Genomic DNA, 72089 nt, shown 5'->3' with positions numbered 1-72089 from the left:
ATAAATATATTTGATAAATAATGCTAAGATAATCATTTCATGGATTCTCTAAGGGCTTCCAGTCTTTTTTTTCTACCAATAGAAATTACAGACGCAGCTGCATTAGGGCAGGAAGATGTGAGTAGGGTGAATATCATCACAGAGCACCTGACCAGCACTATAATCATTAGTTCAGGCATCAAGTGATGCCTTTTTTCTCTCTGAAGACATTTCACTGCAGCATAATTTGGTTTACATGCTATGAACCTTGATTTATGTCATTTCTCAAGTTGTGAGTCATGACATTTTCATTTCGTGTGATAACTTCTGTACATAAAATTGAAAGGCCATCATGTTCAGTAGGGTTCCACTCGTCTTAAGTCGCCCTAACATTTTAGTTTTGTAAGGTTCGCATGTGAAAATCCCCCATGTTCCCAGCACCACCGTCTCAGTGTTTCCGCAAGTAACCGAGGCACAGATTGAACTGCACCGTCAGGAAGTTGTTGGTTATTATCAGCGTACAGATGTGAGAGAAAGAAAGGAGTATGGTAATAGCACGCCGATGAGCAAACGTGTGCATGTGTCCCTCAGGTAAAAACAGGGGAACATGGAATCAAATCTGAGCCAACATCCTGAGATTGTTCCTGTTGATAAATTGATATCATTAAATATAAATGCAGAGTGTTTCATTCCCTGACGCCGCGGGCTTGGAGCGCCGAACAGGAATGCTTTGAATCCAAGGCTGGAAATTTCCCCCAAATCATCAAATCTGACAACAAAGGAAAACTCAAATAGACTCCCTTAATGAGTTAAACACACATGCACACTCACACGCCTAACACACACTCGTGTTCTTGATCTAATGAGTCTTTTAACCGTCTTCCTTATCCATCTGTCTCCTCCCGACACACATAACACAGTCACACACACTTTTTTTTATGATCAATCCACATCAAACAGTAACTCATTTAAATATTCATTTGAGGTGTTAGAAGATGGCTGGTCGGCCTCTCTCTCTCTCTCTCTCCCTCTGTGTCTCTGTGTCTCTTTTTCTCTCTCCAGGTATATTAATAATTCCCCCTGTCTCTCCACCACACAGAGTTGGAGGTTTTTTCCCTTCAGACAAAGTTTCTAGAAGTTTCTATAAATTAATAAGAGTGTGTTCTCTGTGAAGCCGGCAGCTTTGAACCCGGCGTATTGATCTTGCAGGTGAGTCGGCCGCGCCGGATCACGACTTCAAACAGAATCCGATGTTCCTGTGAAGAGGCCGGCCCAGCCCAGAACAATACCCATATTATCCCTCCACATGACTGGTCCAATCTGAGGGTGGAAGGGGTTGGACGGACAGGAAGTAGCTGCACATGGTCGGGATTTTGATCACAATGATTTTGAGGGGAGAGTGAAATCAGCTGTGGATACTGGATGTGACTGAGATGTTTAATTAAACACAGGGAACTGCCAGGAGGACATACAGATACCGAGGCAGGATGTTGTCCTCTTTGATTACAGAACCACTTGAAGGAGACAGTTATGGGAGTTTACAGGCAATAAAAGGACCAAACATGTAATAAAAATGTTGGATTAAAAATGTATTTGTGCGAGTTACATGTGAAAATAAAAAGCTAGAATTAATAACTTGACTGAACAAAATTGATTATTTAAACAACTGCAAAAAATAGATGATGGTTGTCAGCTCAAGTGCATTTGTTGGATAGTAAGCAAGCAAGTAAGTCTCTCAATACACTTACAAAATAAAAGAGAACAATTCCAGAGATAAAAGATAATAACAATGTTACATTTAAAAAGACGGTAAATAAGGAATGTAAACCAGAGCAAGGTAGCAATTCAATTGTAAGAGAGGTAGAACATGACGGTTTTCAGTCTGCATTTAAAAATCTAAATGCTGTTTGTTTGCCTCTTTGATGGAGCAATAAAGTGGAAGAAACTGCTCCTCCACCAGCAGAGTGCTTATTAATCTTCGGAGGAATTAGAAAGCCTTCATTCTGTGATCTAAGTGGGGGCATTTGAGGTCTGAGGAGTAGTGCCACGTAAGGCAGCGCTGCACCATGAAGAGTTTTGCAGGTAACAAGTAGTCCGGAGCCGGTGAAGTGAGGACAGAAGTGATGGTTCTAATAATTCTAGCAGCTACATTTTTGGACTATTGTAATTTCTTTTCTCTGGCGTAGCTGTTAACTTTAAAGGAATTATTTACTTTCTTTTATCTAGCTAATAAAATGATTGCAACATTGCAAAAATTCTGTCAAAATTAAGAATTGAAAGTTAACAATAGTAAAACACAAACTCAGTTGTGTGTTCTGCATCTCGTTTCATGACGTTATTTGTGTTAAAGGTTTTTCTCAGCTGAATATAGTATAAAATATGCATGAATTTACTTTCAGCATAAGAGTATATAGATCGAGTACACTGCAGATAAGTTTCAGATTTAGCTTTGTTATAAATAGTCAGTTACCTAATCCAGCTGTGTTTATTGTTCATTTTTAGGATTCTCCGTTAACTTTAGCTGCTGCAGTCGTCTCATATCTTAAACAGTATAGATTGTCCTGGAAATAATTGGTGTTGGTTTTGGCCTGTTCTTGTTTAAGATAAGATAAAATCAACTAAGAAAAAAGTACAAAAATCCACAATAACTAAATATAACAAAAAAAAAATATATATATATATATATATATATATATATATATATATAATGTATATATACAGACAGTTAGTAAGACAGTTCATTTTTTTCTGAAAAACAACAGGATACTAAGATGAAGTTTGTACCTGAGGCAGTTTATTTAAATTGCTTTCATCAGATAGATGTTAATATTGTAGTCAGGATACAAAAGTGCACGGCAGGAAAAGTGAAAATAAAAAAGTTCCACATATGTTTTAGCTTTGCACACAAACATACACACATGATGTGAGGAGGTGAATTGTGTCACTACTCAACCTGTGTGTGTGTGTGTGTGTGTGTGTGTGTGTGTAGGTGTGTGTCTGCGCGTGTGAGAGAGCGAGTCAGACAGAGGCTGTGTAAGCGCTGATTAGCGATTAGCAGGTCTTGAGGCTGACGGCGGAGCTGATCAGTATGTCCTCTGTGTCGGAGCTTTAGGGAACAAATCCCAACATTAACCCGGCTCTCATCTGCCTGGCAGAGCGCTAGCAGCAGCCTGCCAGCCATAGGCCGTACATCCAGCTACAACCGCAAGCTAAAGCATGCGAATCCTCCTCTGACGGCGCCTCATTGTTGTCTCATTTCAAAATCAAAACCACATTTGATCACGATCGAGCTTCTAATGTTGCTCTCAACATCAAGGTTGATGGGCTGTGACATGCGATATTTAATAAGAAGTCTAAAGTTTGTCATAATCTGCTTGACAAAAATGACATTTAAGTAGTACCCCTTGAGGGAGAAGTAAGTGAATTCCTATAGTTCTATAAAAAACGTAATCCCCTTGAAGAGCAATAACTGGAGCAAAATGTTCCTTTTAAGAGCTGATGTGTCTCTCACAAGACACTGGAGGAATACTGACACATAATTGTTCCGTCTTTGGCTTTAATTCATATAGAGAGCACATCAGACGTCACCACCACTGAATGTCAAACCAAAGTTGAACTGAGACCCAAGGTCGCCTCCGCAGTGCTCGGATGAGGCCAACGACCCCGCCGCCATTTTCCACTGATGACGGTCAGTTCATCAGAGATCATCTGCAATGCTAATTTTACCTTATTGAAGTACAGACGATTGGCTTAAAGAAACCCCACCACTGCAGGACTGCTTTACAGAGTTTTGAACAGGTTCCTTGGAAGGTTAGAGACCATCAGCATCGTCCGCATGGGAGGAATTACGTGGGCGGCTCAGGTAAGTCATGAAATGACCTTCTGACCTCCATCTGTGCCCCTGAAACATTTGCAGAGGTTGATAAAAAAAATCCCTGACACCACCAAGATACTTGGATAACAAGACAATTTAACTACTAACATAAGTAGAGTAGAATTTATTTTGTAAAACGATGATCACAATGTTTTGTAAACTCTTTCTATGGTGACCTTTTAGGTCACATGACTGATCAATGGGCTGCATTTAAGGAAACTGGAAAACTTACACCAGCCTACTGAAGGCTGAACACATGAGCGATGTCTACATGTGTCTATGCTGCTCACAAATGTGACTCATTGCAGACTGTTGAAATAATAATAATAATCAACCTCAGTAATTATTTTTAATAACAATTCTCTTGTTTTTATGAATTGTCTCTTTTTATTGTATTATTTGCACTCTCAACCAAGTGAATATGTTTGGGGGATAATAAATTTGAACTTGCATGTATATGATAATTCCAGTATTTTATTCTCTACCAGATTCAAGTTATGCATCTCTTCCTCATTGACTCATAAAATGTAACCCATGTGGTCCATAGTTTTTTCCCATACTGATATTGAGAAATCGATTAGTCTTTGTTTCCCAAAAGCTCTGAATTTGACTTAAATTCCTTTTTTAATTTTGGTTTTGAAATAATTTAGTTCGTGCTAAAGTTTGTGTCATTTGCCTTCTGTTTGTAAATCTATTCTAGGTTCTATTGAAAACCTTTTTTTAATACAGTTCATTGTCTGTTAGTGCAGTCTTCCAAAAGGCTGCGAGCCAGCCTGGTGTGGTTTGACAGCTGACGGGCTGGAGTCTTATTGGTGGGGACAGGTGTCAGTCTTCAGAAGAAGCCCCGCCCACTGTGGTCAGACCGAGCAGAGCCAGTCGAGCTGCTGTCAGCTGCTCATCACCCAGTCCTTTTCATGTTTTCCTTTTTTCTGTTTGTGTGTGAACAAGAAGAGAGTGTATTCCAGTATGGTTCACACACACACACACACACACACACACACACACACACACACACACACACACACACACACGCGCGCGCACGCATACATAGACACCAATGAGGCTTCTTCGCCTTATAGCTGCTGTGATTTTTTTTTTCTTTTTGGTGTTTGTGCACGTGTGCACAAGTGTGTGTGTGTGTGTGTGTGTGTGTGTGTGTGTGTGTGTGTGTGTGTGTGTGTGTGTGTGTGTGTGCACACACACAGACACACACACACACACCAATCCATCCACCAACCCCTATGTTGTCTGCCAGGAGGGCAACATCAAAGAGACTGGCTGTGGGCATGAGGAGCCTGGAGACTAGTGAGGGCCTGTGGAGTGAAGCGTGGGCCTGCAGAGGCAGCTGGAAAGTCAAGTGGCCACGGGGAGCCTGGAGAACGAGGTGGGCCTGGAGTACGAGGTGGGCCTGGAGTACGAGGTAGGCTTGGAGAGCGAGGTTGGGCCTGGGGAAGGAGGTGAGCCTGGGGAGCGAGGTGTGGTAACGCGTAGAGCGAGGAGCGGTTTTGCTAAAAAAGAGGCTGAAGGTGGTCCTGGAGAGCGCGGTGGGCCACAGAAGCGGGGTCAGGGTCCATAAAAGGAGGATGAAGGTGGTCCTGGAGATGGAGCTCACCTCTGGACAGCATGATGCAGGTGAGAAACTTTAAAACCAGACGTGGGAAAGAAAAGGGAGCGGCATGAAGCCTCTCCGTGCGAGATGGTTTAGTGAAGTTTCTCACAGTTGCAGGCTACAGATGTCAGAGTGATGCTCTTAAATGCAGCTGTTGCTCTCGGTGACAAGTTTACGTACGTTGCACTTTCTTGTCTTTCCTTGATGTTTTAACAAGAGCCAGCCAGACAAACAGAGAGAGAAAGCACTCTGGTCCATGTGAACAATACATTTCCTCCATGAGATGATGTCCACTTTTTATTGGCTGCAGGCAAAGGAGGGAGGAGAGCCTGCAGGAGGCGGTGGGAGGCGGGCAGGAGAGCAGGAGGAGGCGGTGGGAGGTGGGCAGGTAGAACACAGGACTGCCGCTGTTGCCTCTGAGGCAGAGATCGGCTTCTTGCTCTCATCTGCCCGTCAGAGCCCTCCTAGGAGCTGCCAGTCAAAATGATGGACAGCTGCCGGTGGATGAAGGAGAGATGTTTGAAGGGACCGGCTCAATTGCACAATGTTATACGTGATTTATCTCTCTTTGTATCTAAAAGAGGCAATGCTGTCCATAACTACGACTACCACAGTCACAAATTTAACAGGTTGGGCAGTGAAGGCTCTGATTGCATGGTTTTTGATCATGTTTTTACCGTGTTGCTGAAGCACAGACATACATGAATGTGTTTGAAATATCTTTTGCATGAAAATCACCTCTAAAAGTGTGAACCACATACTTGTTTTAGGGGTATACACATTTAGAGGCCTGTTTGGCATGGACTGGGAATTCATTTCATTTAAAAAAAAAGAAATCGTAAAATAAGACAAATCATTTTACATTTTTAGCTGATTTTCTTGTTTTTCTCCATTTCTTTTCCTCCAATATCCAAAATAGTTACAGTCAGTACCTTTCTAAATGTGTTGACATTTACATCTTGGCAGTATTAGTACAAATTTCTCAGTTACTACCTAAAACAAAAAACATTAACAAAAATCAACAGATTCAGACAGAAAAGTTTGTCAAAAACAATCCTGATTTTGACAAAAAAATTCGCAATTGTATGTTTCTGCAAATATTACAAGCGTAACATAGGACATGAACATCGGCCTCCTGGGTGATAGTCCTGTGTTTGTTTGACCAATCAACCCTTAGTGGACTTTCTCACTTTCAGCAACAGGCCCTTGCCGTACTGCGTCACTTGCTCTAACCGAATACAAAAACGTAGAAACGTAAAATGCCAACATTTCTTCCTGGTGACTGGACTGTGCATGATAAGGTCTTGTTGGATGCACATGCACAGGTTTATGTGTTGAATGAATTACAGAAGCCAAAGGGAGATAAATGAGGTGAGCGTGAATGAACCAACCTTCTACTGGTGTAAGTCTCATGCAGTCCAAAAATGGAGTTGTCTATATCATGTTATTCTGTCTTTACAAGCATCAGTTTCACTACAAGGACTCCCAAAGAGACAATAGAAGACACAACACAGAGGTCAGAGAGGTCGTTGTATATGCTGTACGGATTGTAAAAGTGAAATTTAAAATTTTCACTATTTTAACCAAACCTTTATACCAAATTAAAGACCCTTTTTCCATTACAGATTGTATTTTATGAACCAGAATAAGCACAATAAGTGTGAAATTATTCCCACTTTCTCAGTTTAATTTTCAAATTCCTTTGTTAACCATCTGGCTAGCAATAGATCGACTAATGATACTGCAATTAGTGAAAAATGAATGTGTGTATGAACATGTCTTTGTGTGTGTGTGCGTGTGTGTGGGGTTCTGTCGTTTGGTCTGTGTGTGTGTGTGTGTGTGTGTGTGTGTGTGTGTGTGAGTGTGTGTGTGTGTAGGATCAGTATTCTAATGAGGACAGACAAAAGAAGTCTGTAGCTCTGAGCCAATTGGACAGAGAGGAGCACAGCATCAGAGAAAGAAAGCCGGGGAGGGGAGTGAGCTAGTTGGGGGTTAGGGAGGGTTCAGGCTGGTGGCAGTCAGTGCCTCAGGCAGGGTTTTGGGGTCAGGCCCCCCCAGACGGCCACACCGGCCCCCCGGGCCCCGAGAGGGGGGACACCAGGACCACGCTGGCCAAGGGAGGGGCACTCAATTAGGGCAGTGTTCAAAATTTTAGCCTGGTTCTTCAGAAGAGAAGGCCACCTGATACCTATACACCTCAAACATCCTTCTCCACCTTGCTGAATGCACCTACTGCTAATTGACACACCCGAGGGTTGGAAAGGTTTTTGATGAAAATGTTGCTCGTTTTTAATGTTATGTAACATCATTTTATTCATGCTTTTCAACACTGTCAAATTCATTCAAAATATGAATTCTTTCCTAAAGAGCCTCTTGCTCAGAATGGGTAAATAGGACATCTGTCCATTAGTATTATTATTACTATTAGTAGTATTATTAATGTATTATTATGATAGTTATTATTATTATCGTTATTACTTATATTATTATTGCGCAGCCAAAGAAACAAAGTCACAGACAATCATTCTGAATTTTGGGGAAGAGCTAAAATCAGGGCTTAATTCAAGAATATATACTAATTATACCAAACAGTCAGACGACTACTGAATGTAATATCCTGCTAATCTGTTTAATGCTTTATCTCTTTAATTATTTCCTGTTTTATTTTGGAAATATTTAATAAAGAGTCCTTTCAGTTCCTGCCCTCGTGTGTTTCTGCCACACCTGCCCTCAATTACTCACCTGATTTTGCCTTCCACCCACCTCGTTTATATACTTCCATGTTTTCCCTATTCCTCTATACCTTCTCCTCTTTTTTCCAAGACTGGTAACATGAGCTTCCAGCTGTGAAACCGTGGTAACTCTGGGTATCGTTCAGGATCTTCACCTCGCTTAGTTTCGGAGCTACGAAAATTCAGACTACTGGCACCACGGTTTTGCACTTGGCGGCTGAAATTGTGGCTGTTTTAACGTCATGAATCAAACAAAGAAAAGATATTTTACTTTAGAGCCTCACAGTCCAGACATTAACAAACAGGACTTTATGCAGCATGGCCCCATGGTTGGTGATTTTGGATCAGATCTTAGCCATATATCGTTCCCAATTTCTTTTTCAATATCCTATTCTGTTGCATTTGCATTGGCCGGTTTGTTTGTCTCTGAGGCGCCGCTGTGTCTGTCTGTGTGTGTTTTTTGCTGGCCAGTTTCACACAGTTGCATAATTAGCAGTAGCATTAGCATGCCTAACATCTCAGCTGCTGCTCCACAATACTCCCAGGAAGGAAAATCCTCCCAGTCACTGGCAATCCCTGACTCGCTCTCTCTTCTCTTCTCTCCTCGTTTGTGCAACATTTTGTGCGTCATTGGAAAACGCACCTAATTGCTGCGCAGCAAACATTTCAACTCTTCTGGTTTTTCCTCGGTTAACGTTTGTCATCTTTCACTTTATTTCGAACAGAAATGTGGAAACATGAGTGGGGACTGTGCTGGATCCAGGCATTCCTCGCTGATCTGCCGCAGTCGAGCTGCTCGGAGTTTCACTGTTGCAGGAGATTAAGTGTAATTAATTGGTTCTTCTGGGGGTCAATTGGTTTCATCTCATTTCAGTCGCCTTGTACATCAAGCAGCCATGTCTGCACCTGTTTCCTGCTCTCAGCAGCTGCCAACTGGGCCTCCCAAACCACTATTGATCCCATCAGATCACGCACACCCACACACACTCATGCACACACACATGTAAATGCTTTATCCGTATCTGCTAATTAAATTTGCCGGAGCTAGCCTTGAGTATTACAGAAGTTCAGCAGGGTTTATTCTTAATTTATTATTGGGATAGCAGCATCTGCTTCAGCAACCGCCAGTCTTTAGAGCACATCACAAGTCAGATTGAAAGTATCACGTGATGAATATTAGTGGTCAAAGACGTAAGATTAACTAAATGTACATCTGCGGCTTGTTGCGGGGTCAATTGGTGGTCAATCAAGGTTTATGGTCCGTTCTTCCAGATGCTATCTGGAGGTGCTGTATATTTATTCTGTACCATAAATTCACAAATAGTAGCTGGAGGCTTTATTTACCTCAACTGCAGATAGAAGCAGAGGTTTCTTTGAGATTGGAGAGAGTTTTTTACTCCTCATTCCTCCTTTATTATGTTTAATATGATGTTTATGCCTTTATTTCTGACAGTGACAGTGGAAATGTGACAGGAGAGCATCTTAAATACCTAAATCACCAGGACAGGACACTTCATACATTTTGATGTTTGCTGTAGAACACATTTCTTTATCTGTTTCACAGCCTTTAAGTGGTTAAGGGAGCACAATTCTTTCCCTTCATTTTATTTTATATTAACCATCTGCAGAAAGTGCAAAGTTTCATCAACAGGTACTTGACGAAGAAAAGGAATCAGCAGGATTGATGGAAATCAATCGGTGATGGACAAAGAGAGAAAGTGAGAGCAACAGAACAATGACTATGATGACTTTGTTATTGTACTGATGGAGGTAATGCAGTTTAATGTAGACTTTACAGTACAGTTGTTGTTTTTTACCCTGTTATCATTCCACGCTTTATTGCTCCAAAACTACAAGCTGTTCTATTTATTTCGAGAATTTAGTCAACTGGGCAGGTAAGAAGTCGGAGACACACACGATCACACCTCACATCCATATGCCTACAAGAACTCTGAAAAAAAGGGGAAGGCAGGAGAGGGAGGGAGGGAGGGAGGGGTCAACGCTGGAGCTCCGGACTCCTCGTGCTGGAGAGAAGCTATTGTCGAGCACTTGACAAAAGGTCTCACTTTGGAGGTTAAAGGTTAAGAGAGGCCACTTCCGACCTTCACATTCCACAGTTTGCAGACATTCCTCCAGAAAGATTGATCCAGGACTTAAAGGGTTCATCTTAAAGTGTCCATAGAGGTTTACAGGTCTGTTATTTCATTTCTACACTTAAATATATGAAATAATATGTGACAGTATGAGACGAGCATCAGGCTGCCCTTTTAATAATATCCGTTGTTTGTCTTTGAGAACATGAATACATTAAAGTGAAAGTTATTTATGTATCTACATGGATAATTGCTCAATATTGTACATGTATTGAGCAGACCCTAAATCGAATGCATTCTCTTTAAGTTCTGTTTACTGAGACCATTTCAACAGCCAAAGAACAATCTGTCTCTAAGAGGAAAAACATGGATCAGAGATTCCTGGCGTAGACATTAATTCGCACCCAGTGGGAGAGTTGCCATTTGATCCTGAAAAAAACAAAGAAGAGCTTTAAATGTAAAATACGTTGGTGAAAATGTCCTAAATGTCAAACTGGCTTCCATTCTTTAAGTTTTGTTGAAGATTCATACGCTTTCTCAATGTGCTTGTGGAAGGTTTTCCTCCAAACTTGTACAAAAGCCAAAGATGTTTATTGAAATCTCTACGGGATAATGGAAAGACAGATTTCCATCCAGCAGCAATGAGGTGGATACATTAAAACCAGAAGCCAGTGAGCAGTGTGTATGTATTTATTTATTTAGTGACTGCTACAACTCAAGAATTATATTCCGTGTGTAGCCAGTTCATGAAGTCTCCACATTTCCATGCATTCAATTTGCGCTTGTAATCTCTTTGAAATGAGTGTTTTTAATAAGTGTTTGTCTAAGATTGTGTAAGAAATCAGATTGTGGGCATCTATTCCAACTGCGAGTAATTATCCTGTAATCGCTGGATCACATATCACATGAAAATCCATCACGTCAGGCTTCAAGTAATGATTCGATTCAAGTGTTTGTGTCCGAAAAGCCAGAGCCAATCAGCGTCCTGAGCGGAGTTACTGGCAGCCACGGGCGTGCCTTGGGTGTGTGCGAGATGACAAGTAGAGACGTTGTTTGTTCTGAACAACAATGGACGCTCCTGAAGAGGTTAGTGTAAACGCTGCAATAGCATCAGTTATAGTGTATTTTCTCAACGAGAAATACGTTTTTTGCTCTTCTTCTGACTGTCTTTGGTAAGAGTTTGATTGACACATGGGTCATCCAATCACCTGCATCGATATCTTTTTTTCGAATTTTTTTTTTTTCATGAATACTTTCACACTAATATTACGCCTGCTTTTTTTTCTGAACAAGGTCCATTTTTCGGAGCTTTTAAATGAAGGCATAAACCAATCACATTGTGCGGAACAGGATGAGTTATATTCATGTAACAAAAACACCGAGGCTCAGCAGTCCGAACCAAGACAAAAAAATGTATTCATTCTTTCAACCTTGACAAAAGCAGCGCACACCAGATCCACTCCTTCCGTTCTTACCTTTCACAATGAAAGCCACAGACATGTAATGTTCGCAGGCGAGTATCTCACGTAGAATTTGTGTATTCATAACACCTCTGGAGTGTAAAGGCCTTCATGTGCACGTTAATGTACTCACTGGACACACTGCTTGGTAAAAGGTGATTTTCTAAACAGCACAAATGTGAAAGCAGAGTTCAATATGTCGCTGAGACTCAGAAGAAGAAACTTGAGGTTACCTCAGTTTAAAACAACAACTGAGGGGATAAAGGAAACGTGAGAGCTCAGTCGGCTTTTGGGGAGCACTGCTGTACCCGAATGCCCTGCAATGGGCCTGTGAGTTCTGGTGCAAAGCATGCTGGGATGCCATTGCAAGTCTCTCTGAGGAGAAACTCTTAAATTAGAGATTGTCAGGACACACACACACACACACACACACACACACACACACACACACACACACACACACACACACATGCAGGCATGGAAAACAGTGCGACGCGTTTTAAAGCTCATCTGCAAACTGATTCTGTCAGGGAGACTTAGTGACGTGCGGCTGCCTCCTACAGCTTTCCTCCATAACGGCGCCGGTCGGCATCGCCGTTGTGCTGTCCACCAGGGAGAAGGAGAGGCGGCGGGCTCTAAATAGAGCCTCCCTCGGTTAAATATTAACACTCGCCTTCCTCTGACAGAGAGCAGCCCGCCATGTCGCCTTCCATCTCCACCACGGGGAGATGCAACACAGCATAGCACTCAACCACACTCTCACAGAAACTCACGGACACAACACAAGACGGACACAACACATACACAGAAATTAAGTTATGTATGTGCTTTGAGAGGTTGATGGCCTTTTTTTTTTTACAACATCATAAAAACTTTTTTCTGATCTTCTTTCCATAATTACCAAAGACTCTTATTTTTTCTATCAGCAGAGCGCTGAAATCCACCGTTTTTTAACATTTGAAGCCCAAAAACGTTCTTTCTTCCAATACTTTTCCTGTTTTTAACATCTTTAATGCTTTTGTTGTATTTTGTTATGTTGAAACTCTCTTTCAATTTTTTTCCTCAAAAATTGAAGAACAGATGTTCTGAGGCAGCTGTCAAACCATCATGTGACAATAAACATTAAATAAGATTTGATGCGTTAGCGACGGGGTGAGGCTTGTTTCACTGCAGGTTTTCAGGAACCTGAGATATCAGTGTAACCTCACACACACACACACACAAAACAAAACACACTTAGCATAACCAATGACAACCAATGACAACGGCGGCCTTGGAGGAAGCAAAGTGTGTGTATGCGGATGTGACAGATGATCATCCTGATTAGCGGAGAGGTGATGGAGGGAGAAAGGAAGAAGAGGGATTGACTTATCTGACAATTCAAAGAAAAGCAGTGTGTGCAATATGCCACTCCACACTAGAGACTGTTGAACACACTGTCCTGTTTGATAAGAGGGAGATCCATACAGTGTGCAATGCTGAGATGGGATATCATTGTGTCAGCTCAACTCCACAAAATGTGTTCATTGGATTATTCTGTATAGCGCACTATTTGCATCCAGAGCAAACATCAGAGCGGGCCCTGACCTCCCTGAGGCCCTAAGCTAAGTTTCCTACCTCACACCCACTGCACTACTCTGCTACAAGACCCCAAACTTGCTTTTATACATTTTCCTATTTATGCTATGGCTTGGCTGAATACTTGATGGATATCTACTGAGAGAGGTGCATCCATTCTTTCCCAGTAAAATCAATGATTAATCAATCGTCAATGTTAATCCATTCCTTTCTATCTCAAATTGTCATGCAGAGGACTAGAAGTCGTGTCGTGTCACAATCCAAAAGTAACGTTTCTATGCATTAGAATCTTTCCCAGCTTTGCGGTTCCTCTAACCCTAACACTATTTATTGTATCCTGACATAACCATGATCTTTAACCCAATCTCAACCATAGTTGCCATGCACAGATACTGTATTCTTTTTTTTTAACTGCTGGCATTGGACATAATCTCGGGTGGTTCAATAGCAGTGTTCTGTCTGACGATGGCAATGGCAATTTCAGAGCTAAGCAAACTTGTGAAATTCTTAGAAATGTAAAAATGCACCTGAGGTTTTTCACAGCTTGAATCTGCATCCATTAGTAACTCAGGAGCTAAATATCTTCCTAACATCAGTCACTAGTGCTGCCTGGATTGACTTTTGATTCGTGTCTTGCATTAACTCTCTGCTTTAAATCACTGTGGAAGGTTTTGTTTGGCCTCTGGAGATATTTATATATAGATATATATATATATATGTATATATATGTATTATTTTTAAATCCAGCTGATCACATCCAATTAAAATGTCAATATTGATCAAACTGGGAGAGAAAAGAATGATAAACATCATCTAGCAAAATGATTATAAAACCTTTAGTAACTTCTAAACTCCATCACCTTCAACTCTGACCTCCATCTTCTGAGGAAGACTGTGTCATATGATCCAAAGCTCCAGAACGGCTGCTAAGATTGGACCTTGAGGTGAGATTCAAGGAGTCAAGAACAAACTCTGAAACTCAACTTTAAGCCAACGTGGATACAATGTTAAGCTCCAGAAGAGCTCCTAAACCTGAGACCCCGTGGTGAGATTAACTTTTGTCAACTCTATTTCTGAAATTGTACCCGAGGACCAGAAATGCAAATATTGTTTTTCATGAGGCAGTTCCCACAGCAGGGCTGAAGTGAAAACAACCTGTTACATGAAACAAGCCTAATACATTTACACATTGATAGCGGCTCGGCGAGTTGTAGAAAGTAAATGTGAAGTGAATTAAAGTAGACAGAGCAGCCTAAAGAGTATCCCGATGAGGCAGGGGGGGAGTATGATAAAAAAAGCCGACTTCAAAAAACATTGTTGGAAATGCAGTAAGGTATGGATTTGGCAGAGGTTTTTCGCCCGCATGTTTAATTCATAACTGTTTTCCTTCTTTCTGATCAGAAACATGAAAGAGAGAGTTTTGCCCGGAGAAAAAACAAAATGGCTGAACTCATCAATACCCTGACAACACTCGCCTGCCTATTCAGCAGGTATACGCAGCGGCGACGGAGACAGGCACGCCACACTTCATCAAGACATTTCATTTTAATGGCCGTCCAATGCGTTGGTTTTATTTGCATTGTTTTATTCTTTTATGTGGGATTTACGATCATATCATTTGTATGTTCCGCCCCAAGGAGAAAACAAACCAAATGAAAATCTTTTTCACAGATTCTCTGCATGTGACTGACTGATAAAGTACAAGAACAACAGAGCAGATACAAAGTAGACATATAATGATGGTGGTCTACGAGTATGTACCTGTTTTCCTTTTTTTTTGACAAACTTTCCTCATCATTCAACACTGAGCTTCGGCTTAGTTCCATCAATCAGTTTTAGCTGCTTTTATCAATAAATTCAGTCCGTAAAAGGACTGAAGTATTACTCGGCGTAATACACACTCAGTTGTCATTTGAACTAACGCAGTCTGATACAACAGTCCGGCAGTAAATCCTACTTTCATGAAGGTTTTAATGCTCAGTCTTTGTTTAAACTATCTAAAACTATGTAGTTTGCTGTGAATCGTGTCATGCAGACAGGTGTTTTTATTATTCAATCCACCTCATTCATGTCAATGAGCGAAGCCTAAGTGACATAAACACCTCTCTGTATAATGCAGTATACAGTTATGCTTAATAATGTACATTCTGGTGTCCATTCTTTGAAATGTACATCTTGTATTGTGATGCCCAATGCCCGTCCCTGCTGATCTGTCGTTTGACATGTGCTCCAGATACCTGGTGGCAGGGGATCGTAAGGGCCAACTGGGAACACCTGGGCCCAGTGCTCCTAGTCTATAAAGCCCCGGCTGCCACCAGCAGTCTCTCTCTCTGTCTGCTTTGCTGCTACAGTACTCCGCTTCACTTTTTTTAGTTTGAGCATGTCTTTGTCGTTAACAGTATACTTAGATTCAATGGGACGATGTGAACACGTAAAGGCAGAGTAATAATTCATATAATATATAAAAGGCTATGGGGGAAGTCCAAGTCAAGTCACGAGTTAGCCAAAGTAATTCTTAAAGTCGGTAAAATCTATATTTGTGCAACAACAATGTATCCTAAGGCAGTGTGAAAACAAGTCTCATGGAATAGGTGAAAAGTGCAAGTAAAGTTTCAAATCTGTCAGTACGTTCAAATCATTTGAATCATGTCCTGAGTTTGTCAGTTGGCCTTGGACAGGTTTAAGTCAAGAATCAAGAGACAAGTCAGATCAAAGTCTCAAGTAATTTGAGACAACTCCAAGTTAAGTCTGGAGTCATTTGTGCCAAGTCCAAGTCGAGTCTTTTGAGACAAGTCTGAGTCAAGTTTTGAGATTTCCTTAGTCCCTTGAATGCATCCAGTTCCAAAAGCAATGGAGCACACACTTCCCATGATGCAACTAGACAGCATCATTCACTAGTAAACACCCACATCTTTCGAACTCCACACCACAAGTTTATAATGCAGGCTTCCTCTTCATAATGTGTAGTTTCCCAACCGGAGATGCAGTTCCCAGACACAACTGTTTCAACAGGCTGGGTAGTCCTCCCTGTGACTAATAAATTGACTTCGACATGTAAAATTGATGTTGTGGCCCTTCATGTCTGACTCAAATTAATATCTCATGTTTACAGTCTACAGCTCCGCCAGAATGTAACATGCATTTAGATCAGCACTACCGTGAAGGAGCAATAACACAAGGGCTAAAAATGAGATCCAGATTCAAAGATTGGATCCTCATCCATGATCACAGCAGCTATGAGGTAACTTCTTGAGCACTGTTGCCCAACCACCCTGCACTCTCTGTAACTCTCCATCCTATCTGATTGCTCCGATATATCGCTTCCATTACGGGCTATTAGCCCGGCTGAGCCAAAGTGCAAACTTCTCGGTCGATTCATCTCATAGCCAGCCTGCATCTCCAGCCAGAGTTGGCCTCCATGTGTGTGTGTGTGTCTGGCTGTTACAGTGAAGTCATTAAAAGTTAATCAGAGATGCACCATTGCAGCAGAGTGGGGAAGAATTGCCTCTGTCAGTGGCTCCGGGCACAGGAAATCATACCAGAGAGAGAGAGAGAGAGAGAGAGAGAGAGAAAGGCAGTGATAGAGACAGAAAAACACGAGGAAGCAGACAGGCTGAAAGAGAGAGAGAGAGAGAGAGAGAGAGAGAGATTCTCATACTAATGAACCATCACTTCCTTGTCTCAACCGATGCCCTCCGAATCCCAACATCTGTCCCACCAAACCAAGCCTCATTATGGCACCCCTCAGCTAACCCCACCCCACCGCCATTGCACACACACAAACACATTCGCGGTCACATCCCGTCCAAACGCAGGGTGATGGTGGGAAAGTCTGCCCCACTGTAGTTGTCACATCAGATCTACAGCACGACGGCCGAGGGCATATGCATGCGGTGTGTGTGCGCGCTTATCCGTGTGTGTGTGAGTGTGTGTGTGTGTGCGATGTGTGGCTGCTGGTGGTGGTGGGGGGATCTAGGTCTGGGGCTGTGCCTGAGGGCCTCGCCTGCGCTACAAAAGACTCCACTCAACTCCGGTTAGTCCCCCTCACTAGCATATCAGCACTGACGGACTGCACACACACACAAATACACACACTCACACACTGCACTTTAGCTATCGTCTCTCTGATTAACCCCCCCAAACTCAAGAAGCCGCGGCTAGCCACCATGTACAATCAGCGCCAAATGAAGTGGGGAATAATCTTTGCTTTACATTTACTTTGCATGGGTCGGAGTGTTATGTGCTTTTGTTATGTGCTTTTTGCGCACATGGGAAACCGGCGATTGATGAAAGTGTGTAAATGTGTTTGGTAGCGTACGCGTGTGTGTATGTGTGCGCTGCGTGCTATCACTCTCTTGCTAGGGGTGACAGGTTGGTTGGGGACTAATGCAGTGCGACGGAACTGAATGTGGCCTCGAGCAAAGCAGCTGCCTGCAGCCAGTCCTCATCTGAGCTGTCAGATACACACACACACACACACACGAACACACGCACACACACACTAGAACCCATTCCAATGGAGGGAGAGTTTGGGATCCACACACACACTTATAAACACACTCAAGAGCATTATAACCCCCGTCGCCCCTACTTTTCTGCTTGTGTGGCTTCCAGACAATAATGGCTCTGCCTGGATGAGGTGGTGGACATGACACGCTGGGTTTAGTTGGTTTGACTCAACACTCGTCTGTTTGTTTTTCCGAGGGAACCACAGAACACGATTTTTTTTACAAACTATTATCGTAAGCTGTTGTTGAAAGAGTGAAAATAAAACTGTTCTCCTGTTATATTAGCTTTATCATGTGGTGCATCCTGGTGTTTTATTTGTTAGTGTCCTCATCTATGGACACAAACAAAGCTTCGTTGTGCTCTGCTTTGCTTTGCTGTGATATAATGTTAGGCTATAATGAATGTTGGACAAATGAAGGGCTCATTCTGAGCTAACACAAATACAACAATTCTTAGTTTCCTGTGATTATACACTGATAAAAACATGGTAATGAATATAATATTACATTTCTGCCAATAGATTCTCCAAAATGCAGCACACTGGACCTTGAATTACTCATTGATGACTGTTACTGAGTAGCTACAGGCTCAAATATGATATTATTTGACCAATACAGAATAATGCATGTGACCTGATCTGGCATGTGACCCTTTAAAATGAAGCAATGGCTGTTCCTGACGTCGTCGATCGTATGCCCGTTGCAGTGGTTTTTTATTGATATAAACGCAAAATGTTACGAGGAAGCAAAATTATTCAACAATTCACTAGAAAAACTGCCAAAAAAAGAGTAAAGTCTTGAAACAAGCAACATAATTCAAAGTATGATGCAACACTTCACAACACTGTACAATTAGTGCAGCAGAACTGATGGTACGACAAATGATACAAAATGGTACAGTGCGATACAAATGTGCCAAAATAATATTGTGTATGATTTAACTGAATGTGATAGTGTAATATGAATAGATGACACAGTACCATGCAATATTTATCTCCGCATTTTCCTCCAGAAGAGAATTAATGCTACTACTCTCCTGCAGAAAGACTCATTTACACTTCAGGATTGCACATTCTGTTCTGTTCAAATGAATCTGAGAGAAGCCAATGCACAAGTGATGAAGTGAAAGTTTCCCTCCCGCTTAGACTGATTAGCACAACTGATGGCTCAGTCACATTCGCTCTGAAGCCCATGTCAATAATTCATTATAAACATATTACAAATGTGTTATAATCTGCTTATTGCGCTGTATATTGTGTGTTATAGAATGAACACATTACGAAGCATTTTATAACGCCCTATTGTAGAAGGTCAAGTATCATAAAACTTATTATGATTCCCATTGTTGTAATACAATATGATCACTCTTATAATGCATTATAGTGTGATTATAAGATACTCTTAAGTTGTCATTTCTGGCTTTAAGTAAAGTGAAAAGATATCATTAAATCTATACAAGAACAACACACAATAGTTGTAAAATATTTGTTTTATTTACTTAAAGCAAACAATGACCACTTAGAATAACTTCTAACCAGGCTAAAATCAATCATACCAGTGATTATAATGTACTATGGGAATTATAACAAACTATGATCCTTAAAAAATGTCAGAGTGAAGTAAGATAAGATAAGAGATAAGATAATCCTTTATTAGTGCCGCAGCGGGGACATTTACTGAACAGTATGATGATACTTGACCTTATAACACATTATAAAATGCTTTATAATGTGTTATGATTATTGCTATAAAGCATTATGATCATTTATGAGTGCTTATAACTATATATGTTATTATAAAGTACCATATGCTGATTTTAATGCAGTATAATAATGATTATAATGGATTATAGATATGGGCGTCATAGAAAGTGTAAGCGAGCCATCCCATGATGATGAACCTGCAAAAATCAGCATTTGACAGTGATATGAACACTATGTGTTTCATGAATGTTAACAGTGTTAACAGACTGTGGATGACAAAAAGGGCAGATTTAGTCCGATCACAGCTGATCACTGGGCTCAAGGAAAAGACGTATAATGAAAAAACACACTGTTGGTCACAGTTGCCCTGCAACATTGCCTCAAAATGTTGCCCGTGGCCACCGGTACCGTCTCCTCTCTTAGCTTAGATTCTCTGCTTCTGGTCGACCTATATTTAGCCCCTGTGGGACTCCAGTGATTATACTAATCTCTCCAGAATCCACCATTCTTCTCTGCGGGCTACCAAAAGTTGGCAGCAGTCTGCATTGTATAACAAAGCAGGGTTTCCTCAGATGTTAGCCACGGAGTAAGTGGCTTTGTTGATTCTTTTTTCTTTTTTTTTTTTAATTACATCTAAGATTAAAGATCAAGATTTTCAGGATGCTATGAGCAAACTTTCAGTTAACCAGGCTTAGATTAAAAGAATATGTTAATCTCTTAGAAGCGGTTTATGTGCCCTTCAGTTGAGCAAAAATTGCTCTTCAGCTTCATTTTGAGCTGATGTTCACAGTGCTTGAGTTTGGATGAAAATGAGGAGGAAATATTTATTCATGATGTGATCAATTGACCTTCACTTTACCCAAACAGACGACACTCACACTTCTTTAAAAGACACTGTGACATCTTTACACTTTGTCTTTTACTGCCTGTAATCTAAGGGGCAAATCTTCCACTTTATTGGGGCTGACGTTCAACTACCCCCATGTTTACATCAGAGCCGGGGCGGTTGCCATGGAGACGGAGTGCCCCTCTTAACTGGTGCACTCAGGAATAATGCATTGTTGAACATTGCCTGAGGCTACGCACACACACACACCCATACACACACACTAATCCTTAACATCTGCTATAGCGTATGTGTGTATGTGTGTGTGATGGTGTGTGTGTTTGTGTGTGTGTGTGTGTGTGTGTGTGTGTGTGTGTGTGTGTGTGTGTATGAGTGTGTGCATGTGCATGTTTGTGCACGTGAATAAAAAGCACATCAGTGCTTCCCCGGCAGGTTCATTGATAATCAGAGTTAAGGTGGACTCTATTAGGTTCATTGGTATTTGCCTACAGCAGTATGTACATATACTGTACTGTATGTGTGTGTGTGTGTGTGTGTGTGTGTGTGTGTGTGTGTGTGTGTGTGTGTGTGTGTGTGTGTGTGTGTGTGTGTGTGTGTGTGTGTGTGTGATGGTCAAAGTCATGGAGGGGGTGCGTTAGGACTGACATATGTGAGCCTTTTCCATACTACTGGTGCTCCCTCTAGTGGCTGGTGACCCTCACTGCTCATACAAACACACAATGGCGCACTCACACACACACAGGTGGAAGAAAAAGAACAACCTCAAAGATGATAAAAAAAATGAGAGGGATGACAGATAATTGCTGGCCATTTTAAAAGTGTCTTTATATTCAGAGTGGCGATCGCACTTTTAGAAGCTGTGGATTCACCAGGGGACCAGGGAAAGCTTCCTCTGGTGGAGATCTAGCTGCTGACTGGCAGTTTGGAGAAGATCTCAATATGGGCTTATTCAGGAGTCCAGACAGATCCTGTTGGGAATCAGGTTCTCATCCTGAGGCGTTGTACCTGCAATAATTACACTGCTCTGGAAATAAGTTCATAAGGGACTCACAGCCCAGCTACAAAAAGCACCCATAGTACGGGCAGGCTCCGAGGACAGAACCAACACCATTAGTAAGTTTCAACTTGCTTCTGAGGAGACAAAGTTTATCTCCACTGACTGCAGACTTGCTAGCCGCAGTGTGGAACGAGACAAATATGAGCAATGAAAAGCCAGTTGAAGCAGAGAGAGATGTTTTGAAAGTATAATTGGGGCCTCGCTCTTGAGGTGCACATGTCTGAGGGGTGTGTGGCAGAGGAAATTAGAAACCTGAGTCGACCTCATCTGATAGAATCAGACAAAAAGCAGTTAGATTCCTGCACAACAAAAGCTCGTTTAACAAGTGTAATCTCTGCTTGAAATTTGCACCCAAAAAAAAGCAGATATCTTATGCATGCATGCCACATTTAGGTGAGACATTCCTTCCTTCCAGCCTCCCAGAATCAACCAAACTATTTTCTTTTGTGTGCTGTTATTGCTTTGCCAACATTAGCTTTGCTCCTTTCATGGCAATGAACCTTGTTTAAATTTGAATGTGAATTTGAATTTTAGAGGATAAATGAGGGAGGGGATGAGGGGTGATGGAAAAAGAAAGTGGGGAGAGAGAGAGAGGTTGTCAGTTGCCTGTCTGTGTTTAATGGAGGTCCCTGGTGTCGCCCTCAGGCTCCTTCACTTCACAATTAATGGAGGATCTCTCTGGGGAAAGCCATGCTTCTCAATAACACCTACACACACACACACACACACACACACATACACACATGCACACACACTTGCAGTAGCAATAAACCTTCTGGTTTAGCTGAACTCTGCACCGGAGCGCTGCCTCGACGTGAGCCCCATCTCAGAGCAGTGCTGCGGGGTCCTGAGCGACGCCGGCTACCCTGAACTGGGTCTGTTTGTGCCAGCATCACCAGCCGCCGCACTGAGCTCCACACAGATGGGGGATGGAGGAGGGGAGGGGGTGGTGGTGGTGAAGGATGCTATTGAGATGAGAGAGTAAAGGAAGTGGAAGGAAGGAGCGAAAAGCTTTTTCCTCAGAACTCAGGGTTGATTATATCTCCGCTCTGATCTGTCCGCTTTGGTTTTTTTCTCCCAGATCTGCAGCAGAGCAGCTCCCAGTGTGGCTTCATGTGTTTGTGTGTTTTTGCGTGTGTGTGTGTGTGTGTGTGTGTGTGATTATATGTTTGAACACCAAAAACACTTTCATACGATAGAGCAATAACAAGGCATATGCTGTTGCAGGGTTAGTAGACTACATTTACTCGTAAATATTCTTGAACTCAACCTCCAACAATTAAGGATGGTTGGTTTAACAAGAGGCTGATACCAACTTTGTGTAAACAAGAAAATATATCACGCCCACAGATGTCATTCTTGTCACCTCAGTTCGTTAGAGTGAGTTTGATTCCTTGACTCTGCAAACAACCCCTTAGGACTTAAAAGCTCTGTTAGTGTTATACTTTAGCAAAAAAAAATTTAAATTCTAGATCAAGTTCATCACCGAAATTTACTCTATTGTGCCTTGGGTGAAATCTGTCAACCAACTTGTATTGAAAGCTGTTTTTTCAGATATCCTGCTTACAGATAGTCAAAGTAATATAATTTCATAAGGGTATATATCAGCCGATGCCCTTTTTAAATGTCTGAAATATCAAATTATTTGGCATTTCTGAACTGCAACGTCTTGTTACTTATCAGTCGACATATACTGTATATATGGCGACATTAATATCTGTGAGATAATGTTGGCTAATATAGAAGCCCCACCAACATCTGGTTTTAAAAGATATGTTTATGTCATCATGACACGATTATGATTTGTATTCGTTATTTCATGTAGTTAAAATCAACATATAGGATCTATAACAAAGGGAGGTTTATAAAACCATGAGGTTTGAATCAGGATTAACATTGAAATCCAATGTAGCAGGTTTAGAGTCCATGAAATTAATATGAATTTATAATCCAATTAAGTTCAGTATTGTATAATACATGTTGTAATTTATTAGAATAATGGGTTAAGTTTAGGATAACATTTGTTTTATATGAGGTTAAAACATTAGAATTACGTTTATATTTAGAATGACAAAGAGTACACAGAGGGAGTTCAATATAAGGATTAATAGAAATCAGTGAATTAAACCTAGGATTTAGTTTTATTTGTGAAATGACGGTAAATCTTAATTTAGATCTCATTGTTTATGATCAAGATTTAATCATTTAATCAAGAATCATAATTATGATGAGTTGCCTTTGATGTCCTGAGTTGCCATTTCCTGCAACGTCTCCCACCCGTGGAAGTCGAGTACACACGGCGGCCTCTGATTGGTGAGCTGCGGTTGTTCACCTGGACAGCGCCGCGTTCCTCTATCTGCATATTCATCAGATGGCTCATGAATATTGATGAGTTGGCTGCAGGCGCAGTGGGTGCCCAGTGGCTGCAGGGCATTGTGGGAAATTAGCACCATCACTAATTGTGATCCGCTGCCCCACGAGTGTGTCAATCAAAACCAGGAAGGATGATATACTTTCGGGGGCACCTGTAGCTCCGAATATGTATGCATGAAGAGATGGAGAGAGATCGAGGGAGAGAGTAAAGAGTGAATGTGTGTGTGTGTGTGTGTGTGTGTGTGTGTGCCTACATCGAGGGCCACAAGAGCACAGCGTTGCCATGGTAACCTCTACCATCAGAGCACATGAGGCTAAGGCCTCAGGATCTCAGAGAGAGTGATGGAGTGAGACAGAGAAAGGAAATGAGCTATAGAGACGAGATCTTACATATCAATCTAGCCATCCTTCCATCCATCCGTCCATCTGACTGACTACCTGTTACAAATCCTAAAGTGGAGGACTATATCTCATGGAGAGAAACTGGATTTCCCATTTTTAGCCAATCGATGCCCTTCTCTTCCTTTTTAATAAAGGTTTCTTCTTTTCCTTAGCTAAAGAAAACATTCCAGTGTGGTGGTGTGGTAGTACTCTTCAATACCTCCTTCCTCAGACTGCCAACGGCTTCATTCCTTACTAATAATTGCAGATTTTAAAGCTGCTGTGAGGTACTTTAATTTTGTGTTGATTTTGGCGGTCCCTGTGGAGAAAGGTGGTAGTGTTTCCGAGCACCAGAGTCCCTTTCGAAAACCTCTCATTTTACTGCAGTATGCTGTCTGGCCGCCTTCCCAGCTCAGTCCTGGATCTAGTTCTTCTGTGCTTTCTGATTCATGTTGCATCTTTTGTGGAGCAGTTTATACTCAGACGAATCAATTCTGCACATTATTATAGCAGCAAACAATGTATAGAGTGGAGTAATGTCCACCTGAGCAGAGAGGGAAGTTACTTTCCCTCTGTGTGTGTTGATATCCAAGCTTTTCCTTGCTTTGTTGACATAGCCGGGCCTGCCAAATTTTATTTTATATCACTGGCTAGCTCACGGCCGCCACTCTGCCTTGCTCTCATACTGCGGTTACAGCTGATGACGATGTCCCGACCGACAGAGTTGCGTGGAAGCATAGCTCCCATCCCCTGGTTCTCCCTCAGGAAAACACTGTTAGGTCTCTCAGCACTGTTAGCGCTGAGCCTCCAGCTCGCACTCATCATGGTAAGTGGGCGACCATGGCTCATGGGTAGAGAGGGTCGTCCGGCGTCCGCAAGCTTGGCGGGTCGATCCTTGGCTACTCCATGTTCTGTGCCGCAGTGTTCCCGAGCAAGATACTAAACCCGCAACTGCTCCCCGGGCGCCTGTCATTGGCAGCCCACTGATCCCCAAACAGGGATGGGTCAAATGCAGAGTACTGGCAGTGGCCGTGGCTCAATGGGTAGAGAGGGTCGTCCGACAACCGCAAGGTCCGTGGTTCTATCCTTTGCCTGCTACATGTCCTATGCCAAAATGTCCCTGAGCAAGACACTGAACCCCCCGGGCGCTTCTCAGCAGCCCACTGCTCCCATTGAGCTAGGGATGGGTTAAATCCAGATGTTACATTTTGTATATGTGTATAAGTATATGACAACAATAAACCTAACTTTAACTTTAAGAGCCGTTTAAAGGCAATCAAAATGCTTGCAAGCACCTTTAAGTTGATGAAAGTTGATCTTGGATGACTTCTCTAATCCAATGATACCATTAGAGTTTGCTGGCTGAAATTTGAGTTTTAAATGCCGGTTACCGGGCCATTCGAAAATTGTTTTGCTGTTGTTGATGCATACATTACATTTTTAACATTTGAATCTTCAATAATAACGAGTGGGCTTGAGGCTGACTTTGTCACAGAATTGAAATTATTGAGAGACAGACACATGGTTGAAACACATTGTTGGATTTATTAACAACACCAAAAGTTGGAAGAAGAAAGATTCTCCAGCTTTAGACTGGAACCCGCTGTTCTGCCTTCTTTGATAATTAAACATAATGACTGATGCTCCCAGTGTGAGGGTGCACAGGAGTTCATGAATGGAGCAGGATGCAGCACTTACACTTAGGTTAAGCGAAGACATGCTACAATAAACAATACACTTCAAAAATATGCATGTGATATTCCAACAATAATTCAAAAGCGATGACCAAGAAGATACTACCATAATATATTTATACCTTGTGCATGTTTCTACCTTGTTTTCCCTATCCATCTTCAGTATGTTCCTGCATGTGAAGACTTGACTGTAATACGTATTCCTGAACACATAACATGTGATCGGTTCGCAGCATCCAAAAATCTAGTTAAGAGATAAACATTTGCCTAAGCACTGAAAAACAACATGACATGTGTTAAAGAAGCTAAAATTGCACGCCATCTTGCATTTTCACCACTTGATGTGACGCTTTTCTACACATCTGTGTGTGTGTGTGTGTGTGTGTGTGTGTGTGTGTGTGTTCAGGGACAAAGCATTCAGTGTTATTTCACCACACTTTTTTTTTCATTTGAGTGGAAGTTTCCAGAACTGTGTCTTGATGAATTGCATGGCCCGCTGTTGGAAGTGCAAGATACAACGATGTATTGCAGGTGAGTGAAGTCATTAATATTTCCTCTGTATCAATATCACTGGTGGAATGGTGTGTGCAAAAAAGAAAAAGTGTGTGCGTGTGTGTGTGTGTGTGTGTGTGTGTGTGTGTGTGTGTGCTTCAGATTGACAGGTGGATGATCTCAGTGAGTAGCGCACCCTGGGATCGACTGCATAATCAGGGAGACAAAGGAGCAGAGGAAGAGACGAAGAGAGGAAAAGAGAGAGAGAGTGTGTGTGTGTGTGTGTGTGTATGTATGTGTGTGTGTGTGCATGTGTGTGTGAGAGAGAGAGAGCGAGAGAGAGAGAGATGGATGAGAGAGAGAGAGAGCAATGGATGAGAGAAGCAGAGAAGTGCAGAATAGTAAAATTCCCAGAGGGGTGAAGGGGTTGTGTGCTCTCGTCTCTGTTTATTTCCCTGCATTCGTTTGAAATGGTTTGTGTGTGTGTGTGTGTGTGTGTGTGTGTATGCATTTCTCAAGGCCTGTGTGTGTGTGTATGTGTGTGTATGCTGGTATATGTAAACCATCAGCCTCTGAGTGTGTGTGTGTGTGAGTGTGTGTGTGTTTGGCAGGTGTTTGATGGTTTGCAGCAGTAAATGGGTTCATTGTGAGAACAGCAAAGGTTCCACATCAGGAGACTTCCCTGGTAATTATACCGGAGCAGTCTCAAGTAACCACACACACACACACACACACAGGTTCAACTCCCCCCTTATATGCTCATATCAGTGTTGTTGCGGTGTGTTTCCTGTGTGTTGCGGTGTGTGTGAGTGTGTAATGTGGGTGTTTGTCTTGCCGTAAAGCAGCAGGTCTGTGATCTCAGGTGCATGCGTGTACACTGCGGTTGACAACCACGCTGGTTGTTACACAGTAAACAGGATTTCTCTGGCAGCGGATGACTTAAGAAAACAGCGTATGAGCTTATGGTCGACCAAAGGCTCAAAGCCGGAGGAGTCTGTTATAATTGACCAACTCTGCTTTCAACTTTTCCAGCGTCTCTCTCAGACCTCGCTGCTCGATTTGGGTATTGTTTCATCCGCACTTTTCCTGTTTCAGATCTGCCTCTGTTGCGTTTGAGGATAACCAAAAGCATTAAAGGCTAAAAAGACAACACTGTGAGACGGTTGAGGTTGACAGAGGGGGGTGAGGGAAATCGATACGCCTAATGGTGGCCTGTGAGGGACAGAATGGAAATCCTTGGTCAAGTTATACAACAAGAGCTGCTATTTATACAAACTCTTCAGAAGTTCTGTTAGTTTAACTATCTGCTAGCTTTCTTGACATAAAGGTGTTGGTGTTGCATGTTCTGTTTATTGTCAATCGTTCTACCCGATAGGACATGACAGTAGTAAGAGCGAAAGCTTGAAATACTCTAACTGTCATATGTTCTCTGTTTGAGATATTATGTATCTCTTATCTTTGTGGTGTTCCACTGTGGCACCTTTAAAGACCACCTGGGAGTGTTCAGACCGTAGTTTATCGAGCACTGCCCGAAGATGTTGCCCCTCTCACGCAGTTTGAAGGAACATCGCGACATTTTTGGAAAGAGCACTTACTTGCTTTCTTGCTGAGAGATAGATGAAAAGATCAATCTCGTATCTGTACGATGCATATGTAGCAATAGCTGGCTTCATGCAAAGGTAACAAAATCCACCAACCAGCACCTCTAAAGCGCAGTAATTAGCTCGTTGTTTGATTAGTTCAAAAACCAAAGTGTAAAAATGTCACTTTTTGGCCAAGACCTTTTTGAAATCGTTGTGCTAAGCTAACCGGCTGCTAGTAGTAGCTTTGTATTAATCTTACAAACATGAGAGGGGTATTGAAATTTCATAATTTGAATTAATCTAACCTTTTGCATTGTTACAATATAAATTAAACAACTAAAATTGTTTCAACGTCATCAGACAAGGCTGTACAAAACTGGTCTTGCAGCTGGAATATCAAGATTATGCTCAAGCATAACCATAACCAAAACAAGCCAGGAACACAAGTGTGTGCTCCTTTCCAGTTCACTATGCTTTCACTTTACATGTTGCATGTTGTAAATCATCTCTGGCACCAGTTTAGAAAGAATTCTTCCCATAAGATAAGTTGAACACAGCTGCTGATATGCTCCATAAATGACAAAACTACTTTTACAGCCACTGTTCGAGTCTACAAAAGACTGTGTGAGTCACACAGCCAACAAATGAATTGACTTGAAGTTCATTTGGTTCTGTGTGATGCTGAGTGGTGGTGTGCTCTGCATCATCTGAAGGCCACAAAACAACTGAACGGAAACTAAATGTGTTGGCTGGACGCCAAGGTCTTTGGTCTGGTGACCTTGCTTGAACTCTTATGAGATTGGTTTGTAATATCAACAGCCATTGTTCACTAACAGACAATGGCTTGTGTTTCCCATCACAGTGTAACAATAAAATGTTGCAGCTTGATCTCATCAAAGCCTAACAGTCACAGTCACATTGATTTGTAATATATATATATATATAAAGAGTTGGGTAAATTAGGACTTTATGGTTTTGTATGTGGATGCCGCCCCCCCCCCCCCCCCAAGATAGAAAGACAACACACACATCTCAAAGTTCTCATGATCATGATTTATTTTTGCATTGCTTCCATATAATCATATGTTTATATTGTTGTCATGCAATAAATAGAAGGAACATAAGTGACTTACATCCCATGGAACTTTATTCGATAATAAAAAAGGTCAAAGTATGCTGCCATGGAGGCCGTCGTAGTGTAAACGTCCTCCGTTTGACTGTGAAGACTGCAGAGTGTCCTGAGGAAAATATCTGTCTAACTGCCTAATAACACTCACAGCCAGCTGACGGATAAGACACTTTGAATGAACTCCTTAAACGAGCTAAAACTGAGAATGTCTGTGTGGCATAAACATATTGCACAGCCTTACCAACTGCTGGTGTGGAGTGGAATAATCTGTAAAATCGTTTGATTCTTAAAGATTTTCTTTTAACTGTAGTCTCGGCCTCTGCTTCATCTTGTTAATCCAATGAACATTACGCACACACAGTCACTCTCTCTCGCACACACACACACACAGACACAATCGCACACATACAACATACATTTAAACAGCTCTGCTTTAAAAGATTACAGAGATTACACAGGAATTACACGATCAAAGTCATTGAACCTGCGTCGCCCCCCTTGCATGTGTATACTTCTTTTAAAGTGAGAGAGGTTTTGAATTGGTGTGTGTGTGTGTGTGTGTGTGTGTGTGTGTGTGTGTGTGTGTGTGTGTGTGTGTGTGTGTGTGTGTGTGTGTGTGTATGTGTGTGTGTGTGTCCTCCCTTTTCTCAGAGACTTGCAGGTTAATCTCCCCTCAGGCTGCACTGCCAAAGCGGCGCACTCTGCTGGTCGGGACAAGAACAGCAACATGGGGGAAAACACTTTTTTTTATGATTGCAAACAACAAAAGTAAAATTTCTTGTTTTTGACAGTTTAACAACACAGAGGAGGAGCTTGATCCTGTGCTAGAGAAGCAAAGACATACAACTGAAAGGGTGTTTCATTCTTAGCTGATCTTGTCTGGCCCGTTTGCCCAGAAGCAGCTTGTTTTCAGCACAGTTCACGGTTAAGACAAACCAGCAGCGGCACATGTTGACTGGTCAACACATGTTCAGTTGTTTACACATGTCGAGTTGTGCAGCACCAAAACCTGCAATAGAGTGGAAAAAAAGGATGAAAAACACTAAAGATTGAACAGGAAGGAGGCCGCAGCGCTGATATGAGACAAGGTGGTAAAGGAAAAGGAGTCTGCACACAGAAATGTCCATGTGAACAATGCAATCATAAAACTGGGGAGACGGATGATTGTGCAGGCAGCCTCTGCTTTGCCTTTGTTGCTGTTTTTTTGTACTGAACCACCCAGTGTGGGTTGGATGTGCACACTACAAAAGACATGGACAAGCCGTGGTTCAAGGGGTCACAAGATCAATCAGAGTGGTCGGAAGATGATTAAGAGGAAAAGGAAGCAAAGAAAACATTATTATGCTACACAGGATCATGTTTCTCATGCTTCCCTCTTTGTTTTTATCTTGTGAATTACCTCTTCGGGCCTCTAAATATCATTCAAATAACAAAATGCAACCAGTAAAGACAATAAGTGAGGAAGTGCAGCAAGAAAACATCCTATTGTTTTAAGGGGTTACCAGCCAACAAGGTGCTGCCTGACAGTATGATTCTTTAGCAAAGTTATTGATGGATGTACATTCAACAGGAAGTGAAGAAGAGAGAAGGGCTGAATTAATATATCCACTTGCAAGTTGCCTCAATAAAGGCCGACTTGTGGGCAGTGCTTGGTTTTGTTGATGTGGCATTTTGTTTCCCACTAATTATTCCCCACAATAGCATCCAACCGTGGGAGTCCAGAGATTCTCGAATGAAAATGAAACAACATTGGTTCCACAACAAGAAAGACGCTGCAATCACCAATAAATAGCTATGATAGTTTGGTCGTTTTTTACCAAACTTTTTTTTCCTTCCTCTATATGACAGTCTTCCAAACATTGACATCAATTGAAACTGGCTGCAGTGAGAATAAAGGCAAAAGGTCAAAGACCCACTTGACTCTTGGCAATGAACTCACCACACAGAAAAAGCCTGGAGCCTTTTAATCACACATGCAATTTACTTTTATTCTATCATTTTAAACACTGGCATGTATTTACATAAAATATGAAATCCCACAGACTGCAGATACATCTGAACCAACAGCCGAAAGAGAACCCAGTGAGATCACCAATTAATTTATAAGTTATAAAAGTGTTTTTTTTCCACTGTCTGTTGCATCTCACGTAGCTGTTGGATTGAAGAAAAAAAAACACAGGGAGGAAGAGGAGGAGGAAAAGGAGATGATGAAAATATGAAAGTACATGTTGCTCTTTCCTCCCATCTGTGCATTACAAATAAACTGGATGGGAAATAGTGAAAATACTTTTTTAGCTTTCGTGTGATCTCCAGGAGCACTTCAGAAACTCTTGAAAAGAGAAGTTAATGAACATCGATCGACGTGCGCGCACACACACACCAGGCATACTGATCCAACAGCTGCTGAAGTTAAGTTTTAGAGATCAATTTTACAGCATCAGTTATGGCCGAGTGATGGCTTTAATAGTTTTTTTCAAATATTATTAATCACTCGCCGTAGAAAAGCATTCATTGGTTGTTTGAATTGAGAAGAAAAACCTCAACAGACTGCGTTGTAACTGCCATTCACTTAACTTATAGTTTGTGTTGTTTTTAGTTTACACTTCAATTATTTTGAAAGAATATATATATAAAATATATGTATATATATATGTATATGTAGCCTATATATATATATAGTGGTGAATTTAGAAGTTTGAACCCAAATGTAAAATTAATTAAAAAATTCAAAGAAAACAATAACAGACGAAAAGGGGCATGGTCAAAAAGCGCAGGGCTTTGTTTTTTTAATAATTATTATTGCCGTGTACAGGTCTGTACGGATTATATATACATCCAATATGTTGCTGAGTGACTGTCCGTTGGCAGCAGATTGGCCTTTTCTTTAGTGTTTTCGCAGCAGCTGACACGTGTCTGCCCTGAGTTGAACTTCTGAATTGACTTCAGGAGTAATTATTGCAACAAAAGAACAACAAGTTACCCGCTAATTGACAACACAAACCGGCAATGATACCCGGTGGCTGCCTCTAGTGACAGGTAGCCTCAGCAACCGTGTTATTCCTGCATTTTGTTTCTCTCTCTCTCTCTCTCAAAAAAAAAAGATTGTTTCCTGGGGATATGACGGGTCGTTGAAGAAGCCTAAACGTCCTGCGGCTCTGTATAGGCTATGTGTGTGTGTGTGGTGAGGGTGAGGGGGGTGGGGGGCGTCACCCCGGGGCGATAATAATTAATATGAGTGCATTTGACTTGGATGCATTTTATATATTTGTATTAATCCCTGAGTATAGGAAAGTAAATGTCAGGAAATATACTAAAAGTAGTAGAATATAATCCAGATTGTGGGTGGGGTGGGGTGTGGGGGGGGGGGGGGGTTGTCTGTAAATCTGGACTATCTGGACATACTGGTCTGTCTCTCACTGACTGTCCATTTGGCAGCGACCACCTGTTTCCTGCCTCCTCTGCTCTCCTCACCTCACTGCATGGGGAGAAATTAATTTGCTGCAAATCTTGACGGCTTAAACAAGGCAGTGACGCCCCGGCCCCTCCCCGCCGCAAACCGACAAGTAAATCCCCACAATTAGCGGATCCATATTAGCATATTAACCTGTGCTTCCTTCCGAGGCGCATCCTGTATGTAGGTCAGACACCATTTTCTTAATTGCTTTTTCGCTGCTGAAGGAGGACAAACATCTTCTGGACCGTTTGTTATGGTTGCTCTTCATTATGCCAGTCGTTATTTTGGCTGGAAAGGTGCAGGCATAAACATATACACACACACACACACACACACACACACACACACACACACAGATAGGCTACAGGACCGAGTTAACGGACGCTCATGGCCATATGAGGCCGGTGTCTGACCGGGGCTGATTAAAACAAAAACAGACTCATAAACAAGGCACAACACATGTGCATATAGACTGGAAGCAGACCGTGTTGTGAGTTCATGCTTTTCTTCTAACTGCTCTTACCTCGGACTACATGTAATTAATGAAATATAAAATTGCACACTATGCATATAGAGCATGTTTATACGAGGCAAACCGTGAAAGGGAAATAATCCTGTGTAGTCCTATAGGCTCATTATATGCATTATCAGCATGGGTGCAACACCCACTAAAAGAATCATCACTTGTGTTACAATCTGACACAATATACCTAAAGAATTGCCTTAAAGCAGTAACGGGATTACTGTTTACTCTGCAATAAGCTAAATAACTGCAGGCTATATAGTGATCTGTTATAAATAAATGGTGGCCTCTAATAAACCATTTAAACCAATCAAGACTGATAGTGAATCCAAGAGAGGGGTGACATCTCTTACTATCACATGGTGTTTTTTATATTATGAACTTTGTCTTTAAGGGGACCTGGTTGATTTTAAACATAATATGTTGTATTGGGGATTATTTCTTTAATTAAGGCAAAACCTTGAGCTGAAAATAAATCCCTTCAATTGATATCATGTGCCATCCAAAGTGACACAAATGATGAACAGCCTATTTTGTTTTTTGAAAAAGCATTATTTTCTAGGAACAAAATGGAACGAGTTTTCATTTTAGAGGGTATTCATTTCTCCCTGACGTGATTGTGTAGACATTTCTTTCTTTCTTCAAACATCTCTCTAATTACAATTATAAAGGTCACAAATGCCATACACAAGTTAGCCCATCTAAAGTGCCACATGCCCATATAAACTCAAATCCTAGTCTTATTTTCCTGCCACTTGCTCAAGAAATATGGCACCAGGGCCCCCTCCCCTCTGCAGGAGCAGCGGTCCATCCAGGGAACCTTGAGGCTGATCTAAATTCTCGCCTCTGGGCTGTACCGTGCGGGGTTTCGGGCCTTTCCCTGCCTCGTCAGGCGGCAGATGGACTGGCTCCTGTCCGAAGATCAGTGCGCATCTGGTGCGGCGCTCCAAGCCCCCGGTAAAAGCGGGGCCACTCGTCAGCATTAAGCCCTATTAGGACCGTCTACCGTGCAACTGGTGCCTCGGGTTGGCAGCAATGGTGGCTGCACTGCCTGCATGCATATTATATCTCAAGCATATATATATATATATATATATATATATATATATATATATATATATATATATATATATACCTCAAGCATGAGAGCTCACCACCAAAACCTGCTGACATAAATAACGAAAAGTGACTCGTGCCCTCAGTGATCTGTTAGGACACCGGTCACTGCAGTCTGCTTGTAGGAAACTCACTTGAACGGCTTTTAGAAACAAATTAAAATGCCGGGTTTCACGTTTTCATTTTAATTCATTGTCTAGCTCTCTCTCTCAAACCTGCAAAACTATATGCTCAGGTGTAAATATCAGTCTTATGATTCAACCTTTGATGATGATGATGATGATGATAATGTGAGAGGAAAGAATCAGCGTGATTTCCTGCCAAACCCCTCCTGGTGTCATTTTAGCTCGAGTTTTTGCCCTCAATACATCATTTTGTTACGTTTTTTCTTGATATTTTCTGCCCAAAATAAGAAAATAATAGCACAAAATCCTGATCATATGATCACATTTCGAATCGCTTAAGGTATCTTAATTGACACCAAAGCTCTCTCTTGCTCTCTCCATCTCTCTTTGCCCGGTGGCCTTCTCATTCATCCCTCCTCCTCCTTTCTTCCACGCACCTCTCTCTCTCCCTCTCTCCCTCTCTCCCTCTCTCCCTCTCTCCCTTTCTCTCTCTCTCTCTCTCACTTTCATTTTTTAATACCTGGCGTGCGACAACCGGCCTTCACCGGTCTCGTCGTGCAGAGGTTTCACGTCGAGCCCCGAGGCAAAACAATCGGTAACGGTTAATTAAAATATAAAAGGCCTTGAGAACTTTTCAAGGGAGGCTATTTAAGGCGGCCCCTGCTCCTCCTGTGTCTCCGCCCGGGCCGTTTGTGTTTGTCTGATGCGACTGCAAAAGGCTAAATAGTCGCGATCAAGAAGAAAGAGGAGATCTTTGGGAATAGCTCAGCTTGTTTGGGAGGATTTATTAGCCAATGTGACCGGTGATGAGGTGGGAAATGTATTTTCCAGCCATATGAGGAAGAAATCAATAAGAACTATATCAAAAGAGCAGAAATAGCCACCTTTTCTATATTAAAAAACTAAATTCAAATGGGTTATTGACTAGTGTGTCGTTATTATTTGTCATTATTGTAACTGATTGGGACACAGAGAGAGAGAGAGACAGAGAGAGAGAGAGAGAGAGAGAGAGAGAGAGAGAGAGAGAGAGAGACGCATGCAGTAACAGATGGGAGGGGAAATAGTTGCTTAATTAAATTGCAGAGTCAATCCCGGCGTCCCGGCGTCAGCACGGTCACAGTCTGCACTTTAATAATATCAGGGAGTCGCGTTGGTTACAGTTACAGCTGAGTAGGGAAACAACATCCAAAACAAGACTGATTAGGGCTTATCTCTCTCTCTCTCTCCCTCTCCCTCTCTCCCCCATCCCTCTCTCTCTGTTGGGTTTGTTTTGAATGGCAGGAAATCTGAAAGACTCTTCTCTCTCCTCCTTCAGTTTCCTCTCCTCCCCTCTCATTTATTTCCCTTTGCTCCTCTTCAGGCTGTGACCACAACCTTTGGGCTTCTGCTTTTTTATGTGTTGTATCTCTGTTGCTTCCCCGGGTGGCCTAAGGGCAAGGCAGCAATAGGCTGCTGTCTGAATATTCATTCTGATAATATATGCTCTGTACCTTACTCCCTGCGTGGCTCTGTACACCTGTTACTATTTGATGCTGTGTTATTATCCTATAAGACGTCAGCAAAATAATTGAGCTGTTTGTGTTGAAGAGGATGTTTCACCTGATTGTATTAGTTAATTGTTTCTAAAGCATATACAGGCTTTTAAATAAATAGCCTATAAAAAAACCTCCATCATCTTCCTCTACAACACCACAACGGCTCCGTTCAGCTGGGCAGGACCACCCCGAGAGCGCGTGCTCAGGTGAGTTACAGCACGAGGAGAAAGGCAGAGAGAGAGAGAGAGAGAGAGAGAGAGAGAGAGAGAGAGAGAGAGAGAGAAGGGTCACGAGGATGACCGACTGACCGAAATAATAGTCCCAGTTCTGATCTGCCATGTCCAGATATAATAATAACAATAATGACAACAAGAACAACAACACTAATAATAACAATACAAATAATAACAATAACAAAAGCAGTAGCACCAGCAGGAGTCCATTCTTCCATTCAACCACGCACGCGCCTGTGGTCACACATACACTTGCAATGCTGATTTGAAAGAAGACAAGGTCTCGTGCTTCTGTCGGTTCTTCACAAAGGCAACACTCATAACCCCCTCCCCCATAAAAAGAAAAAATAAATAATCAAAAGCTGTTTTCTATGCATTAGTAAAAATAACACAAAAAAAGAAAAAAATGATCAGCGTTGTCGATTTACATGAGCACATATGCACATACTCATTTAAAGTCATACTAATAAATAACTGACTGATAACTGTTATTTTTTAATTAACGCTATTTTAATTAATACATTCACTGAAAGAAAATATGTTATTGATTCCGTTGTGGTTACATCGACTGAATCTCTCCTGAAAAATGTATACATGTGGGAATGTTTCATTTTGAAATCCGTATAAACCACAATATTAAAAATGCACTAAAAACAGTGATAATGAAAATTCATCTGAGGCATGCAAAAAGCATCAAAAACATCCCGTTTCCAAATGAAAATCTTCATCGAAGCTGACTAAAGTATTCACCAGATTGCTTTAGAAACAAACGAAAATCCAGTTTTATTCCGGTGATATTTGTCAGAATTAGCTTTATAATATTTCAAAGCAAACTTACATTTCCGTTGAAAATCCGTACTTTTTTTGTAAAAAAAACGACATAGCCGGTGTGAATAAATGAAAAAAAATAAATGACACGACGAAACCGTGCAGAAGACCATGTGAAAATATAAACGGGTCAAAAAGGAAAATGTCCACAAAAAGCGTAGAAAATGTTGAAAGAAGCACTTGGTTCCTTATTAAGGCGAAGATACAATATTTATTCCTTGTCTCCTGGGATGCTCCGCTCCGTCTATTGTCCTCCCATTCCTCAGTGCTGATGCTTAATTTTCAAAACTTCTATATTACCAAGGGACCTACGACATCAGCCGAGAAATACCCTGCAAGTACAAAATCCGTGAGCCAGCCCCGTCCGTGCAGAGGGGAGACGCTCGCGTTCCGCCAGCTTTCTGCCGTTTCCGAGATCGCGCAAGGGGGGACTTTTCCATTTCTCTCGCTTTTTGAGGATTTTAAGGCATTTTTTTATTATCATTCGATCGGGCCAGTGCGCGGAGAAAAAAAAAAGGGTTACTTTGGAGAAAGCACAATGTCAACGACCTTCCCCGGACTTGTCCACGACGCAGAGGTAGGCTTATTTATTTCAACATCCTTTAATTTATGAAATTATAGTAGAAGCGGAATAAATATTGCTTTGGTTTGAACTGAGTTATGGGGGCATTTCGAGACAGCATCTGCTCTCAAGAAGTCTCCAACTGGAATATACTGTATCGCACGGATAATTAAAAATAATATGCATGGAGGGAGAAAAGAGTCGGGCATCTCACTGCAGCTGCCGGTAAAAAACGGGGCTTTTTTATTAGTGTGTGGAAGCAAACGAGCCTCGTGCGTGAGCCGGCAACAGTGTGATTAGAACATTTTAGGGCGGAACACTCCGCTGTGTCTCACTCTACTTACCTCCCATCCAGAATGAGCGACAGAGCTGGGACAGTAAATTTGCCAGCAGCTCGGTAATAATAATAATATATAACAGCACGCCTTTTAAAACGCTGCGAGGAGAGTGACAGGCATGCCAAAGGGAGGGAGGGAAAAAAAAATACCGAGGGCTCCTGTTGCCGTGCGTTCGTTCCCCTCCCGGGCGTGTGGAAATGACATCTCCTTCAGGTGGTTTAAAGTGGGAACAAAAAAAAAAACGCTTTGAGAGTGTGAGTTGTGTTTTTGAGTGTGTTTGGGAGGCAGAGAGAGGACAAACCGGCTGATGCTAAATGACACGGCTCATATATTTCCCCGTCTCTTTATTATCTTGTAGATACGTCACGACGGATCAAACAGCTACCGGCTCATGCAGCTCGGGTGCCTGGAGTCCGTGGCCAACTCCTCGGTCGCCTACTCCTCCTCCTCCCCGCTCAGCTACCCGGCGCCGGCGGGTACGGAGTTCGCCTCGCCCTACTTCTCGGCCAACCACCAGTACACGCCCCTCCACCACCAGTCCTTCCACTACGAGTTCCAGCACTCCCACCCAGCCGTGGCCCCGGAGGCCTACGGGCTGAACTCGCTGCACTCGGGCCAGTACTACCAGCAGATCCACCACGGAGAGCCCGCCGACTTCATCAACCTGCACAATGCGCGCTCGGCCCTCAAGTCCTCCTGCCTGGACGAGCAGCAGCGGCGGGAGCTGGGCTGCCTCGACGCCTACCGGCGCCATGACCTGTCGCTGATGACGTCACACGGCTCCCAGGCCTACGGCGTCGGCATGCACCACGGGGACCAGAGGCTGCTGCCCGCCGCCGGCCTGGGTCTCCCTTCGTCCGGGTCGGACGACCTGCAGGTACTGGCGGCCTCCATCACTCTCCCCCCCCCCCCCACACGCTTATTCCCAGTGTCCCATCACCTCAGGGCCTCAGATCCAACACCTTATTGTACCTTTATTTTACCTTCACTTATGGCTTCATGTTTCTGGTTTATTCAGATATGATCATAATACAGACCCTTATAGCTGCCAGGTTCAGTATCCCTGCCCCACTGGCCTACTATTGAACACCCCCCCCCCCCCCCCCTTATTCCCCCCTATTGTACCAGCAACACAGCATTTCCAAAATATTGAACAGAAAGACAGCGCCAGATGTCTGTCTGTCTGCCTGTCTGCTTCATCTGTCTGTTGTCTATGACACCGACGAGGCTGCATCACATTTGGCCTGTAGGTTATCCCCAGCCACTCCGGCTGTCCTACTTTGGAGTAAATAATATTGATATCGGTCTCGAGGTGATTTTGTTGCCACACCAAACGTGACTGTACAACAGGCTTGAGTAAATGTCAAGTCCACCCGGCGCCGTGCCTCTGAAAGGCAAGGCCTTGTTTCTAAAGGTTAATTGACTGGCAGTCTATACAACCCTATTGTGAAATCCGCCCTTTATTTACCCAGAAACACACGTGACCCATATTTTACATAATTCTTTTCGATGTAAAGAAATGGTCGAGATGAAAACGGATTCGCACGGTTCTTCTGTGTGAGAGTGTGTGTGTGAGTGAGTGTGTGTGTCCGGCTGTCTGTTGAGGCAAAGAAAAGCCGCTGGTTGCTCTATTCTCCGGTAAAGGGCGGATTAACGGATCGGGGGTTCAGGGCACAATGCCCAGCTCGAGCACCATAAAGCACCGTAGTTTATCCAATTACCGACTTAACGTCAATCAACTTTGTTGCTTATGCAGCGACATCTGAGCTGCTTAACACACGTAGTTAAACACAATTTAACACAGCGACACATCATTTCAGTCGCGTTAAGTGTTTACCAACCCACTCGAAGTTCAGCTCGATAAAAGCGTCGCTTTTATCGACAATTTTAGAAGTCACTGCTACATACGCTGAACGTATCCTAATGTTTACACTATATGTTTAAATAGCGTCAATAATAATAACAACTAAACTAATGTAATGCCGATAAACAATAGCTTATGTAATGTAGTTATTATATTGTATGACAGTAATTCACTTTTCTTTTAATTAATTTGTTTTGCTTAATTTAAAGGGTGTGGCAGCAGCCTATAGCCTGAGGTTGATGATGCATTAAATAGAACAATATATATAACATGAACTGTACCTAAATATTGCAGAAGCTTATTTCTGAAATTTAATTTGTGTCTGCATGGTTCTTATTAATTTCATTGCTATTTCTGTCATCATGGACTATTATATACGATTGTTTGAGTGTATTAATTTGAATTCGGTGATAATTACAACAATATGAAATGTATTCTACGTAACATTTATTGTTGCATTACAGTAGTCTAAAACTACTATAGTAATAGTAAGTCATGTTGCATTATTCTATTTTATTATCTTCTAATCTATTTTATTCTATTCTATTTTATTATATTGTATTCAATTTTATTTTATTCTATTTTACTCTATTTTATGTTATATCATTTTTCAAACCCAAAAGCTCATAGTGGATCATTGTTAAGGCAAATACTATATTTATCTTAAGCTGCTGGCACTTGAAAAGAGCACAGGTTTGACCCTCTATTGAGAAAAAGAAAGAAACGGCTCGTGAACCTGAGCTTGCACGCGGCGGATGTATGAACGGAACAGATGCGCCTATGGTCTCGTGCAGCCCGGTCGCATCTTTGAGCGCGTTAAAGAGATTTTCATGCTGAACAAAAGCAGCTGCCACACCTTTCCCCCGTCACTAAGCTAATTCATGCAAGACCTCTGCGTTTTGTATATTGATTTTATAATCACTTTAGCTTCGGAATAGAAGAAAAGAAACAGAGCAGGAGCTGGTTAAGAAAGAACTACAACACGCTCCTTTCTCCCAGTTTATTTTAATCGGGGTTTCTGCTTGGGCCAGGCCTCGAGGCTCGCACGGGGGATTAAGAGTTTTTCTGAATAAAAAGCGCGTGTTCTCCTTTTCGTGATGACATTGTTGATAGCACGCGAGTCTGATGTGGACCAAAATGGCGGCGGTAACAGGTTACCATGCATATAGGCCATATAGGCTGCGTGTGTGTGTGTGTGTGTGTGTGTGTGTGTGTGTGTGTGTCTGTGTGTCTGTGTGTCTGTGTGTTATGCCGAGTGATTCCCCAACAGGTTGGTGGCTATCAACAAACTCTGGACACTTGTGCTCATTTCTCAGTCTGGACGAGCTGTGCTGTCCTCGCGTATATAGCCTGGAGCCTTTCAAATTAAGCTCGTTTCTGGGTGAGCCGTGAGCTGCATCCTTTATTTTAATGTGCCCTCAATTTTTACTCAAAGACTGCTAAGTGACGTACACTTTCTAGCAAAAAGGCTTCCACCACTAGAATGTTGTTCAGAATGCTGGTCAGGAGCTAAATGTAGTGTTTAACTTCTTATTGCAAAACCTTACGGTAGCCTTTGGTCCTATGTGAAGACCCCCAAAGTGTCCGCCAGGTACATCTCAGGGGTCATATAATACGGTTGTACTAAATAATCAAAAAATGTATTCTGCTACACAAACATGTTACTTATACAGTCATTGAAGTTAAAGCACATTCGGTCAATTAATCATAAACACACAAGTCAGTGGACACAAATCACATGGTAAGGGTCATATCATATATGTTTAAATATAGAGGGTTTGTTTTGCATTGCATTATTACTGTCTTAGTTTCATTTCTAAGAGAATGTTTTCTGTGTGATGGTAAATGGATGTCCATACAGCATCACAGCTCCCAGAAAAAAAGAGAAGCGTCATTAATTCCAGGTGTTCCTGACAGCGCGGGTAAACTGTGCTGCAGCATGTGTAAAATCTGGGTGAAGTGATTTCACCATTCCTGCTCGTGCTAATGAGCGCGTGTCTCCACAGGGCTCCGTGGAAGCGCAGTGTGGGCTCGTGCTGAACGGCCAAGGGGGCGTCATCCGGAGAGGTAAGGGCCCCCGTTCATTCTCTCTCTCTCTCTCTCTCTCTCTCTCTCTCTCTCTCTCTCTCTCTCTCTCTCTCTCTCTCTCTCTCTCTCTCTCTCTCTCTCTCTCTCTCTCGCTCTACTGTTGCACTGGAGGGCCGTGAACGCTCAGCGACTCGACAGCGAGCAGACAGACAAACAGGGCGGAACGCTGCTCTCTTGTCTGCTGTCAACATGTTACAGCAGGAGCGGGGCCCCGTCTCGTCGCCTATTTAAACACTAACACACTGTACACGGGCAGAGACGGTGCTTCCCATTTCCAGTATGAAATGGACTGTCACTCAACACCTGTACCGGGGTTGTTGTTTTTTTACCAGTCCCTCTGTCTTTGCGAGTTGTTCTTTCTAGGAAATTAAAATGCCAATAAAGTCATAAATTAACATGGCACTGGTTAGATAGTGTATAACCTTTCAGATGTGGATTTGAAATATTATAGCAACAGACACTTCGTGTTTGAATTTACCTGTAGGCTACATGTTAACAGTGAAGACTGACGGCTTGCATTTTTCTTCATTAAATAAACACTATTTTAATATAATATTCATGATTATTTTAACATCACAAATTCATCATAATTCCCCAACATTGCTATCCTGATATTATCTCTCGCCTGTAATAAAATTATATAGCAAACACTGATTCAAGGAATATTTATGCTACAACTTTTATTTTGTAGTAGCCTCTATAAATGCGTAATTTTGCAGACAAAAAATAAATAAAGGCTATGGGGCTTAATTAAACAAACTAATCACCTGCAAATTCAAGTATAGGTCTGTAATGTCTATATAGTGTCGATGAATGAATCCAACTCAGTTTGACATAACATAAAACATCGTTAATATATTTTGGAAAACGGCTTAGAACTAAAGGGGCAATTGAGGATATAATGTCCATTAAGCTGCTCAGAATTACGCGTTTGATGGCTTCTAGGCACATTCTATTTAATTTAATTTTGTTGGTGTTGTGTTTATCTATGAACTATCCCAGGAATAATTCAATCTCTCTGGTACAGTGACTTGTTTTTTGTTTAATCAGAGACAGTAGTGTAGCCTTTAAGGTGAAGGCGGCTGAGTTTCACTGTTCAGGGGTCAAATGTGGAAGTGGGCTCTCGGCCTATACATCAACATATGATCAGCCACTTTCCTCATGAGTCTGGGTTTTAAACCCGCTGTGGATCTGCTTTATAGGTCCATCAAAGCCTGTTTTTCTTTTATTTATTTTTTTTCCATACAGACAGGAACGCTGTGTCTCGGGTTTAATTTTTCATCAGCTCTGCCTAGGTGTTGGGGCTTTTCTCTCGGATTGACGCGGGAATCCCTTCGCTATCACTTTCGGTTAATGGTGCGCCGTATTTGGCCCTGAGCTCAGCCGCTGCAACCATCACAACCAATAATCTTTGCTTTACCTCCCGCTCCCGTATCGATAGCTTCTCTCGCCTCGGGCGGACGCTTTGATATGCTAATGCCGAGCGGGCCCCCGGATTCAGCCGAGATCATATTAATGTTGTTCTTTCTGACTGCGGCTTTGGCGGCATGAATATTCACATAACCTTTTTCAAAAGAAAATCACTCAAGAAACGCGGATCCTACTTAGGAGGAGTCGTCTGTGTTTTTAATCACCCTGCGATCCCCTTTTCCAGTGGAGCTCTTATAACAGCAGCCTCTCAAGATCAAGCTGATCTGTCAGACGCGCGCCCCCGCCACTGTAGCCCCGTGCACGCGCCCCCTTCTCTATTCTGTCAAGACATTGGCGGGCTTTTATTTGAGCTGTAAACATTGTTGTTAAAATATGAGGAGAATGACATTTGGCCCGTGTCTCTTTTTCTTTAATTTTCGTGGCAAACTCGTAAAAGGCGCTTGATTCCGCGTGTGATCCCGCCCGCCGCTCGCGCCGCAGCCCGAGGCTACTCTCCGTTGCTTAAATACCGTTATCGCCTCTGGGCCCGCGCGCTCCACTGACTGCACTACCGGCAATAGCTCTTTTTCGATTGCCCTTGGCAACATAAAATACAAACTACTTTGAATCAAAACATTTTTAGGGGAATTAATATGATGTGAACCCGCGGCTTTCAGAGACGCGCGCCCCTGTCAGAGCGCGTGAGTCTGACAGACAGGTCTGCAGTGTTTGTGTCACATACAGACGCAGACGAGCCGGACTTCACACGCCCCCCCCCCCCCCCCCCCCCCCCCCCCCCCCACACACACACACACACACACACACACACACACACACACACACACACACACACGTGCGCACACACACGCACACACACAGGAGTTCCTTAACCAATATAGCATCAATGGATTCCCTCGACCTGCGATCGTCCATTTTTTGACAGCCTGAGTGAAATACAAGTCCCATACTGCCTCGCACAAAGTGCTGCCCGCCGGAGTAGCCCGGGCTACAACAGGCTTTTCTTACCACACCATTATGATGTCACAGTTGCGCCGTGGGCACGAGGTCGCTGTCCAGGTGCTGAAATGAAAGGTGGGAATCCGCTGTGCGCAGTGCTGAAGCTGGCTGACACGTTTTCTTTTTTTTTTAAGCTGCCTTCCTGCGGCCAGATGGATGGAAATGATAGGGAACTAACACATTTCTGCTGTTGTGAATAATGGATTATTACAGCAAAAATATAGGCTACAGTTGCTCATATATTTAAGGCGTATAGTCGGTGGCCAAATTGTCCACATTGCCCCAAAAAAGATTGGCGTGTGCGGGGCAATCTTCGCCTGCAGCGTTGTTCTGCTCGGCCTAAAAGGCATCCTTTTTCTTCATTCCATCATATCCAGCACGACCTAATAACAAAGCGACACGCCCTGCTGTTGGATTTGATAATGAGCCAGATGAATAATAGAATATAGCCTACAGTACATCAGACAGAAACCTTGCGTTTCAGCTGCTTGGGACCTTATAGTGAAAGTTTCATAATAGCAGGCCTGCTCAGAGCAGTCGATGTATTCCAGGAGGATGCAGCAACACTGACTCAGACGCAATTAATAATGTGAACGAGCCCTCACAACTCACACATCCAGGGGTACACAATGAGATCAGCTTGGTGGAAGGTGATTATGGAAATCCTCATGAAAGTTTACAGCAGACTAGTCTTACATACAGACAAATATTGAGCTGTAATATAAATATATGTACATAGTGAAAAATGTCATATTTAACTAGCCTAGCCAAGCCGACTGATGAAGTGCAAAGCAAAACACATTGATCTCACTTGATCCTATATATGTGTATGGACTGAGTGTATTCATACACAATCTTTTCTGGATTAAGTTTTGATTTAAAAAATAATATTTAAAGATGTATTATCTTAGCGGCACTGTGGAAAAAAGTACCTTGAATTTGTTTCATATAAACTAAATGATGATTTGCTCTTTGAAATAATTATCCTACGTCTTAAATCACATACTCCATTACTGACCCATTGGATTATCTGAAAAATGTATCGTCACAAAGCTGGAGACAGGGTGGATTTCTAGAAAGATGGCGTTTTGATAATGTGTAAGAGATCAAAATAGGCGGCATCCTTAATTTGTGTGAAGGACAAAAAAAAAGTAGTAAATATATATATATATATTTGTTTAAGTTTTCTAAAGGATTTTGGTGTTATAAGACACGTGGAAAGTATAGTTAGTTACAGTATGTTGAACATTTTTCCTGTATAGACTTTCTAACAGTCCTAACATTTCCACTCACTGTGAATACATACACTATTTATACTTTTATGCATTAGTTCCCTGTCGGAATATAATGTACATGTATTTTCTATGAGTCAAGGCTTTTTATTGGACACATTCGGTAAGACCTGAAAGCACCCACACCAGAAATAAAGGAAAAGGCTTTTAAAGCTCTACAGTGAAACACATATACACAGCATCCTCTCATTACTTGCAGAATTCATTACAAAATAAGGTATCCCTCAGATTAAAGGAGGCCCCATAACATATTTCAGTGCTTTTGGCTTCGCACTGTGTTTTGCTTCTTGTCTGGATGTCACAAGGCGGATTATTATCATTAGTATTAGTGTTGTTAATATGTTTTATCTTTACTGAATATCCTTGTTTTGTTGACACTTTACTGATCAGTATCTAATCAAATTGGAAAATAAATGTTCAACTGTAAATCTTCAGATCATAACCGCTGTGTATGGCTGCGTATTGTATATACGTGTTGAGGCAGTTAGTCAGTGCGCTGAGAGAAGTTTGGGTTCATGTCCTGTGTGCATGTTCAAATCCTAACACAGTGGAACTGAACATCCAGAAGAAGTAGATCTTGGTTGTTCACATATTATTTTCATTCTGATGTACTTTTAAATCATTATTAAGCAGAGAAGGTGTTCGTGGCATCATGCAATGGAATATTACTAAAAGTCCAATGATAAACCTAACACCCTTAAATATGCAAGCTCGTGGCCACATAGGGGCTTTCCCAAAATAACACAAACGTTTGTTGTATTATAATCAGTGCGCTGTCAAAACAAACAATTATCAATACACTGTAAATTGTGCCAAACGGTGGGTCAGCATGTTAAATGATGTTGTGAGCAATCATTAGACCCTGCAGAAGTACACAGAAGTACAATAGATACAAAGTACAATTCCCCATTAATCTATAAAAAGCGTTAAAGTAGCAAAAGGTTTGAAATCTGCTGGATTTCTCCACACTGCTTTGTTTCGGTGGTTCCGTGGTTGTGCTGCATTATTTCAGCGTCGTGTTGGTTCGTCTGTTGACACACAGCATCATCAGAGAAATACTTTGCCAATTATGCATTCACTCCTATATGACTTGAAACACAGCAGTGTTTGTTTGTTCAAATGGCACACAGACAGTTGTGCTCACAGCACAGCTCCATGCCAATCACCAAAGCAAACCGCATGTGACCGGGAACTGGTTATTCACTGTTCTATGAAACACTTTGTTTAAAAATTATTTGGTAAAAACTAAAAAAGGGTGGGGGGTGGGGGGACAGGGCTGATATTCTTATTCAAGAAAAGGTGACATTTTGGGGATTTGTGTGTTTTTAGCGACGGAAATCAGAGTACACTTCATCTTTAATTTGTGTAAACAGAAATGTGGACTGAGTGTGACAAATCTAAGGCGCTTAATATAAAAATATCAAGTTTGATAAGAGAGCACAGTGATACAGCCTTAACCACATGACAACAACCGTTTACATTTATTTCGGCCAGCTGTTGTAACGAGTGTGCTGTGTTTGTGTGCAGGGGGGACATGCGTGGTGAATCCCACAGATCTGTTCTGCTCGGTACCGGGCCGACTGTCGCTGCTCAGCTCCACCTCCAAGTACAAAGTCACCATCGCCGAGGTGAAAAGAAGACTGTCCCCACCAGAGTGCCTCAACGCCTCCCTACTGGGCGGCATACTGCGCAGGTCAGTGCAAACACACACAGGGTGCATGGCGGTGCAGGACAAGGGTTCTTTAATGGATCTAAATGTAGACGATTCAAGAGAGTGCACTGATTTTTTGACTTACTCTTTTGGTTGAGTTGTTACCGCTGACATGGTACATTTTGGCTCGTTATAGAACCGTTATAGAACCAACGCGTCTTGTTGTTGCAGAGAACCGTAGTTGCTGCTTTGAAGAAAAATGTTAAAGTATCTCCATTAACAGTTTTCTCAGACCTAAAGTTTCTCCGAATACATCCACTGATTCCCGATCCTTACGTCTTGATTGTTTGGCGAAACATTTAGTTCATCTTGCAGCGGCTGGGTTGTTTGAAAGTGTGTAAGTGTAGCAGTGAAAGGGAGGTAAAACAATGCAACAACACAAACTCTATAGCCTCATGAATCAACAACTCGGACTGCGGGGCTGTTCATTTGGATTGTATTAGATGATCAAAAACCGTTCCCTTTATTTTGTCCACCCCCTGTATATCCCGTAACAAATAAAAATTGAAGTATAGAGTGTGACAGAGATGGATTTTTGAGATTGAGAACACGGTTTTCTAAAGCGTAAATCTGGCTGGTGAACATTGGAGAGCGCTGCCTTGAGTCTTTGTAGCCCTCAGATGAAACAGAGGATATACAGCAGCGCCCACAAAGACTATTGTAGGCGAACGAGGGCCGGGGCTGCACGCGCCGCCATGCCCAGGGAGCCAGAGGGAGGCGAGACCCGGGCCAAAGCATGCCAGGATCAGAGGAACCAGAGGAAAGCAAGAGTTGCCAGCGCTGTATTATTGATGAGGCGGAGAGAAAGGGAAGGGAGGAAGTGGAGAGAGAATATGGCCAGTCCTACAAGATGAGGCATCAACAAAAGTAAAAAGAATAATAAAAACACGTGCAAATAGGTGTTGATCCTCATCTGGATCTGCACTTTTTTTCCAGAATGATATAAAAACCTCAGTAATTTCAAACAAAAAATATCCCAAAAGGATCTTTTGGGAGCCTAATTGATTAGAAAGTAAGAACGTATGGTTTTAAAATTTCACATAAAGAGAAGAAGAAATGACAGGGACCATTGTTCCTCTGCTGTCCAAAACGGAAAGAGACAAATGCTCAAACAATGACAGACGAAACTCAAGGGGACATGCAACCATATCTTTGCGTCAAGAAAGCAAATTTAATATATTACGAGTTGACATGTTTTAATTTTATACTCTTTGATTCTATGCTTAATTTCACGCCTTTGTCAAATCAAAGCAAATCTATATTCTTCCGTTCGTACTTTCAAGACTTAATTAAGCACACGTTGTTTTGTAGAATAAGGAGGCCAGATGGTTTTATTTGTATTTTGGTTCAATTTGAAAGATCGGGTGATGAATGATGAAGATGATGACGATGACATTTCGTGTCTTATAAAATGACACAGCGCGATGATGTGGACGATTTGCGACTTAAGAAGTTGTTTAACTTTTCCGCAGAGCGAAGTCTAAGAACGGAGGCCGGTGTCTTCGGGAGAAATTAGACCGTCTAGGCCTCAACCTGCCGGCAGGACGGAGGAAAGCTGCCAACGTCACACTGCTCACCTCCCTGGTGGAAGGTAAGGGACTGCTGTCTGAACGATTTTGCACAACATTTTGGTCATACCTTCAGATACATTCCAGTTTACGCATTACATCCTCGTAGCGCTTGTTTCATCGGTCTTTCCTCCTGGTTTCGTGCTCAGGTGAGGCGCTCCACCTGGCGAGGGACTTCGGCTACACCTGCGAGACAGAGTTCCCCAGCAAGGCAGTGGGGGAACATTTGGCGAGGCAGCACAGTGAGCCGAAAGAAACCAGCGCACGCAAGAAAATGGTCCTGGCTACAAAGTGAGAATGCGTTCACACACACACACATACACACACACACAAATAAAACAGCACAGACACACTGAAACCGTTTAGAGTGTAAGTTCTCTGCAAGATGCAGTACGTTCGCTGAAAAAGGCTCAAATCAATTCTGGAGTTGCAACAGGGTCAAGAAAAATGGATCATTTTACAACCAATTATTCTTTCACTTCACACCTTATTTTCTCATTTACAGGCACTTTATAGTCACGCTACTGCTAACCGCCTATCTCGAGGGAAAACGTTGATAAAAAAAGGGCTTGAACCAACATGGAAATCTAGTGGGTTCATTGGCTATGTGAGAGTCCGATAATGGGGAAAATGTAATAAAGGTTTAGAGGTTTGGTTAAAAAGAAGGACAGTATATGAAAAAATAACCCTCATGCACAGCAGAGAGTGTTGCCATGAGTGAGGAGAGCCTCCTGATCCCAACTACATACCCTGTTCATGCACAGAGCATCTACTGTATTTGAATTTAAAGATATTGTAAACACAATAGCACTTGTGTTTGTATAACAGTATGAGCAGCATTTGCAGTACATTATTACTACTACTGCACACTGAGTACTGGATGTGCTGAGGCTCTCACTCTTTTCCAGCTAAGTTTGATCCTATTTTTACGATGAAATCGTCCCAGTGCTGAATGAAATCCAAAAAGACAGCCTAGACCACTGCTGAAAAAACTGTTGTGTATCAAGTGTTTTTTGCTCGTTTTTGGATTGACATCGAACTTGTCTCGCTCCTGCATGTAGTGTTTCTTCAATTGTTTGCTGGGAGGGATTTGATGGAAATGATGAGGATGGGTGCAAGGAGGGGGGGAAAAAAAACAAAAAAAAAGAGAAATTGTGACGGTTGTGTTGGAGACAGATGGTAAACCCTCATTCCCTCCCTCCGTCTGTCCATCAGGCAAATCTGTAAGGAGTTCCAGGACTTATTGAGCCAAGACCGCTCTCCTCTGGGCTCCTCCAGACCGACCCCGATCCTTGACATGGACATCCAGAGACACCTCACACACTTCAGGTAACACACACACACATGCTTTCTACACAGAAGTAATGGACTTTTTCTTTTTTTTTTAAGTAATGGAGTCAATAGTGAGTGCAAACTGTTTTTAACGGCTTCCCTCCGTTTTGGCTCTGACCGCTTTGCCATTTTCGAAACATGCAGCTGTGCAGTTTGTCGTTTGGCACAAATTACGGAGGAGGAGGGGAACGGCGGCTTGTTAGCAGAAATGTCACATCTATGGCGTCCTCCGTCGCAGAATATACACAGTTTTATCAAACCTCCAAAGGGAGATGCAGTGTAGGGCGCTGGGCAGAAAAATAAGACGGTTGTAGAAATACAGTTATGACAGATTGAAGAGCGTCCTTGTGGCAGCTGAGAGGTGAGCTGACATTTAGCTCTGCAAGAAAGGATCTCACAAGGCGGACAAACCAGTGTCACAATGGGAAACCAATTCTTAAAACCAATTTGATGGCTATTTATCTTTTTTCTAACCTCATATACCCTCTATTGTTATTCAGCAGTCTTGTGGTGCTTTTACATTTTTACTGACTTTCATTAACGGCATGTGTCTGTTGTGGGATTAACTTTGTTCATAGTACGTATAGAACTGGAAAAAATAGAATGTAAAGAGCGGTCTGTTAGGGTAGATTTTAAATTTAGTTTTCGGAAAAAGAAATAAAAATACAGTTGATAGTGATCGCTTTAAATACCCAAAGGGGACAAACACAGCTACTGTGTGTGTTGAAGCCACGTATAATATGATCTGTATTAGGGCAGCAAGTAAGGATTATTACTGGATTATTATATGGAAAAATATCCATCACATCTAAAAAGTCTTTAAATGTCTTGTTTTATCCCATGAACACCTAAAATATTCAGTTTAGCAAATAGAAGGTACAACGAGGAAATATTCAGCATTTAAATAATAATGAAAAATCAATTATCGAAACAGTTGTCAGTTGTTTTTCTGTCAATCAACCAATCAATGCATCAATGTTTAAACCTGACTATATTCAGAGTAGAAATAGCTGAAACAGCTGTAGTATTCAGTGTTTCCCTGTCCATTGTAACAGAACCAGGGTGGAAACAGCATTTAGAAGGTAAGAGGACATTTAAACTCTGCTGTAGACGCTCTTTTAGGGGGATTAGAAGCTCTTAATGCAGGGAGAGGAAAGGGAACAAGTTGAGGAGAGACAAAGAAATCTGCTCTACTTCAGTAAACCAGCCTGCCTTACAAACCCAACCTGATTTATTTCTTCTTTTGAATGAAACAAAGGTTTGTCACTGTTCTGATGGTCGCCTCTGCTTCCCCTCCCTAACAGTCTGATCACCCACGGATTCGGCACGCCGGCGGTCTGCGCAGCTCTCAGCACCTTCCAGACGGTCCTGAGTGAGATGCTCAACTACCTGGACAAAAACTCGAGCGGGAAAACGGGCGGACCCACCGACCAACAGATCAACAGCAGCTCAGAAAAGACGCAGCTCCGGAAAACATCCGAGCCCCAGAGCAAAGACGGGAAAACAGAAAAGACTGAGTAGCCCACACCCACACGGTCCCCGTGCCTTGGAGCGCTGCATTTAGGAGAGTGTGTGTGTGTGTGTGTGTGTGTGTGTGTGTGTGTGTGTGTGTGTGTGTATCCTCTCAGCAAGGATTTGTTAACTCCCATGCATTACTCTTCTTTGGGACAATTCATATTTATTGTTATTTATTTATCTTATGTTGAAATGTAACTCTAACCTGAAACGTCCCAAACAAGACGTCCTGACGTTTGAGTGAACACATCCTGTTTAGGTGTGTGTGTGTGTGTGTGTGTGTGTGTGTGTGTGTGTGTGTGTGTGTGTGTGTGTGTGTGTTTATCTGCGCGTGTCATGACAAGAAGAAGCCTCGCCATGGAGACGGATGAGACTCATCCAAGACTTTTATTTGTTTATTTATTGATTCTGAGAACAGGAAGTAAACATGGACACGCTGACGTCACAGTTTTCCAGGACAGGAGTGGTATCTGCCGATACAACGTAACACATATCACACACACACACACACACACATCACACACACATTTCAAGGGCTTTGGGCAATTTGATCACAATCCAGCTAATTCAGGTATGAATTTTCTGCAACAAAGACAAATATGAAACACTTTATTTTGTCCTCTGAAGGTTCATCGAACCTATTTATTAAGAAATGATTCAGAGAAATCTCTGTCATTGTTACACAAAGTTCTAGTTTTGTTAAAATTCTCAGTCGACTAAATTTCAATGATCTCACTTTCCAAACATCTTCAATAGATCAAATTTAAAAAAAGACCCTGACCCAAGCACTTATACACGCACACACACACACACACGCACACACACACACACACCTGTTCCTGAGAGAGCACTTGAACCACTCTTCCCCCAAGCAGACGTATTTTAATATTTACACCGTACAATCAGTGCCATAGCAACCAGTGTGTTTACCATGTGGGCAACAGAGAGAATGACACTGTTTCTGGATGTGAGACTGACACCACTGCCTGGGCTAGGCTGTGGTCTGTGAATGTGTGAGTGTGTGTGAGTGTGTGTGAAAGAGAGAGAGAGAGAAAGAGAGAGAGAAAGGGGTCCACCTCAGCCATTTTGTAAAAGGTGACTTTGCGGTTGCCGTCGTTAACTCATCCCTGTGCATGTCTATCTTTGTACACTCCCCAGATCGCAAGTTTAGCCGACACAAGTTCTCTGAGTCGCCCATGAACATTTGTAAAGATATATATAAATATTTAAATTACTTTTCTTGTAGGCTTTCAACTATATATATGTTAAATCCCTACCCTCTAACAATGCTGTGTTCAATAAAGACAGTTGCTACGTGTTCTACTATTTACTCTGGTTTTATGATGTGCTACACGACACACACACACACACACACACACACACACACACACACACACACACACACACACACACACACACCATGTGTTAACATAAGGTGGCAAAAAGAGCAAGCAGAGACTCAAAAGAGGCAGTACAGATCAAAGCTAGCGAGTGTGAATCATCCATATGAGTTCACAGTCTTCAAATTATAAAAAGTCAGAGTTCCTCTCTAATGTTGTGAAAAAAGGCTATACCTGCAGAAAAGTTCAAAAGCCTCCTTTGTGTGCGCCAGCATCTGTGTGTTTTCTTCCAGTTTGAGCGACTTCTGTCAGGTTCTCTGCTTGTGAAAAAAAAAAAAAAGAAAGAATGTAATGATAAAACAGAGAGAGCAGCAGCTGCCTGCTGGCGTCTCCATCCGGGCTCTGTGGGTTCTGTTTACTCTTTATTATTCTAGTCATTTAAAAGGAGGTCACGTTCACTGCATAACACCACAATACATAATCAGACAGGATGCATTTACAGTGATGCCTGCGCCGGTTTGTCAGCCTGAATCAATGCAAGTTGGAGCCCCAGGTGGAGAAGTAATAGCTGCAGAGACGAGGATAGAAAGGGAGGAGGTGACATGGGTGCAGAATGCCAGTGCATTCCCAGTCTATGCTGTTATTGTCTGGGCTGGTTTTTGACAGATGGTGTTATCTCGCAAACACACACACACACACACACGCATGCAGTCAATGTTTTACGACACTGGGACAAAGCTGCACCATTGATAATGCATTTCAAAATGGCAAAAAGAATGCATGATGGCAAAATGGTAAATAACAGGGGTTTAGTTTTCCGTTTCTACAGCAATGCATTATTGCACAAGAGCAACACTGTGCTGAGTACAACCACCATGCAGTGCATACTTTAATACACTCTGAACAATGCTTCCAACCAATGTCATAAAACAACATAAGGGAGCAAAAACTATACTTTACTTTCCAACATAGTGTTTCTTTATCACATGCAGGTTCTTCTACAAGAAGCAGAGGAGAGGAGCGGCCTCTCGTCGTTTTACTCATTGGAACATTCTCATCCAAAATCATCTCTTAAAATCAAAACAAACTTGTCATCTTAATATCCAACACCTATTGCTCCTGACCTCGGTGGTCTGGAAACACTTCATGAGAATTGGCCGAAATGTCTACAGTCTGTAACGACAGGAAGTCCAATACGAGGTGAACTTTTTGGGGGGTCTACGAAAGGAAATGTTGAGTTCAGTTCTAGGCTTTTTGTCTGGCAGTTGCTAGGCTACGTGATATACACGTAGGCAGATCCTATTTTGCTTTTGTTTATAAAAATGACACGCTTTAATCACACTTTAGTCTCGGCTGCTGAGAGGAGAACTTCAATCGGTGGCTGATGTGGAAGATTCAGCCTCATATATAATCAAACTCATGTATCGCTGTGAGTGAAGATGTAACAGAGTGATGTGTGTGAAGCAAAGCAGCTCTCTAAATTGGCTCTTTGATGGTTGCTGCATCTCACTGGAGGGAATCAGCAACAACAAATAAGCGTGAACATACATACTGTGTACACCCACACACACACACACACACACACACACACACACACAAAGGGCTGCACATATGCAAACATATACCACTCAGAGAAAGTAACTTAATCACACTTTTGTTTGTCATTACTGGATGATAAACATGTAATCCCGGTGAAAGACGTCTCTGTTGACCCCGGCATCAGAATAATAAGCAGCTTGATCAAAACGAGCTGGAAAATGAAATCGATGCATCGCCTGTGCTTGAGTTTCTGTAAATTGACAAACGGACACGAATGAATCATGAGTTTGACATCAGCCGCGCATAATGTGACGGGTCGGTCGATGCATTATTCACACATGGGCTATTGATTGGATTACAATGCGGCGCTCTGTTATCACTGCGTTAAGAGTGCAACGTTCTCCTATACAGCCTTCAGTGTGCAATATTTGTGATGGATCTAATTAAATGTGTGCATCATTATAGTGCAGTCCTGATGTTTTTCTTCACGTGGAAGTGCGTTTTAACATCCAGAACACACTAAAGTTAGAAAATGCACATCTTCAACCCAGAGACGCACGCAACGAATTCTGCCATTTGTGTAGAAGTGAACTAAACAGTCTGAGGTCTCAGAGGGACTATAACTCCTGCTCACTGAGCCCCACGGTCACGAATACCAAACTCTGCCAACTTCTAAGCCCCGTCGCTCCAGTCTCTCTCCATGAAGCTGTAACCCTCCTCCTCCCCTGCTTCTCTGCTAAAACCTCTTCCTCCTCTGTCCTGATCCCGTTCAGTCCCAGGAACATTCGAGGCCTTCTTCTGCTCAGCTGCCGTCCCGCCTGTCCCGCCTGTCCCCATCACTCCCACGTCAACCCACACATCCACATGAGCTACTGCAGGACTACTACTACGACTACTACAGCTGCTACAGGAACACCCTATTCTCCCTTTAGTGATTAGCAACCTCTGCTGCTTCCGTCGGTTGGATCCTGAGAAGGAATTGGATGTGGAAGCCACAGTTATATTTAATGCTGATGGAGTTTGGTTGAGGCGTTGGTGTGAATACAAGTCTTATCTCAGGCTTTAAAGACGCAACGCTGCTATTTTGTTGCCGAATGCACAGCTAAGACTTAATCATTTTATCCCCTCTTCCTCTTAAAACACTCAACAGTCTGGCGACGTTGACACACTGATTCAAACCTGTCTATTGTGTTTCCCTCTGTCGTATTGGAGGAAGTCTGTAAATGTCTACTAGCCCTTTTCACAGCAAGCATTTTGATTTGGAGGAAAAGGAAAAGCACAGGTGTTACTAATTACATTAACGATGGTTCTGTTCTATTCAAATAAGCCTGCAAGAGCCAGCACGCACAACAGCAGGACCCTGAAAAGGAAGCAGCCAAATGGAAGTCAGCCATAGTTTATTTTATTATTTACACCTGTGGTCTTCCTGCTGTGACATGTCAAATTGTCTGCTGTGAAAAAATCCAAAACATTTTTTAATTTTTACAAATATTTTCTGCTGAATTTTCTTTGAGTCATCCCATTACCCATTACTCTCAATAAAAGATTTTGGTGAAACTATTCCAAACTATCAAATCAATGCTGAGCTCGGGTCTCCACGTTCTTGGCTTTCATCTCTCTTTTCTTTTCGTGGTGTTCTAGTGCGACCTAGTGGTCACCAGCGAGAACTGCAGCTGCATAACTCCAGCACACAGCGTTACACCGTTTAGACTGGATAGGGTTAGAAATAGGATCCTGATGAACATATAAGAGGAATTAACATCATAAGATGTTAACAAATGTGTAACAAAAGGTGCATTAAGAAATGCAGATTTGCATAAAACCATACCCAACCCACATGAGCTTAAAATACATCACAAACACATAAAAACCTGAACCAAATGCTGCATGTATTACTTCAAACAATAAAAAACGGTCAGAAAATGAAGATATTAAAGGAATTATACTTACAATCTAAATTTCTACAGTCCAATTGCATTGCATTGGCAAAATAAGTGATTTTAATACGGAATAAATCAGACTAAACCCCTCCATTGCTTCCCAGTAGTGACTTAGCAAACTTGAACATAAACTGACCAGCCATTCCAATTTCCTCTGCACTGAAAAGTTGCAGAGTTTTGTCGACCCATTCCATTGTTAAAGGAGTTCATAATAAAAATACACTGCAGTTCTCTTAGCTAAGACAGAAAGGAGCAGGATCATGAAGATGTGCACTAAAAAAATCAATTTATAATTTGTACAAATCTAATTTAGTGTGTCTGTGAGTCATTTTCCCATCACAGATTGCTCTACTGTTTTCCAGCCTTACATTCATTCATGTTACCTTGCACACTCACTTTTTTCCTGGACAGCGAAAGCCTATATTGTGTCGCACTGGGTAAATCGAATGGAATTGCATGAAAGTGAATGTATAGGCATTATGGCATAAAGAGTGTCTTATTGCACTTGACCCTGAGCAACAGCAGAGAACTGAACAGGTGAGATCAAAAATACAACAAACCTCGGAAAAGGGTCGTTGTATTTTTGAAAAGCCAGTCAAAGTGGGGAAAAAAATCAAAATGAATGTGTGTCTTTTGTAGTGATGGGTGCAAACAAAAGGCAGGGAGCAGATAGAGCAGTATTAGTGTGACATGTGTGTGTAATGTATGCTGATACATCGTGTGTCAAAGCCCTGCAGGACAACAACCACAACCACGCCTCCAGACTTCCAGACTGTCAGGACATCTGTCATCGCTGACAGTCATATGCCCTGCCATGTGCGTGTGTGTGTGTGTGTGTGTGTGTGTGTGTGTGTGTGTGTGTGTGTGTGTGTGTGTGTGTGTGTCTTTGTATGAGTGTGTGTGTGTGACAGAGAGACAGAGAGAGAAAAAGGATGGGTGGATCTTTTGGCAGCGGGTCATTCCAGAGAACATGGGAACAGCCGTGCTTCTTAAACATTCATGTCTGGTATCCTCAGTGGCACTTTTTGTTGTCAGAAGGAGCTGAACCACGGCAGCCGTGTCAGATAAAAGAAGTGTACAGACAGTATGAGAGCACAGAAACGTGTATGAGACTCTGTTCAGACTTTCAAAACTTATTTTGCCCCCTGATCTGAAGCTGGCACAGCTCATACTCAAGAACTGCAAAACCAAATATGTAATTCCTGACAGTCATTTTCTGGTCGAGGCCAGTTTGACTCAAGTACGCTGACACACACACAGAAATGTGAATTCCCTCCTTAAGAAGTCTATTCTTTTTACTGTAATTATCATAAATAACATTGACTTTACAGTGCCTTTTCTTTCATTTAAAACTACTTAATTAAAATAAGAGGATTTTACCCTTTTAGTCAACTTTGCTGAAGCCTTTTGAGGAACAATGGGACAAGATGACAATCATTTCACAGAATACTGGCAGTTTTGATGGATGTATGCATGTATGCTCTTGTGACACTAGGGGGAGCAGTTTACACACTCTTGGATAAAGTCTCACAGGGAAGAATTGGGGGACTGGTTGTATGGGAGAACCATAGTTTAATAGGACAGAATGTGTTTGTTTTTTAAGTAAATTTAACTGAGACACTGTGTGCTGTTTATTTCCTGTTGTGTGGGACTGAGGAGAGGGTACAAGTGCAGCAGGTCAAAGGAATTCTTAAGCATTGAAACAAACTGGGGCAGAATTATTTTGGGGGAAAAATAGGTATGACTCAAATATGTCCAGCTTTGTTTTCCTTGTCCCAGGCCGTTATCTCTGTTTCTGTGTAAATACATTGAGTGAGATGGAAAAAATAAATTCAGGTTAAATTCCCTCTACGTGCATACTTGGCCAATAAAGCTGATTCTGATCTTAAAGTATATCTCATGGTACAGAGTGCACACTCTGATAAATGTGTGATAAGTGACGATAACAAAATTGTATTGTCACAAAGATATTGAAAACATCCCTATTTTGCACATTTTTTTCAGCATCTCTGAGAACATATATTTTAAAATAATTTAATACAATTTGTATGATTTATTGGAATAAACAGGTGTTTCAATTATTTAGATTTCCAATATGTTCATAAATATCATAGCATATTAATATTGCCTTAATACAATAATCTGTCTATAAATCGCCCACAATATGATGCAATGTGATGTGATGAACCCTCACATTTAACCAAGCATTGGGTAATGGGTTGTGGTTGTTCCTCCATATAGCACAGCTGGCCTGTATAACATAAACAGTGTACAATATTTGTGTCAACAGAGCAGTGTTGGTTGGTATACTGTGATCACACTCACATAAGTCCATGTATACTGGAATCCCACCATTCTGTAATATTACTCCAACTGTTTTGGTTAATAATTCCTAACTTGGCACCCTTAAACAAAGTCCTGCTGTAATGTAGTGGGTAGTGTCATGCAAGTGAACAATCTAAGCGCATTCCTTATCATAACAATGCAAGCAAATACACACACAGATGACAAATCAAAAGGAAAAACATAAATAGATGAGCAGAAAAAAAAAAAAAGCACAGAGTTCCACAGAAGGCACAAGGGAGTCACTGAACGCTGTTCATCCCTCCGGTAAAAATAAACAGAATTAAATCTATGCCGAGGAGGATTGAAGCTGTTTTCTGAAGGCTTGTGCATGGTGGCCCAATGCTTTTATTATTGGTTTGGTTCATGGGTAATATTATATATAGCCTGTTTATATTATACAACATTGTCAGGAATATGTTTCCATTGTTGTCTCTGGTGTTTGCAGAGTCCACCAGCCTTTATCAATGTCTGACATTAAGAAGTAATAGAAGATATAGAGAGATATCACTGATATATGTGTTTGCTTTAATGGGTCACCTGTGTAGAAATAATTGTGATGTCCACTGTAGCAACTGTAATGACTATACCTTCAATCATTTCTCTCTTCTACCAGTCTTTGCTTCCCCTTGTTCAGAAAACAAAAATCGGACATTGTGAGAAGAATTTGCCAAACCTTTTGGAACCACAGTGAACTTAAGTCACCCTTCTCTGAATGTTTTTGCCATAGTGTACAACGGCCTCCACGAGAGGGTTTAGCTAACTGGTTGTGCTTTTATTTTGGAAATTTCCGAGACACACGCTACATAAAACATGTGTTCTTTGTATCTATTTGCTGCTGTCAGCCCGCCCTATAGCTCTTCTTAACAGTAGTGGAGTCTTCACAGGGGTTCCCCATTCACAAAGACTGACTGACTTTACAGAGGGCGGGGGGAGGAAGAGAGGAAGGGAGAGCGAGAGGGAGAGAGAGAGAGAGAGGGAGAGAGAGGGAGAGTTGAGACATCCCTTCCTCACTTGGCTGCATTCGGTTTACCGACACCGGAGAAGCGACCATGCTGTGGAAACTAGTTGAGAATGTCAAGTATGAAGATATTTATGAGGTAACGTTGCCGTCCATGTGTTTGTGGTCTTCGGGACTTATTAGAGATGCCGCTTTTGGGGAGTAATGAAGTGTTGAGTTAAGTGGTGTTCTGCAGGAGGCTCTCGGCCTGTTATTCTGTGATGTGGTGACTGAATATGAATTGGAGGACATTTCACTGCACATCACCAGATATTTCACTCGTTTACGCTCGAATGTTTCAAAGTGTTTATAATATATTTATGTTGTGTTTTCGGCTGTAGGTCGGGTCCACTCGCGTTTTAGATCATACGGTAAAACGGGGAGGATGAAATGACAGTGGATATAGACGATTTTTTATTTCACCTTTTCCAGAATGTACACATATGGGATATATCTTGAATATGGCATTGCGTCTTTTGTGCAAATTTATGTTCAAAAGTAACATCAAACTTTAATTAAAATATATATATATATATTAGCTCCATACATATCTCTATAATTATATTTAGAAAAAGACGAAATTGCAAATTATGAATCCAAAAATAGTCGAATTACAAATGAATATTTGAAAATACAGCAAAAGAAGAAGAAAATAAGTGAGAACCGCTGGGTCAGAGGAGGAGGGTGATGATGTGTCGGAAGTATGTAAATCTTTTGGCTTTCATCCCAGAACAATCATTTTTACAAAAACGAGCGAGGGGAGAAATACCGCCGCGCGCGGGGGTGAAACAGTGCTCCGGCTCGCGCTGAATGGGGGCTCGAGCACAAAGCCAATGAAGAAAGGGCAGCTCGCGAGGCCCCTCGGCTCAGCCCGGTGGGAAACCCTCGTCTCGTGCCGCACATGGCTTTTCTCCCACGGCGCGAGGGAGGGGGAGGCAATAATGTTGTTAAACAAGTCATCCAAGGGAGGTGAAGAGGGACCGCTATAGTCTACGATATAAAGTTGAATCGCTTCTTTTGACTCGTGACACCGTTCACGCGAGCCCCCTTTGCTCCCCGCGGTGTCTCGGGTGGGTTTTTCAGCAGGCCAATAAAAGGCAGCTGCAACACTTCATGAGCCACCATTTAGTCAGTGTGTAATCGTCAGTGTGCGAGTGTTATTGCAAGGCTGAAGTTTAGCTTAAATATATTTTGGTGACACCGTAATAGGATGTGTTCAATGTTGGTGTCCGTGCGTAAAAGTAAACTGCGTTTGACTTTGGTGGAAGCCTTCTCCACATCGTCTTGCATTGGCACGAGGCTGCGTGTGCCCTTGACCCTGGTGGGAAAAGAGTCACCCGGTGAGCTTTACAGGACCCCCTGTTCATATTGTTATCCACCACATTGACTTATGTTGGTTTTTAAAGTATGCTTGCGCAGAAACGGTTTGCGCAAAAGTGTCTCCAAGAATGAGTGTCTTCCTTGCGTCAGATTTTGCCTAGATAAAAAGAGCCCCAAAGTGCGCTTTTTTTTGGTGATGGGGAATTCCTCACTGGTCTGGTCAACTTGTTCTCTTTCTCCTACGAGAGAGAGAGAGAGAGCGAGAGAGAGAGAGAGAGTCCTCTCTCTATCTCCTGCTGTTCGCGCGTCGTTTCGGCTCTCCACGGAATTTCAACGTCACTCACGGTTGCGCGAGAGGCTTCACGCTCCATGTGCCGCCAGTCCCCTGCCTGGCGCACATTAATATTCCTGTAAGTCTCAGTCATGAATAACAATTACACCGTATACCGGGGGTAGAGGCGGGCGCGCTCGGTGCTCACACTCAGAGCGGCTGCAGCTCCGGGCGGAAGAAGGTTCATCATGGAGCTGTAGACCAGGCCGCGCCTGCAGATACGAACGCGCTGCTTTTACCTGGAATTAGTTTTGTCTATCTCGGGCCAACACTATCTTTACCATACTGCTGATACCAACAGAGGGTTTACAAATGTTAGTTCACTCCTACTCCACTGCGGTGAGTTTCCTTTCCTCACAATGTATATCAGAATTCGTTTGCGCAAATGGTGAAGCCGTAGACAGTGCTAGGAGGTTTTCGTTCTGGGTCATTTTAAATCAGGCTATAACCTTTTTTTTTCTTCCAGGCTCCTCTAAGGCATTGGATCTCCTGAACAAAAAAAAAAGCAGTTAGGCTACTTTGGCTACATCACCAGGGGCAATATAGGCTACACTAGTAAATGCACCGTGGTCCTATACAGGCCTCCGTGTGTTTTTATTTCGTTAAAATGTGATTCCAATTGCAAGGAGTTGATTTGTTCTATTCTTCTCTGCACCCTCTTCAAGGACCGGCATGACGGTGTCTCGAGCCACAGCTCGCGCTTGTCCCAGCTGGGCTCGGTATCGCATGCGGGACCCTACTCCAGCGCGCCGCCGCTGTCTCATGCGCCATCCTCGGACTTCCAGCCTCCGTACTTTCCGCCACCGTACCAGCCGCTCGCTCACTACCAGAGCCAGGACCCGTACTCCCACGTCAGCGATCCGTACTCCCTAAACTCTCTGCACCAGAGCCAGCAGAGCGCATGGGGGGCGCGGCAGCGGCAGGACGCCGGGGAGCGGATGGACAGCTCGGCTCTGCTGGCCCAACCGCGTGTCTCGCTGCCTCAGCTGTCCGGGCTGGACCCACGGCGGGACTACGGTGTGCGGCGGCCAGACGTGCTGCTGCACTCCGCTCACCCGGGACTGGAGTCCGGTATGGGCGACGGACTGCTGGGGCTGCACGGTATGGAGGATATTCAGGTGAGTCAAAGATCACAGCTGAGATTTAAGTGAGCTAAAGTGCATGTAGCACATTTTCCAGCTCCAGTTATGTTCTTTTTAAAATGTATTTATTTTAAATAATGATATTGAGATCACTTTATCCGAGAGAGGTAAACTGCAAGTCTGTTGGACAAAATGTGGGAATATGGCACTGCGATGCTATTCAAATGTATTGTGTTTAATCTTAATAGCATATATAAAAAGCGATTAATTCATTGTAATTGTAAAAGTAACAATTTACAGTAAAGCACTTTTATGTTTGACTAAAACGAACATGCTTACTCCAGGTATATAAAACATTTAGCATGTAAGTTATGAAAAACCACAACGAAATAAAAATAAAAGGATAAATGACAAAAATGACAAATAGAATGAGAAAAATTGGGGTGTAAGAAACGGATTGGTAATATCTGACAGTAGTCTTCTTCATTGTCTCCTTGCCTTTTAGAGTTAAGGTCAGTGAACTCAGAGCAGCTCCCTCAGGGCTGGACTCTCACAGCAGCTGTAGCCTGAACACAAATGGCCCAAAGCTAAACAAACTGTCTTCAGAGAGCTCAGACATCTTCTTTGATGAGAGGATGCTGATATGTGGAATAATTCACTTATCCATAATTGCTGCATGGAGCTCAAATGTTGCTTCTAAGAATTCAAGTTCACCTCCCTTCACTGGCATAATATTTAATACACATTTAAAACAGCAAATCCTGGAGAAGATGTTGCAATATTTGATCAACGTTGATATGTAGAATAAAATATCCTTTGTGTATTTGTACCTTTCTAAAACAATGTATTTTATGAATAATTCTGATTTTCTCTATTTATTATTATTATTTTTTAAATTAGTATTACTACTATTATTATTATTATTATTATTATTATTATTATTATTATTATTATCATTATTATCATACACATGCTAATTTAATTGTTGTGATTGAATTCATAGAATTAGAAGTCTGTCATTTTTGTTTTGTTTTGTTTTTTGCTGCCATACAAAAACGACCTGGTGAAATAGACTTTATAGTCAGCTGTGTGGGATTTCATCTTCCTCTCGTTTCCCCCTCAGGGGACAACCATCACGAATTGTTAGCCATTTAACCTCCACATTAGATTCTCATTTCTGGCTTTCCTTATTTGTGTCATGCATTTATTAACCCCATTTAAATTCTTTCTCTGTTTTTTACGAGCGTGCACAACAGCAGGGTCTATTCAATGAGGCATTTATTGAGATTGATGAATGGGGCTTTGCATTTGTGAGAGTAGCTTCTTCTAGCCTATATGAGTCACAACTCAGACCTGAAATGAATCCTGCGGGATTTTGTAAAGAAAATTAAATAAAGTTTCACATGCTATTTATGGGTTATTATTACTGTGTGGATCTGCTTGTTTAAAGCAGACTATAATGATTTGTATTATTTATCTTGCTTTTGACAGACAATTGATGACACCAACGGAACGAACATCCTGGATCAATCAGTAATTAAGAAAGGTAACACATCTCACACACACACACACACGTCTGTCTGTCTTCTCAGTGGCACTGCCCTCATATCTTGTTTCTTTACTCCTTGTCATATAATGTCTTTTTATAAATTATGATATGATTATATTATTATTCATGTGTAAAAAAAAAAAGAAAGGCACGACTTGGATCTAAACTGGACCCTATACGCGACACATCTCCATGGTTTGGTTCTGTTAAAGGTCGCTCCCCTGTCCACGCAGGCGCACATTGTTTTTGTCCGGGATGAGGAGTTCGAGGCCGGGTTAACGATCCCGGTGTATTGACTACAGCAGGCAGTGTGTCGCTGACAGGCTGCCATGCTGCCGCCCTGATGATGTGCGGTGATTTAGTTACGGGATGTTGAGTGACTGAGCTCCCCGCGGGGCATTTAAGCCGCTGATGTAATAAATGGCACCGCTCACGGAGATCTCGTGAGCTCGTTTAGAGCTAATCTGCGGTATTATCCCCCGTGGAGCCATCAAAAAAAACCTCGCACTGGCCCCTACGCATGCATGCACGGGACTGGCTGGCTTTTTTCTTTTCTTTCCTTTTTTTTCTCCTTACGCCATTAGCGCGAGCATTAACACGCAGGAAGAAGCAGCATCCAGTGCTGCTGGTGGGAGTTAAACCGGCCGTGGAGAAAAGACGGGGAGGTGGTTAATGCGATTGCGAGAGCGCGAGCCAATCAACAATCGATAATATTGTAATGAGAATGTCGCGCGACATTAAATTAACAGCAAATGCCCGGCGCGTGGGCGCTTCATTAGGCCAGGGTCGCCCTCAGAGCGCGCGTGGTGTTATACGTTGAAGTAAAGTTTGACAGAAGATATTTAAAACTTAAGTGGATGCAGTCACTTGTAATTATATAAATATATATAATAAAACAAAGTGTGTTATGTAAGAGAAGCACTCACATCGCATCTCTGACCTTCCCTCTTTCAGTTCCCATGCCACACAAGAACATGCATGGCTCTCTGATGCTCGGCAAGGACGGGCTGATGGGCGGAATCACCGTGAACATAAACGAGGTGTTCTGCTCGGTACCGGGCCGCCTGTCGCTGCTCAGCTCCACCTCCAAGTACAAAGTGACCGTAGGGGAGGTGCAGAGGAGGCTGTCCCCGCCCGAGTGCCTCAACGCCTCCTTGTTGGGGGGCGTGTTGAGAAGGTAGGACTTCCGCCTCGGAGCATGCTGACGCAGGAATAACTCTCTGGATGTATGAAAAAGCTTGTGGCCCTGGGATCTATTAATTAAATCCTGAGCTGTGTGAAAAAGGCCCTTTGTATCTGTGCCATTTACCTAGATTATACTTAACATTACAATCTCTGGAGACAAACTGGAGCACAGGTTGACGCCTGAAGTTCAAACTCTGAAGCGAATGTTGGCAAGTTATTATTAATATAACGCTCTGTGAGAGGATTTTTGTAGTATAATGTATTTTTTTAAATTCTAAATATACATTCCTACTTTTTTAATATGCAATGTACATTAATTAGTTTTCTTTTTTCGACAGAGCAAAGTCCAAAAACGGTGGAAAATGTCTGAGAGAAAAGCTGGAGAAGATTGGACTCAATTTACCTGCTGGAAGACGCAAAGCTGCCAATGTCACATTACTAACATCTCTTGTAGAAGGTGATTGATGTGCTGCTTTTTTATTTTTAACTCCATAAATACAGAAACTGCAGAAATATACTCTTTACCCGGATATAGACTAATTGGGCAAGTTGTGGCTCTAAAAAACAAAAATGTTCTCTGCTCAATATGACAATGATTTCAGCATCACCAACAATAAGCAGCTATACTACAAAGGTCACGACCAACAAATGACAATGACCCTGTATTCATAAAGTGACTGCTATGATATATCAGGAAAATAAATACTCTATGTTGAAGAGTGGAGAGAGGAGGACTGGGGTTATTAGATTTAATTAAATGGTTAATTAATTGATTAAAGACTGCAGGTTGGGCCCAGCCGGTTGCATGGCAGCAATTTGGCTATTTTCAATGTAGGTCTTGTTTCTCACACATGTAGCCCAGTATAATATTCCTCATAATCTGGTCATTTCAATTAAGACAACCAGGTAATATATATAGGGAGACTTATTTCTTTCTAAATTTTAAAATGTATAGTTCAATTATTGGTATTCACACCCAGGATTTGCTCATCCACCAGAAAGTCATGAAGCTAAAACAAGCATGCTAACTTATCATACATTTACATTTTGGGATTTGTTTTTTATACATCTAAATTTGGATGTTGTAATTTTAAAAAAAAATAGTAATGACGAACACTAGCTAATAAGCACCTGTCTTTAATTTTCACAATTAAAAACGGGGATAAATGTGCCACTTTCTTTTTTTTTTTGCGTTGAGAGGACGACAGCGGAGGGAAAATAGTGCGTAAAGGGTTAACGCTTCCGTTGGAACAGCGAATTTGCATATAAAGAAAAAAAGAGAGAAAGAAACACATGTAAGGTTTTTATAAAGCGGGGTTATTATTTGTCTTCACCACATTTCCATCGACTTTAACCGCTCCTGTGCCGTCCCCCAGGTGAAGCGGTCCACCTGGCCCGGGATTTCGGTTATATCTGCGAGACGGAGTTCCCCACCAAAGCCGTGAGCGAGTACCTCAACCGGCAGCACGCGGACCCCAACGAGATGCACACGCGGAAAAACATGCTGCTGGCGACGAAGTGAGTTTGATGGACCGTTTGATTGGATTCTGCCCCCTTATAATCTTTATAGGATGCTGTCTGTCATAGAATATATAATACACGTCTGCAGAGAGATACCGGTGGTAATGACATTATACCCCACGAGTAGCTCTAGTTTAATCATTGAAATGAGCAATATAGAGATTTAGACAGGTTCAACCAGAGCTCATGGAGAATAAAAAGTCAGAGCCCTGATACAATATACCTTATGTCTGTCTGCACAGACGAGCAAAGTGCTTGGTAACAACAAAAACATCCAGTCCAGCTCAAGATATTTCCACTTCAGACTGTCCTAATGCAGCAGATGTTCTCCTATTTAAATGTCCCAAAGATGCACATCAGTCATACATTCATGGCTCAGTATCTCCCTGTTGAGACGAGGTTTACTGTTCCAGGGTGCCATGTGGAAACATTTTGTCGCTGTTGAATTGAATTACATAACTGCCACACACACACACACACAGCGTGAAACACAGGACATTCGTCTTCTGTAAGTAGTTACATTTCTGATAAATGAAATTATTGTGAAATTAAATCCTCCCATTTTCCCGGGGCTTCTGTGGCTCCTCTTTAAGACCCCTGAGGGGGGCAAACCTCTCCTATATCCTCTGCTCTGTCTCTGGCACACACAGTCCATTTTACCACAGTGAACATGGCATTGACATTTAAAAAGGGAGAGTGAGATTTTCTTAACGAAACACATCTGACTCGATATGGATCTAACCTGTAATGAAAATGGCTGATTGGAAAATTGGCCCACTAAAAAATGAGGGCAGTTAAATTCAATTCAACCGTTTAAGAAATGAGCAGGAATCCACATTAAAAGTCAAGAATCGTATATAGTGACTAAACAAAAGTGGCATTCATTTCCACCACCTGAATAACCTTTAGCTCAAGAATACATGACCCTTATTTGAAGCTGGACACTTTAATGTGGCCTGTATCAGCTCACAGACATTATACCAGCTCTGAGGTTGCTAGTGTATGCTTGACCTCTGCTTCTGCTCTTAGAAGCGATCCATTTTACCGGTTCTCCTCGTAAAGTTACTTATATTAATCCATTTTTATGGCCGTTAAACTGTGGAATTGAATCCAGGATCTTCTGATTACTTTTTAGCAAGCGAGCAACATAGATTTCCTTGAAAGGAACCAAGGCAAGGAGAGGTGATGTGGATTTATAAATGTGGATTAAATCACAGAATTACTTTGGACTATTTTTACTAAGACCAAAAAAAAAAAAAGAAGCCATTTGCCAATTAATGTGCGGTCCTGTTCCACGTCCATTTATTCCCCTGAATGAGTTTTCTAGATGAAAAGGTTGCAAGCAGAGCTGCAAACTATCTAACAAAGATCCCTTCAGGAAGCTTGTATTTTTAGCTTGCATAAACAGTGCTGTCTGCTGGCCTGCACTGCATAAACCATCTGCCTGTGTGTGTGTGTGTGTGTGTGTGTGTGTGTGTGTGTGTGTGTGTGTGTGTGTCTGTGTGCATCCCAATGTACTCAGTATGTACGGTGTGTTCGGTGGTGGATGTTTGATGCTCAGATTCAAACCTGTTCCAATACTGTGTGTCGGTGCTGCCTCTTAGAAATTCATTATTTAGCAGTGAAGTGTTTCAAGTCGTCAGAAAACAACAGCGAGAGCCTTGAGTGTAGCCCGCGGTGGCGGCTTCTCCTCTCTACTCCCCTAACCCCAGCTGGGCTCGGCCTGCACAGCCTGTCACTCATTTGCTGGAGCTCTGCCCTTAGGCCGCGCACAGGGTGCATGTGTGTGTGTGTGTGCATGTGGGCGTGCAAGTACAAATTTGAGAGAGAGGTCTCTTGAATATCTAATGTGGGGCCTAAAACCAGAGCAGGATTTGCTGAAATTTAACAAGGAGAACAAGGTGAAGACGTGGTTTCATTTTACCGTTTCATTTTTCCCATGAAGATCCACTCGACGACCTCTCGTCTCAAATTACACATATTAGCAGTTAGAGATCGGCTCTTAAGGTGGAGACCTCAAACCACACAACATTCCTGCTCTAAAATTAGTTCAGTTTTACTTCAGTTTCCAGAAATCACCGGCTAGTGTTTTCGTTATGTGCTAATGATTGGCTCTTAGTATTTCTGGGAGCATTTAAAGTGTTGTGGTAAGGTATTGTTTGTCATTCTTGGAGGAATGTGTCCAACATGAATGGTATGATGTTATATTGAGTCAGTGTTTAAGGTTGAGAGGGTGTCCAGTGGAGTCAGGAGCAGAAACACTTGTCCAAAGCATCAACAATAAAACATGTGTCATGTCAGGCCTTCAGAATAAAAGATAGAGCTTTGAATTAGATTTTCATACAAAAAAAGGTATAACCTTCCTGCAGAAGACATGTTTTAGGGAAGTAAAAACTGTGCTTTTAATGAGAAAACTCCTGCTCTCTCGGTGCTGCCACTGTCCAGGTATATCAGCATACAGCAGCAGCTGATTTCACAATTATTTCATAGCTTGCACATGCTGAATACTGTTTTGCTGACTGGGTCCCTATTGATAGTGATTTTAGTACTAAGTGAATATTGGTTATTTATTGAACACTGATACTCTGCAATCACAAATGCTTTTTTTTTTTAAGCTATAAGTTATACAGTTATTAGTTTTCTGGGAATTTGCTGATGACATTTCAAATCAGTAGAAAAGATGTTTAGAATGTTTGGAAACCACTAAAATGACAGATATCGAATGACATCGAATGTCGACCATCAGCAGTGGCATTACTGTTTTGGGGAAACCCGTAAGACGAGGCAGAGTTCCCTCCTGACGTCTTGTGTCTTCTCTCCCCCCGCAGACAGCTGTGTAAGGAGTTCACAGACATGCTGGCCCAGGATAGGACTCCCCTGGGCAACTCCAGGCCCAGCCCCATCCTGGAGCCCGGCATCCAGAGCTGCCTCTCCCACTTCTCCTTCATCACGCACGGCTTCGGCTCGCCCGCCATCTGCGCCGCGCTCACCACCCTCCAGAACTACCTCACCGAGGCCCTCAAAGGACTCGACAAGATGTTTCTCAACAACCCCCCCAACAACCGGCACGGGGACGGCGGCAACAAGGCCGACAAAGACGAGAAGCAGCGGAAATGAAGCTGGGAGGGTCGACGACGGAGAGCCAAACGGGAGGCAGACACACAGACAGAGACGTCAACACCGTTAACTTCTAGCTTTACACCACTGCCACTGACCTGCCACACACAGGGCTGAGGTGGAGGAGGAGGAGGAGGAGGAGGAGGAGTGCTTGGTAGAGAGGAGAAAAAGGCAGAGGAAGACACCTGTGGGCCAGTGTCAGAGAGCACAGAGGGATGTTTCATCTGTGTTACGTTCTTTTCATTCCCCTGAGGACATGATGGTTACTGTGTTACATCCATTACGCTCCCCCTGCCTGCATCCAGTGAGACTGAGATGCTGTGAGCAGCCAGCAAACAACATTGTGTGTGCCTGAGTGTGTGTGTGTGTGTGTGTGTGTGTGTGTGTGTGTGTGTGTGTGTGTGCTTGTGCTTGTGTTTGTCCTCACGCAGAAAATGCATTGTGGGTATGAAGATTGGGTAATGAGCATTCTATCTGTGAAACAGGTTCGTCTGTTGACTTAACAAGGAGGGAGGGTGTTAATTTATGTGTGTAAATATTTATTTATATTAATTTAAATGGATGGTTGTGTAAATAGGTGCACAAGCTATTTTGGAGTAGCCCTATTTATCTGTGATTCGACCTTTTGTGAGCCGGCGGGGGTGCAGGACTCATCCAGTGTTTTTTTTCTGTTCTTCTAGAGCTGTTGTCATGGTGCTGATGATGGGTAGACATGCTTCTAATTGTCCAGTGATTTAATTTCTATCACATTGATAATAAACCATGTGTTTTATTATGTGAGGTGTGCAGCCTGCGCCTTTTCTCCACGAGAGTCCCACTATACGGTTCGGGGGTCAGACTAAAACATGGTAATCATTGGCTGATCTGGGGGATTAAAAAGGAAATGCAACTTTCTGAATGACTGAAATTGGAGTTAAAACTGAACACTGATAGTTTTATTGATTGTGATATTCAATGTAGCCGTTCAAATTCACAGGCCGGGCATTGACATTCTAATTTAAATGAAATGTGAGTTAGGGTTTTAACAACTGCTGTCTGTTCATCATAACACAAATGTCTTACTGGTTTAGGTACCACTGTAAAAAAAAAACACACAAAAAAAACATTAAGATCTAATAAATGGGCCAACAGCAGCATTGAAGAAAACCATAAAATTGAATTTCACTTTTCATTTTGACTAATTATTCACTGCAGGAGAAGGTACATTTCAATCCATAACAAAAGCAAAATTAAGAATGAGTATTTCCTATATTCATTACTAAAAGCAACTCAGCATAACCATAAGCCTTAAATAGATAATAACCCCTTAATAATAAGTCCGCAATCTTCCCGAAGGGAGGAAATTATCTGGAAGCTGTAAAAAAATGTCTTTTATTCAAATGTATATAAAAATGTAACCCCACCACCAAAACAGCAAACACAGAATTGGAGTCACATTGATACACTAGAACTAATTCAGAGTCATTAACGTTATTTGAAAAGGCTTGTTTACCTTAATAATGTTTGCAAGAACAAGAATAAAACAGCCCTTATGATGTTGATGGAGTATTTTCCATGTTTAAAGCAAAATTATTTAGTTATAAGACTTCATCATGCACAATTGTAGTTTGTGAGGTAAAAAATGGCTAAATGGTCCTTTAAATTGGCCTATTTTGTTATTGATGACATGGAGATTTAAGATATAGCCTAACAAAATTGTTAACGAATTTATGGCATGTATAGTCCAAGATTAAAATTCAAAGTAATACGAATACAAGTAAGAATAATGTTTTCATATTTTGCTTTGTAAGGTTTAAAATATCAGTAGTCTGGAGTCTATATATTGCAAAGCCTCTGAAATGAACGCACGCACGCAAACACTCTCACACACACACACAACACACGCACACACACACACCATGATGGATTCTGCCTTATTCCAGGGAGATAATTGGTTGTATTTTCTGGCCAGCGAGGCCCTCGTTTCAGAGAGGCTTCTCTCTCTCTCTTCGCGTGCGCGCAGGGGGAATAGAATCGTGCCTCGCGGGCCCGCTTCTGCGGTGGGGAGCTACCGCCGGTGTGCTAATGACGGGAGAGCGCGAGAGACACACAGAGAAAAAGTAGAGAGAGACGGAGAAAGAAAGCTAATGAGAAAAAGAGAGACGGAGAAAAAGAAAATAGCGAGCTTGAGAGGAGGAGAGAGAGAGAGAGGGGAAGAGTGTCCCGCGGGCTCAGTGTGA

General features: G+C 42.2%; 2 protein-coding genes across 2 annotated transcripts; both read left to right on the top strand.

Moving 5' to 3' along the window:
* Nucleotides 1-37444: 37444 nt before the first annotated feature.
* tfap2d (transcription factor AP-2 delta (activating enhancer binding protein 2 delta)) lies at nt 37445-51609 on the top strand (the record flags this gene model as incomplete). The annotated part of the gene is made up of 8 exons (XM_079179798.1): nt 37445-37483; nt 38165-38683; nt 41677-41737; nt 47005-47170; nt 48661-48779; nt 48906-49047; nt 49972-50085; nt 51393-51609. 8 exons carry the CDS (start codon nt 37445-37447, stop codon nt 51607-51609), a joined length of 1377 nt encoding a protein of 458 aa, XP_079035924.1.
* Nucleotides 51610-59792: 8183 nt separating this feature from the next.
* On the top strand, nt 59793-69870 carry tfap2b (transcription factor AP-2 beta; the record flags this gene model as incomplete). Its single annotated transcript, XM_079179761.1, has 7 exons — nt 59793-59865; nt 62082-62534; nt 63990-64044; nt 65002-65224; nt 65571-65689; nt 66609-66750; nt 69582-69870. Exons 1-7 carry the CDS (start codon nt 59818-59820, stop codon nt 69868-69870), a joined length of 1329 nt encoding a protein of 442 aa, XP_079035887.1. The 5' UTR covers nt 59793-59817.
* Nucleotides 69871-72089: the final 2219 nt, after the last annotated feature.

This window comes from Pholis gunnellus (assembly GCF_910591455.1).
Source record: "Pholis gunnellus genome assembly, chromosome: 19".
In the NCBI taxonomy this organism is placed as follows: Eukaryota; Metazoa; Chordata; class Actinopteri; order Perciformes; family Pholidae; genus Pholis; species Pholis gunnellus.
Note: the sequence above shows the minus strand (reverse complement) of the source record. Positions and strands in the feature narration are given on the sequence as shown.